At 35.8% G+C, this 72,089-nt stretch overlaps 1 pseudogene; it reads left to right on the forward strand.

Moving 5' to 3' along the window:
* Positions 1-24,484: 24,484 nt before the first annotated feature.
* LOC114037787 lies at positions 24,485-25,227 on the forward strand (annotated as a pseudogene).
* The last annotated feature ends 46,862 nt before the right edge of the window (positions 25,228-72,089 follow it).

Genomic DNA, 72,089 nt, shown 5'->3' on the forward strand with positions numbered 1-72,089 from the left:
TTTCTTCCTTGTATTATGATTTATAGATCATCGTATTCATTACATATACTCTGAACATTGCGGAGTCAAGACAATTTTTTCCCCTTAGTCCCTATTATTTTCTCTTGTGGTTTAATGAATGTCTTTATTGAATTTCTTTTTCCTCAGTCAAACCTACTACCCTCTGTTGTTTCTGACTTGGCCCTTTTCTCCTACTCTTTCCCTTATTAGTTTAAAATTTCTCTTAATTAGGTAGTAGGTCACCAAGAAAACACATTCTATGAACTGACCAAAATATTATTTGTCCAAATTCTCTGGAGGAACCATGTGTCCAGGGTACTTGGTGTTTATTTCATTTAAGAAATGTAATCAGTCCTTTCTCTAAAAGTCCTTGATTTGTTGAATGGAGAAAGCTAAGTGTCAACTTTCCCCCAGTGTTTCAAAGAATTTACATTTTATATGAAATGGAGTTTGATGTGGGAGAAATCATCAAGGCAATAGACCATAAATCTCCCTTCTGGCTTAATCCCATCCTTGAAAGTCCATTACTGAAATGATTAGCCTGCAACACTGACCTGCTTCTGAGGTTTGCATAGTTAACAGATTCCTGAAGCAAGTTATTTCATTTATGAGAAAGACAAAGCATTCAGCCCATCTTTGGCAAGTTAATTGAAATGGACTTATGCTACCTGTTCTCATTAATGTTTATCAGTGGAACTGTGAATTCAGCATTTCTGTTGGAGCAAAAAATATGATGTGATGATATCTATATCTATATACACACATTTATATAAATGTATATATATATGCATACATACATGAATACACTCATAGACATATGCATATAGATATATCCTCAATTTCTCCTGCATCTGACCCTTTCATGCTGTTATCATCATAATCACCTAGTGTATACCCTCATCATCTCCCATTTGCATTATTGCAATAGTCTTACACAGGCCATGTGTTGCCCATGAATATGTCAATGTCCAAATGAGTAATCTAAATGTTTCTTGTCTTGAGTCATTGATAGATATTATTTTTGAATCTTGACCACCCATTTCTATGGAGAAATTCCTGCCTGGGGGGAAGCAGGGAGGGTTGCCATGAGGCTGGCTACTTTGTTTTCCTCTGAGAGAAAGGGTACTGCACTCAAATGGTATCTGTCTACCCCTGTAAATATTCCTGGTCTAGGAACATAATTATTGGGCTCCAGAAATTCTCCAGTTTGCTATTTGTTAATTAGGAAAAGTATCCCATGCCTAAATATTTAGGTCTGACTACTTTCAACAAAATACTGATTACACAAAACACAATTATAAATAACAAATAGCAAATGCCATTTATCCAAGTAGATAACAAACAGAATTTCAAGAAGTTATACAGATTAGAATATACCAGAAAATACACAGAGTGCATGGACTCTCTAACTGGGAGGGAAATAGCTCAACCAAAACAGAGGCTCTGATCTCCTCTAAAGTCAATGTGGAGATAGACTAGAACTCAAGACCTTGTTGAGGAATTGACTTTCGACTACATCACTAACCTCTACAGATTCCTTCTTTACAATTCCCAAAGTATTTTCTCTCTCCTTGGTTATCTTACTGAAGACATTCTGTAACCATGCGTGTGTCTCTCAAAGAAGGAATAAAAAAAGTCTCTCCTCTCCAAAGCTCTCACACCAACTGTGACTCTTAGAAAGGCATTTTGTTAATAATAGTTAATAATTATTTCAACAACATAATAATCAATTCTCTCAATCTTAAATCACTTCTAAACAACAGCATGCAAAAATCCCCCTTTGAAACCCATGTTACACTCCTAATTGATGTCCCACTGTCCAGTCTCTCCTCTTTCTAAGTAATTTTTTTCACACAACTGCCAACTAATATTTCTTAAATGCTGGTTAGATCATGTCACTTCTTTGCTCCTGAAGCTTCATTGGCTCACCACTGCTTTTTGACTATATTTTGCATATAAATACCTTACAATTGGCTCCAGCCTACCTTTCCCAACTGGTTACATACTATTCCCTTTGCTTCTCTACATTCCTGCCTAAGTTGTCAAATTGTTCTTCCCACGCATATGGCATTATGTTTCTCATCTTCCTTTCACTGGCTGCTTCCCATGTCTACAATGATCTCTTCTCCTCACCACCATTTCTTAGAAGCCCTAGCTTTTTTCAGGACTCAGCTCTTCAGTTTAAGTATCATACCTTTCAAGAGACCTTTTCTGATCTCACTAGTTGTTAATGCTGCTCCAAACAGTGTGTATTTATTTTGCAAATATACTGTATTCACTTATCAGTGAACATGTTGTTTTCTACTAGAATATGGTAAGCTCCTTGAAAGAAACACTTGTCTCACTTTTGTACTTGTATCGCTAATACTTAGCTCAGTGACTGACATATAATAATGAGTGCTTAATAAATTAATGGATTGATATGTGCCTAGCACTGACCTAGGTATTCTGGGCAAAATGAAAGAAGTATGAAGAAGTTTCCTTTCCATCATAGACTTTAAAGTTTTATTTGGGAGACAATTCTATCATACATGAAACAAATAATATGACAATTGTTTTATTATATATCTTATTTGATCCATCATAAATCAATCTGTGATCTCATTAGTAAAAGCAAAAGATGAGTATAGATCATAACCGTTTTATTATTTTTAATTTCATGCAATTGCTATGCCTATCTTTCCATAAACCCTACACAGAGGATCTACCTGAAGTGATGACAGCCTACATCTGTAGAATATATGATACAGAAGATACATATTCACAGAAGTATATGTGTTTGTATTAATAAAGACCAAAATATAACATTGCTGACCATACTTTCTAAACTCCAAATTGAAATATAATGTAATGAATTTTTTTAGAGTTTTGTTTTTGTTGATATAGTTCACTTAGTTTATGAGGATAATAGGAAAAGAAAATATTCAAAACTAAGATTTTATGAAAAAAACCCTTTTTTTCTTAATTATAGTAAAATAAATCAGTGCTTAGATCTTGAAGGATGGGTCGGTACTGATTATAGGGGGGAACGAGAAAGAAAGATGTTCCAGACAAGTACAATTTGAATAGAGCAACAGGCAAAGAATGTACATGGCATGTTTCTAAAACAGTGAAGAGATTTAGTGGGCAAGCTGTAAGTTGGTATAGTAGGATTTTAAAAAATTCTAATAATAACTTTTGTTTTTTACAATGCCTTCATTTTCAATTTTATTCCCCCCTCTTTCTCAATGCAGAGAGCCATGCCTCACAATAAAAAAAAAAATTAAAAAGGAAAGAAAAGGAAAGATGTTCAGCAAAACTAACCAGTATATTGAATGGATCTGACATTCAAGACTCCAAAGGAAGAGTGATTTTTACCCAAAACTCGTAAAAGACAAGGAAAGTCACTTTGCCTGTGAGGCTCAATGTCCTCCTCTGTAAAATAAGGCAGTTGGTTAGATTATCTTGAAGGTCCCTTCTAGCACCAATGCTCTAAGGGTATATGGTTCTAAATAAGCTTTCACATGTGTTGCTAGTTTTCTTCCTCCTGGACATAAATTCAATGCAATCAGAATTCTTTCTTTCTTGCTTAATATACCCTGTTATTTGCCCAAGGAAAACGTGTATAGGAGACAACTATTGACACCTGATTTTGTAAAGATTGTATAAGGGAAAAGGAATCAAATTTGGCTGTTATGCACCTTGCCATACTGTAACTAGGAGTACATGCCTATTTACTGAGGAAAATGTAGTACTTCCTTGCCTAAGCCATCTCTAACAAAATCACAGAATTACAGAATCTTAGAGTTGACATAGGTACTTTAGAGGATCTCTAGATTTATGCCTGAGTAGTAATCCCTTTGATAATGTTCACCACTAACTTGTCATTCAGCAGCCTTGAGGATTGGGTTGATCGTGTTTGTGTAATGTTGTATCTCATGAGTCCCCACTGTGATTATCAATTGATATCAATTCATTGACAGGCTTAATTAGCTTTTAGAAATATGTATCACCTATAGTTAAGGACATGATTGGTAGAAAACATACCCCCAAACTGTATATTAATTTTTGTACATAATGAGGTTAAAAATGTTGGGTTCTTCTGATTGTCCTAGTGTTTCTTCATGCTTAGAGAGTTCAGGAAAAAAACAAGTACTAGCTAAGAGAACACATATGATCAAGGTATAAATCAACTTTCAGTTGCTGGAAATTCTTCTCCTTCCCTGCTCCCACTCCTCTTTGGGTTGCTTATGAAGTTCTACTTAGCATTATATAAGTTCTTTGATGAGACCTTTGCAGGGTCCTGGAAGATGCATTTGCTCAATGTATGTAATTTTGCTTCCGCTCCCAATTTAGACACTGAGTCAGTGGTTCCATGAATGAATCTAGGACTAGATTCATTCATTGTAAAGTCCAAAATCCTCTGGTCCTCCAAAGTTCACAAAGTTCTTCTCTAATCAAGAGAGAATAAACAAGGCCAATGTCTAGGATCTTCCTCTCCCTCCCCACATGATTCTCTCTCAAGGTTTTTACTGGAACAATTCTCCTTTATGCTGGCAGAAGCTTGAATTTCTGGGTTCTGGGTTTCATATCCATGCCTTGTTCACAGCTAGTTCCTATCTTTGATTGATTGTTTCAGTTGATAGGTTTTTCTTACCTGATAAACATATCCAGATATGGCATCTAGACTTGCCTGAAATGACTTAACAACAATCAAATTATTATCAGTTGGGTGGGGGTAATTCATTTGATTGGCTCCTTTCCATTCACCCTTGCTTCTATATCAAGCTGGAATCTGCTTCCCTGTAACATTTGCACCTTATTCTTCAGTGTCTACCTCTGGAACCAAGCAGAAGTCGTCTAACCCCTCCCATGTCTACATTTCTCTTTTTGTGATGCTTATATGACTGCTCTATTCTTTTCTTTTCTCTGAGTAACAGAGAACTGAAACCAGGTATGTTCAATTATAGGTAATAAGTATTTCTATAGTACATACTTTATATGATACAGGTCCTCAATACACAAAAATAGATGTGACATATACTTTATTCACAGGGAACCTATAATCTAATGAGGTTGGGAGAGATGGAGAGACATAAATACAAATGTCTATTACACAATGTGAGTTGTGGAAAGAGTAAAGAAGTGGTCCAGGTAAAGTGCTATATGAATTTTGAAAAAGTAAAGATCATCCCCATTTTATTTAATGACAGGAACATTCATTGGGTGAAGACTACTGTGTTAGGTGGTAAGGTAGAGCTTAGGTACTACAGGAGAGATCTGAGGTTCAGTTCCTGTCCACAAAGAATTTACTATTGGTAAAGCCACTATTTATATTTGTTGATCCTCTTTTGATCCTATCTTTTATTGAAGGTCCTTGGATGTTGGGTTGTGGAAGGTAGCCTGGGGCAGGGGCTTGACTGAAGGGCCCTGGCCAGTGCTAGTCCATTGTCAACCAGTGCTAATATGAATGGGGATAAACAAATGGCTTGGCCCTCAACTGAGTGGAAGGAAACAAGAAACCTTGTTGGTGCACTAAGACAAACGTCTAGTGTCTAAATGCTAGTTTCAAAAATGATTGTGGGAAATATTCTTAAAGTGCATATAAATGTAAATTGTTTCCTGTATTCTGACACAATGTTCTTCCCAGGAAGCCCCTGTGACTTCCTCAGTTCTCTCAAACCCTAAAACTTAACTTCAGAAACTGCGGTAGGTTTCTCTGTCTCAGAGGTTTATAGAAAGAAGGGCTATGGGAGGCCTTCAGCTCCTGTCTGTTCCTGCTACTACTGTCTATTTCTATAGTTTTGTTTCTTACTCTATGGCACAAGGCATTATAGATATCTACGTTGCAGATTGGGTAAAAGTTCTTGACTTGAGGTCAGAAAGATCAGGTTCAAATCTTACATCAGATACATACTAGCTATGCCATCCTGGCCAAATCAATTTCCCTCTGAGTTACCTCAGGTCTAAAATAGAGGGTGTGTGTGGGAATCAACCCCCTTAGAAAGGTTTAGAGATCCTGGGTTTGAAATCTGAAGAACTTATGTCAACTAGGTCAGATATGTCAAACTCTCTTCTCTGCAAAAACCTCATGAGTGGAGCCAGGACCAGATAAAAATCTAACTGGGAAATATTTAACAAAATAAATGTAATAAAACACAGTTAATGTTAATTCATGGTTTTCTAAGTTGTTATAGGTGAGCTTAAACAAGTTACCTCAAAGGACTTATGGTGAAAAGTGTTATATACCCCAGAGTAAAAACTGGTGGAGTCTGAATTCAAATTGAAATATACTTTTTAAAAACCTTATTATTATTATTATTATCTCTTTTTCTCTGTGTTTTCTTCAACATGGCTAATTTGGGAATGTTTTGCATGACTATACATGTATAATCTATATACAATTGCTTACCATCACAAATCCAGGGAGAAAATTTGTAACTCAAAATTTTAAAACTTGAATGTTATTTTTTTTACATGCAATTGGGAAAAAATAAAATAAAAATTAAGTGTTAAAAAATCTCCCTCCTCTGGGACTCAATTTCCTTCTCTATATATAAAGGAGTTTTACTAAAGGATCTCTAAAGTCCCATTCAACAATAAATACTATCAACCTCAAAAAAGGAAAATGAAGTTTTTGTGCTGTGTTGCTTCAAAAATTAAAGCAAAATAAAAGATGGAGAAACATCAAGGAGACTTATTTTTATAGAATCTTAGTCCATTAGAGATGGAATGGACTTAAGAGATCATTTGAGCTAATCTGCACATTGTACAAATGTCCAGAAACTAAAGAAGTGTCAGAGGATGTGATTTGCTGAAGGCTTTTGGTTTAATAAAGAAAAAGATTGTCTCATGATGAGAACTATAGGAAATGAACCTGATGATTTCAGAAAAGTAAACTCCCTCTCAACACTAAAAATATTCAAGCAGAAATTAGATAATCATTTGCTAAGGGAACCATACACAGAATTGCTGCATGGCATAGGAGTTTGACCTTTTTATTGTTGCTGTTCAGTGGTGTCAGTCATGTCTGACTCTTCATGACCTTATCTGGGGTTTTCTTGGCAAAGATAATGGTTTGGCATTTCAGTCTCCAGCTCATTTCACAGATGAGGAAACTGAGGCAAACACAGTTAAGTGATTCACTCTGGGTCACACAGCTAATAAAGGAATGAAGCTGGTTATGAACTCAGGTCTTCCTGACTCCAGACCCAGCACTCTATCCACTGTACCACTTGGCTACCCAACTAGATGATCCCAAAAGTCAATTCCTACCCTAAGTTTCCAGACTTTCTAAGAGTTTATTTGTTCTTTACTTAATTTCTTCTTATCTTACTGTTTATTATGGTATAGTTTCTTCTTATCTCATCATTTCTCATAACCTAGTTTCTGTATCACAGGAATATTTTATAAGGGTACAAAAGTTTGATTCTAAGGTCCAACCTAAGGACAAAAAAAATCAAAATCAATAAGCTACTTACTAGAATATTAATTCTAATCTTCCTCTCATATGCATACTTTGTATATACATATGTGCATCTATGTATGATTAAATATGTGATTAATTAATTCACATTAATGTATAAACCAGACCACATGTCCCATAATGTTTTTCCTTCTTCTATCTCAAAATCACCCATCCTTTCTCTCTTTTTTTTCCATAGAATTTCGTATACTTCATTTGGTCCTTATCAATTATATCTTGTGTTGCACACACACACATACACACACACACACACATACACACATATACACACCCTCATTGGCTAGATAATAAACTGATTAAAGCAGTAACTTTTTAAAAAATTTATCAGTGTGACCCCTTGTAGCACAGTGCCTTTCACATACTAGCTACTCAATAAGCATTTTGAATTAAATAATAACATATGTATATAACAGATATGCACATATATTGCATGTGAATATATACGTATACGTATAGAGATAGAGAGATATTTCCTGCTGTGTTGCTTCAAAAACTAATACAAAATAAAAGGTGGAGAAACTACAAGGAGACTTATTTTTATAGAATCTTAGTCCATTAGAGATGGAATGGACTTAAGAGATCATTTGAGCTAATCTGCACATTGTACAAATGTCCAGAAACTAATATGTTATTTTGCTTATTTTAGTCTATGTGTCATAAGTCAACCAATGGAATTATTCTGTATTTGATATGGCCATTCTTGAATGTCTAGATATGGGGCCTATAAAAATAAGGGCCCTTGAAGAAGAGGACACCTCAGATTATAAAGAAGGTCTGGGGTCCACTTCATTGGCGGGGGGCAGATGCCTATAATAAAGTGTTTTGGCTCAGAGCTCTGCCTCAGTTTCTCTTTGGTCGTCCAGGGTGATTTTTTTCACCGCACTGCACAATAAGTTCTTTAAGGGATCCTCGATATTTTTCAAGGTTCTATAACTTGGGAAAACTTCTTATTGCAAAATGAAGTGAGCAGGGCCAAGAAAACACTTTATACAATAAAAAAAATTATTTTAATCATAAGCTACTTTGAAAGACTTAAGAACTTAACATAATGACCAAACAGTTCCAAAGGACTCATGATGAAACATGCTATCCACCTCCAGATAAGAAAGCTAATGGAATCATAGTGCAAAATGCAGAAACATAGTTCCTTCCTTCTTTCCTTCCTTCCTTTCTTCTTTCCTTCCTTCCTTCCTTCCTTCCTTCTTGGCATGGGTAATGTGGGAATTTACTTCGATTATATATCTGTAATAGGTTTTGGTTCTTTTTGCCTTCTCAATGAGTAAGGGATGGGAAATAGAATGGAGAAAATTTAGAACTAAATATAAAATAAAATTGATTTTAAGAAGATCATAAAGAGGTTGTGAGGCTAAAAGTTCAAGAATTGCTGCATGTAAAGGATAGAAAATGGGAAAATGTGAGCCTATTTCATTTCATAACTATAAAATGTCAATAATTAATCATTTTAAATAGGTGAGGGCTTCCCTTACCTATTATCATTAAGTCACATAAAAGCATGACATTGGGTGAAATGACATTACAGTAAGTATTAATTTCTATATTATAATGATATTAAGGGGCAACTAGGTGGCACAGTGGATAGAGCACCAGCCCCGAAGTCAGGAGGAACTGAGTTCAAATACGGCCTCAGACCAAATACTTGACATGTACTAGCTGTGTGACCCTGGGCAAGTCACTTAAAAATATAATAATGATATTAAAATAGTACAAATAGGTAATGTTTAGATAATTTTGCAGAAAAGTTTTGCAATTTTTTCCAGGGTTCTATTAGTCATGTTGTCAACTGATGTTTGTTGGGGGGAGGGGAAGAAGAAAAAGAGGTTCCTATTAATACAGGAATGGCTGGATAGATTGTAGTATGGAAACGTAATGAAATATTGTGTAGTCACATGAAACAATGAAAATGGGGACCTCAGAGAAACAGAGGAAGACTTTTTATACAAAGTGATGCAGAGTGTAGAAAGCAGAATATACAATATACAAAATAACTCACATAGTTAAAATGAAAGCATCACTAAAATTCAGAATAATTGCAACGAATTATCATAATTCCAGAGAGCAAAAGAAGAAGTATAAATATTCCTCATCTTAATAATGAGATGGGCTACTATAGGTATGAAATGGTGACATCTATGATGTCAGATGTAGTTCTTTTGTGGATCAGTTGTGCTTAGAGGATTTTCTTTGTTACTTAGTTTCAGTGGTAGGAGGAAGTACAAAGAATACTGGGAAGTGATTATGATGTAAATAGATAGTCAAAAAAAAGAATGTATGTGTTATGTATTATAGATATACACATCTAGGCTAGAGTAACCATATTCAGGGTGTGTACACATTTGTGGGGGAGGGAGTTGTGCATTTGTGTTTATATATCTATATCTATCTATCCTCAAGCATATGTATGAGTGTATGTGTATATGTATATTATATATACATACATATAGTGTATATACATATACACATACATAACACAGCCCACATAAAGAGAACATATATGTGCATATGTATAAATATATACAGATATACATATATTCCTTGTTATTGATAACCTTTCTATATCAAATAATTTCCCACCATTCTTATATGTTCTTGTATTTTCTTTATATTTGCATTTTCTAAATAGATTGTATTTTCTAGATGTATTTCTGTAGATATGTTCTACATCTATGTATATATACACAAACACTCATGTATATATATGGATATATATACACATATAAAATATGTATATATTGTTTTATATAAGTACAGTCAACAAATATAAGATCATATTCAGCTCTTTGCATGCAAAGATGAGAATATTAACCCACTCTTCTTAAGAAATATACTCTGAGTAATTTCTCCAACAATGGAGATTGATTTGCACTGATTCATCTACACTCTTATTGTTCATGGTACTGTTTTTGACAACTGTTCTACCTGTGTTAGCTGACTGTTCCTAAGCCAATCTGAGACTACAGAGAGAGCAAAGTTAACTAGACCACATAAGCATTGAACCCTTCAACTCCTGGTTTTGTTATCCTTATAGTCCATCATATATCTTGGTAATGATGTTATCATAACCTGAGCAAAATTGAATTTGAGATAACTCAGTCATTTTGTGTAAAATACGTGAATACATTTTTCAGTGTAGTGATCAGTATGTTGAATGATCACTTAAAGCTTTATTTTTTTTTGAAGTATGTTTTGAATCACAACCAAAATGTTTCCACCTTCCTGTGTGGTTGAATTTTTATAAAGCAGTTTTTTTTTTCAGAAATTGGGTATTATAAGAGAATTTCAAATGAACATTTCTTTCTCTGTTAAGTTGCTTTTAGTACCTTTATATGGATTACAGGCTCCACAAATCAGAAGGAGGAGATCTATAGTTTGTAGTGCTTACTTCTTTTCATTTGAAAATTGTGTTTCTAATTGTTAAAATTCTCCAGGAGCCAATAAGATCTTAAGAAATACTGTAATTTTGGTATGGTGCAATAATTTCACCATGCAGAAAAAGTGTTTAATGAAGCTATCACTTTAACCATAACAACTTTATTAACTCCAAGCTTAAACGACTCTAGAAGATGAGCCCCCAACCCATAAAATGAAAACATGACATAATGAATGTTTTGTCATTTTCTTCTAATCAGTATGCAGTAAAAAGAGAGTCTTTCTAATCATTATCATCCTGAGATCTTTCTTTTTCTGTCTCTTTTGATATATTACTATGGCCTTTTCATTTTTACACCTCAAATCCCTTCATCATTTCTATCACTGCCCCTGCCTTCACAACCGTCAACACTGTGTTCCTTTTTACTGCTTTTTATTCTCAACTTCCTTTAACTCAAAGAAATTGTCAGTTCTATCCATGCAATTTGAAATACAGGAAGTCTTCAAACTTGGAGCAGTTTACTTTCTTGAGAAAATTCACTATAAGTTGAAATAATGTAAGATTTTCACAGAGGTAATAAGGGCCCATTCAAGACCAATGACTGTATGCTCTAGATTTCATAGAAATGAATTATATAGCTATGCAAAGGGCATTCTCAATTGTATACAAATCAATTAAGAAGAACAGTTACTATTTACACATATTTAATTTCATTTTATTGAATAGAGCCCTATGAAAAAGGGCTATGCAAGATAGGTGGCAGCCTCTTGAGATACAAATAGGAATAGCGTCTTATGTATAAGAACACATATTTCTGTGCTCACCACTTTGAATGTAATAGTTATGACAGGCACGTAATGGGAAGAGTATTATGAATATGAACTGCTGTAAGTCAAATCACTATAAACCAAAGTTTACGTAGAATATTTATTAAACATTATTGCTATACATTTTGCACCTATCAAAGAAAGGTTGGGTTTATTTCATGTTAGCATCATGTAAGGACATATTCATGTTCTACTAGACTTACTTGTTTTGCTTATGGTGTTTGAGGCATTATCCCTAGGATTTAGTATCACCATGAGTTTAAAACGTCCTTTATAATGTCTCTTTAGACTTTTTGCATGTTCTTTTTTTGGGGGGGGGAACACATCCCTCTAACTTCATCTTCATCGGTCATTTCATAAATCATTCATAAGATTTGGGAACACATAAAATTAAAATGGATTATGTTGGATACCAAGTTTAAAGTGTTGAGATCATTTTTTGGGAAGGGGGAGCCAAGACAGCAGAGTGAAAGCAGGGACTTGCCTGAGCTCTCCCCCAAATCTCTTCAAATACCTCTAAAAAGTGACTGAACAAATTCTAGAGTGGCAGAACCTACAAAGAGACAGAGTGAGACAGATTTCCAGCCCAACACAACCTGAAAGGTCCACAGGACAGGTCTGTTGCAGTGGCCTGAGGGAGGAGCATCCAGCCTGCAAGACACAGCAGCAGACCTGGCCTAAGTAAAGCCACTCCAGGGGACTGAATCACTAGCAGCAATGGCAAGTTCCAGTCTTCTCAGCCCATAGAAACCAGATACAACTTAGAAGGTCACCAAGAGGTGTCTGTCAGAACTGGGTGAGAGAGCACAGCCCAGCTCAGGGCTACAGGGCTGCACGGCTGTAGAGCTGCAGAGTATGCCAACACAGCCCTGGCACCAGCCAACCAGGAAGAGGACTTGAGAGTGACTGAATCAGCAGCCGTAGCAGCAATGGCAGCTGTAGCAGCTGCAGCACTGCTCCTGGAGCTATTAGCCCACAGACTGACGTTTGCAAGTCACCTATTTCAACTTCCAGGAGCCAAGATGGGGGAGTAAGCAGTAAGTGACTCTCACCCTCCCTTATTGACCTCAAAAAACTCAGAAAATATTGCCTCAGGAAAAATCCTAAAATAGGAAAGTCAACAGAAAGACTAGGTACAGCAGTCTTTTAGCTCATGAGGCTAGGGAGATTAACAGGAAAGATCCCTCTTGCTGTGACTGAAGGGGACCAGTACAGGAAGGGGGGTGTCCCAGCAAGCCCCACCTTAGCAAACCAGTAACCAGACCTCTAACCCCCAGCACAAGAAGCCTGGGACAGTGCCCCCTGTGCCCCAGAAGGAGAGATCAACTTTAAAAGCCAGAAAAAAAGGCAAACTGCATGAGCAAAAAGCAACATAGAAAAACAATGACCATAGAAAGTATTTTGATGACAGGGAAGATCAAAACACCAATTCAAGGGAGGATAATATCGTCAATATACCCACATCTGAAACTCAGAGGGGAATATGAACTGGTCTCAAGCCCAAAAAGCCTTCTTGGAAGAGCTCAAGAAGGATTTTGAAAGTCAAATAAGGGAGGTAGAAGAAAAATTGAACAATTCATTTAAAAAAATGAAAAAAAAGGTACACTGGAGATCACTGTTTGGGATTTTAATTGTATTTCCACATGGAAGGTGTAGACATATGTATAAGTACCATGTTGAAAATGCTGAGGACTTGTACCATAAAACCATCCTTGAGAATGAGGGATTGTCTATTTTCCATGATGATTTTGTTGTTTCACTCTTTCATATCAGAGTCATCCTTTTGTATTTCTCCTTTAAAAAGAGTTGAAAGTCTTCACAAAAAAGTCTTATCACTGGAGAGAACCTCAAGAGAGCTAAAAGCAGCTTTGGGTTATGGGGGTGGGGAGTGGGGAAGAGGGAATATCTTGGAACCCACAAAGCCTCCCCAGTGGAACCCAATAATACAGGAAAAAATGGAATGTGTGGCCCAGAGATAAGAGTATCAAGAGAATTATCCATAATACTGTAGAGAAAATATCTGCTCTTTAACGTTATAGGTTATTAAAAAAAAATGTAGGTCTAATGGGAAGAGGTTTTCCTCTCTAGAAGCCAGTAATTTTTTTTTCTTCTAGGAGAAATTCACAGGCCTAGTTCACTACTATAAGGCTGAAAACCTCTATAGGTCCCTGGGATGCAGGTCTGATTTACTGGAATTTTAAGGAATATCTTTCTAGTAATGTTAATGTCATTTCCCTTTTTGAAGGAGTCCAAATCTTTGGGTGGGTATTATTATACTGGAGGCTTATTGGTCCCTAATCTGAAAGGTGGGATACAGTACAACAGAGAAGATCTTATCAATAATTAATGGACTATTATAAGTTCTTTCTGAGGCTTTATATTTTAAATGGGGTAAAATTAAGGTTATTCTATATTCAATATCTATTTTTACTTTGAAAACTTCCTTTGGGAGTAAAATGTCTTTTATTGACATTTATGGAGACCTAGAATATAAGCTTTGTTTTCAGGTTCCCAAAGACAATCCTGGGTTGGGGCAAAAGGAAAAGAATCCAAGATTATATGTGTTCTTCCACTGATTGTTAAACTTTCAGTGTGAGCATTCATACTTTGAAAATGGGCAAACACTCCAAATCAGGGGGTTTTCTTGGTTGTCTAGACTTAGAATAAACTTACAAGTTCATGGTGGGAATTGTTCATTTTAGGGGCAGGAAGGATGGTAGTTAAACATTTACAAGCATATCCCGGACAAAATATCATGAATGTTTTCTTTTGTAAGAGAGTAAAGAGATGCCAGACACAATGAGGACCAAATAAAATTACAAAAGGGGAAAATAATTATATTTTAACAGATAAGAAAGGAGTGGTAATTAATATGGGAGCTGTTCACGAATCATCTGTCTGTATAAAGTCAGGCCATTGACTTCTTAGAGTAAAGATAAAAATTGGGCTCAAATTAGAAGAAAGAAATAAAAAAAAAAGAGAGCGTGTGAAATTGAGAAAACTCCAGGATAATGTATTTTAACAAACTACTGGGACTAACTAATGGAAAAGAGATAAAAGAATTGAAATTGACCTAAAGTTTCCCCATTTTTAAGGAAGTTTAACCTAAATTTTTTTTTAATAAAAATGAAACCAATAACCAAGATATTGCCTCAATAAGTAGCCCATGGCAATACTAGTTTAGAATAGAAAGTCACTTATAAAATCTTAACTTAGAATAATCATGAAAGATTTTAAGTAATATTGACATTTAAAAATGAGGAAATATTGACATTTTTAAATGAGAGAAAAATAAGTTTGTAGAAAATTAGGAAAATGACTGAAGAATAAGTGGGAAAAGGAAAGGGAAAGAAAAAGGGAATAAACATTTATATATTGCCTCCTAGGTGCCAGGCACAGTGCTAAGTACCTTACACATATCTTGTCATTTGATCCTTATAACAGCTCTGGGAGGTAGATGTTGTTATTATGCCCATTTTATAGTTGAGGAATCTAAGAGAAACAGAAGTCAAGTGACTTACTTAGAGTCACACAGCCAGGAAATACCTGAGGTGAGAGTTGAATTCATGTCTTCTTGACTCCAGACCTTGCACTCTGTCCGCTGCAATACCTAGCTGCCTTAATAAAATTAAGTAAAGCCATCCTAAGGACATATGTCCACAACAACACACTCTTTATTAAATTAATGACAATGATGCCAACAATTTTTGGAATATAACATCACAGTCTTCAATGTACTACATACAGTATGTGTTCTTTACAATCTTTTTGACCGAGTACTATGAAGAATAAAAGCTTGCAATAGGGGCAGAGCCAAGATAGCAGAGTAAAAGCAGTGACTTGCTTGAGCTCTCCCCCAAACTCTTCCAAATGCCTATAAAAATGACTCTAAACAAGTTCTAAAGCAACAGAACCCACAAAAAGTCAAAGTGAAACACATTTCCAGCCCAAGACAACCTGGATGGTTGATCAGAAAGTTATATCAAGCTGGGCTGGGAGAGGAACACAGTTCAGCTTGGGCACGCAGGCTGCAGTGATCCTGGAGCAAGCCTCAAAGGCCTGAATCAAGGGCTGCTGTGGTGGTTTCCAGCTTCTCAACCCACGAACGCCAAAGACAACTTAGAAGGTCAGTAGGAAAAGTCTGTGTCTGCAGTGAGAGAGAGAAGCATGGTAGTCTCAGCTCCAGTCCAGGGGCTTGGCCCTGGGGTGGCAGCTGCCTCTGGAGCTTCTGGCCCATAGAATGAGGGGGAATTGAGTGGCTGATCAGAGGGTGATTGCAGGGATCTCTTTGATGGTGCAGGATTCTCTTGCTTTGGCCCTGCTTGGATCTGAGTCACAGTTTTGGGTGGCGGTCCTGGGCTGAGGAAGAGTACTGGCGTGGTGGAGCTTGTAGTGGCTGTGGAGAGGAAATCCTCCTCACAGTTCCAAGACAGAAAAGAGTGCTTGTGGTCACTCATAGACCAGAGCACAGACCAGGAAAGGAGTAAACACCTCACCCTTAATCATAGTACCTTGAAAGAACTGAAAATTTACAGCTCCCTAGAAGTATCTCTGAAAACAGGTTCACAAAACCCCTGAAGCTTGGAACAATACATTCTCCACACTGGAAACAGACCCCTACCTTAACAAAGAGTTTATAACTCAAGTAATTGGCTAGGATCATGAGCAAGCAGTGCAAAAAGAGTTAGACTGTATTATCTTACTCTGGTGACAAAGAAGATCAAAACACCCAACCAGAAGAAGACAATGAAGCCAAAGTTCCTATATCCAAAGCCTCTAAGAAAAATATGAATTGGTCCCAGGCCATGGAAGAGCTTAAAAAGGATTTTGAGAACAAGTAAGAGAAGGAGAGGAAAAACTGAGAGTGATCCAAGAAAATCATGAAAAACAAGTCAACAACTTGCTAAAGGAGACCAAAAAAAAAATATTGAAGAAAATAACAACTTAAAAAATAGCCTAATCCAAATGGCAAAAGAGGTCTAAAAAGCCAATGAGGAGAAGAATGCCCTAAAAGGCAAAATTGGCCAAATGGAAAAGGAAGTCCAAAAGCTTACTGATGAAAATACTTAAAAATTAAAATGGAGCAATTAGAAGTGAGTGACTTTATGAGAAATCAAGGCATTGTAAAACTAATCCAAAAGAATGAAAAAATAGAAAAGAATGTGAAATATCTCACTGAAAAACAACTGACATGGAAAATAGATCCAGGAGAGAGAATTTAAAAATTATTGGACTATCTGAAAGCCATGATCAAAAAAAGAGCCTAGACATCATCTTTCAAGGAATTATCAAGGAAAATTTCCCTGATATTTTAGAACCAGAGAGCAAAATAGAAATTGAAAGAATCCGCTGATCACCTCCTGAAAGGGATCCCCAAAGGAAAACTCCTAGGAATATAGTAGCCAAATTCCAGAGCTCCCAGGTCAAAGAGAAAATATTGCAAGCAGCCAAAAAGAAACAACTCAAGTATTGTGGAAACACAATCAGGATAAGACAAGATTTAGTAGCTTCTACACTAAGGGACCGCAGGGCATGGAATATAATATTGCAGAGGGCAAAGGAGATAGGATTACAACCAAGAATCACCTACCCAGCAAAACTGAGTATAATCTTTCAGGGTAAAAAATGGTCATTCAGTGAAATAGAGGACTTTCAAGCATTCTTGATGAAAAGACCAGAGCTTAATAGAAAATTTGACTTTCCAATACAAGACTCAAGTGGAACATGAAGAGGTAAACAGGAAAGAGAAATCATAAGAGACTTATTAAAGTTGAACTGTTTACATTCCTGCATGGAAAGATATTTGTAACTCATGAGACCTTTGTCAGTATTAGGGTAGTTGGAGGAGAAAAAATTATATGTATGTATATATTGATATAGATAGATAGAGAGCACAGGGTGAGTTGAAAATGAAGGGGTCATATCTGGAGAATAAAATTAAGGGATGAGAGAAGATTATACTGGGAGAGGGAGAAAAGGAGAACTAGAATGGGGTAAATTATTTCACATGAAACAGACAAGAAAAGGCCTTTACAGTGGAGGGGAAATGGGGGAAGGTGCGAGGGAATGAGTGAAACTTATTCTCATAGGATTTGGCTTAAGGAGGGAATAACATACAAAATTGGATATGGAAATCTATCTTACCCTATAGGAAAATAAGGGGGGAAGGGGACAAGAGATGATAGAGGGGAAGGCAGATTGGGGGAGGGGATAATCAGAAGCAAACACTTCTGAGGAGGAATAGGGTGGAAAGAGAGAAAATAATAAATGGAGAGTAGGATAGGAGGAAGGGAAAAATACTTAGTTTTTCATAACATGACTACTATGTAAGTGTTTTGCATGACTACACATCTATAACCTGCATCGAGTTGCTTGCCTTTTCAACAAGGGTGGGTGGGGAGGGTGGAAGGGAGAAAATTTGTAACCCAGAGTTTTAAAAACACATGTTAAAAAAATTGTTTATAAAATAAAACTCAAAAACTAATAAAAAAAGAATAAAAGCTTGCACTATAATTCTTTTTGATCAATAATAAAAAATAATTGATTTATTAGGGCAAAAAATGGACTTAAAAGCTCCCTTCCAAGAGACTTTCTTTTTTTTAACATATATAAAAATCATAAAATAACATAAATATGAAAGGTACAATAACAGATGATACTTTGATGATATTTTAAAGTTAATATTAAGCAAAGTCTAAAACAGAGAGATGTATGCTTACTAATAGTGTTTACCTCAGTCCTACAGCATATCGAGTGAGGAATCCAAATGGGAGAAAATTTATAATTGGTGAGGTCTTCCACATGTCACATGTCCCTGTTTGCAGATAACCTTGTGCTGATTGCATCAAGTCACAGACCATTGCAAAGCTTCCTAAATGAAATGAATAATCTACTCAAAGTTTCAGTTTAATGATTTCCATAGGAAATGCCATGACAATAAAGAATGCTTATTATTTTCAGCTTATGATACCTCATTATATATTGCATCATAGTTTTTTTTTTTTTTAATGGTCACCCATAGTGTCCCTATCATATGTAGTTTAACCTATTTCACAAATGCTGGATGCTTTAATATGACAAATATATATTTGTCAGTACTGGACAAGATCTATTCCTATATGCCTCAAAGTTCACAAATTGGCTTAGCAGAGCTTTGGGCTAAAGGCAAAAACACTGATCACTAAAATGATCAATTGGCCTTTATAGATTAATAGTCTGTTTCATTTCCAGGCTCATTCTAACAGCTTGTTCCTGTTTTCCATATAAGAACATATTGTAGACTCCACTCTCCCCATTAAGTAATTCAAAAATAAACCTCATTCCATGTGTGGAGAACCCCCTTTTCAGCTATTCAATATAGGAAATAATTATATATTAACAAATAATTCAAATTCTATTGCTTGCTGAATTTTCCATACTATGCTCCTACTTTGCAGAAGTCTTTGTTTCTGCAGTTGTAACCTTGCAGAGATTGAAGAGGAAAAAAGTTCTTTCTTCCAAACAAAAATTACTTCTATTAGTTAATACAAAAAAACAGAAATATGAGACATCATTGTCAGTTAATATGTAGCTACTTTTTCTGCTTTCCAAAATGAACTTCCTTATTATAAGCATAGATTTATTAGTGAGGAAATTAATATTTCAAAACACTCTTTGTTAAAGTACTTATCTTTCACCACTTTTCTCCTCAGTTCTGAGAAACTTTTTTTGCTTGATTACACCAAGCTAGCAGAAAGAATTATGAAGAGTTTAATTAACAATCAAGTTTTCTGAACTTAATTTTTGAAAGTGTTAATGACATTCTAATACAGATGTCATAAAATATATATCTCTGTATGAACATGTTCATAGTTATACCTACCTACCTAAATCCATATATGTGTGTATACACACACACACAGACATACATATATATGCGTGTGTGTGTGTGTGAATGCTGTAACAACTTTCTGTAAAAGTTAATATCTTTATTCATTGCTGCTGAAATATTCAATGCTTGAGTTGGATTTTTTTTCTTTTTTTTCTCCATTTTGCATGAAAATAGCTTTGTTGTTGATTTTTTTTGGGGGGGGAATAGAGACTGAACTAGCAAGAGTGTTTTTACAATTGAATTTTGTTCTACTTAGATACTTCTCAATATCAAGGAACAAGTGATACAGCAAGACTTGGGTTGTCTATATCTCTTCCTCATAGTTATGCATCATGCATTGCTATTAACCCTTCTCATTGCCTGATGTGAAGGGGAGCATTAACTGTACTCTTTAGGGTAAGGACCATTGGGAATGTTCATTCAACATATGCTGGCATACACATCCCATAATCTATTCATTGTTTATGGTCTTAGTCATTTGTGTGGCTTTGGAATAAGTAGTCTAATGTAGACTTGTCTATTAAAACCAGACTATGTAAGCTCATGTTTCATCAAGAGTACCATCAATGGGGCAGCTAGGTGGTGCAGTGGATAGAGCACCAGCCCTATAGTCAGAAGAACCTGAGCTCAAATCCAGCCTCAGACCAAACACTTGAAACTTATGAGCTGTGGGACTCTGGGCAAGTCACTTAACCCCAATTGCCTCTAAAAAAAAAAAGAATACTGTCAATGTATGTTTATACAAACCTATATAAACATAAAATTTTCATTAAGAAATTATGAAAATGAGAAACTACACATATGGTTCAATAGTCATTTCTCTCTTCCCATTTCTTGCTTTGCTTTGTGAATTCACCATGTAAAATATTCCCCATTCTTTTTGGAATCTTCCCTTACTTGATATATATTGAAAATTAAGTGCCTCTAAAATTGCATGTCCAGTTGGATTTTTTTCTGTTTGTTCAGTTTTAGGCACTCTTCTTGAGGTCGTCTTTTATATTCCAATGCTGCTTCACATAGTACAACAGGTATTCACACAGTAGTATATATCATTATTAAGGAATGTAGATAAATATAGAAAGGACAGCAAATCTTTTCCATTTCATATTTATGCATTGGTCTTCTTTGCATTTTATCTATAAACACTGTTAATATATAAAGTCAAGATATTTATAATATTATTTTCTTCTAAACTATTTTTTTTTACTCTTTTATGAAGTCATGGTTTTCTTTCTTTCTTCTCTGTCACATTTTATAAATGAACTTATATACTAAATTGGATCTGTCCTTGTCTTGCATGACTGCTTGATAAAGAGATCAATCATTTGGTATTTGAGTAGGGTTGTGGATTGTTTAAGCCACCCTGTGGTGATAAGAATTCTGTGTATTTTAAGGCTTTTTTATGAAGTTATGATAGGGTAAATATACTTACTTTTGTCCTCTTTTAATTTTCTACAATCAATATATTATAACTAATTTAACCAAGATTGTAGAGTAACAGAAAAAAAGTGTAGCTCAGCTCCTTCAACACATGATTTACACAAAAATCTAGAAAATTTGCTATTTTTCCCCAATCACACCAAGCCTTCAACAGGATTTTTTTTTTTCTAAATCATAATGAGTCATTTTTCCTGTCCAGGTTGCCTTAGAAAGAAATACAGAAAGGTATATGGACATTGATGATTAAGTCTGGCCAGTAGAGGGCTAAAAAGAGAAGAAAATTCCAGGGCCCTTGGACTGAAAGAGTATGAGACTATGTACCAGGGCAAGATAAACTCCCAGACACATAAAGTGTCACTGAACTCTCATGCCAACTTTTAGCTTTGTTGCTCACTATGCTATTCCAAGAAACACATTCAGGGCTGACTGAGGAGGAGACATGTCATGGACTGTTGTTTTAGAACAAGGACTGCTCACAGGCCCTAAATTTTATGTTGATATAGAAACAAGTTCAGAAGCAAGTATCAGATGTGGGGCTCTGACATTAGGAGTGGAAAAATACTTCTGTTTCAGCCTAGAGCCCACTCTGAAGCCTTCAGCAGAGTAACCAGGGATGGAATCCCAGACCAAATAGCAGTCTGCCTCTCTGAATCTGCAGAGCTACCAAGCTGATAATGGCTGGTTCCAGTAGCAGTTGATTAGAACTTCCTACCATGGAGAGGCCCATAGTTGTATTTGTTTAGAACCAAACCCAAATCAGGAACTTGCTTAGCTCAGATCAGCAGGGTAATGATCAAATTTTGAATCAGATCACAATAATTTTGGAGAATTGAGTCTTTGTAGGACCCAGTTTGAGCTATCCCTAAGATCCTGAAATTACACAAAAACCAGTGATTAAAGAAAGCAACAAAAGAGCTCAAAGCCAACCAGTAATGTGGGAGAATGAGCAAACAAAAATTTATTCCAGTGTAAAGAGTTTTTATGGTGACAGAGAAACCAAAGTCATAAAACCAAAAGAGAATGACTCTAAAATTCTACAAGCAAAGGGTCAATGAAAAACACAGATAGGGCACAAGTACAACCAGAATATCTTAAAGAAATTAAGCAAGAGTTAAAAAAAATAATTATTTTAAAAATCAAATGAGAGGGAAAATTGGGAAAAGAAATTAGAACTGTGGGAAAAAAAAGCTTTGGAAGAAGAATTAACAATAGTAAGAAGTATAAAATCTTCCTCGAGGGGGGGGGAACTCACTGAAAATTAGAATGGTAAATTCAATCAACATTTTTAGTACAGTTAGAAAATTCCTATCAAAATCCTACTAATTTCTCACTTTAATTACAAGGGTCCATTTATTTCTTCTCTCCTTAAAAATGTGGAATACACATATACATATATGCCACATAGACATATGTAAAACATGTATACACACAAAATCTGTGTATATAATTATATAATATATAATGAGCACCATATTTAATGAATACCAGAGAATATGCATATAATATATAATATATTTGTTGTTCAGTCATGTTAGTTGTGTCCTATTCTGTGAACTCATTTGTGGTTTTCTTGGTAAAGATAATGGAGTGGTGTGCCATTTTCTTTTCCAGATTATTTGACAGATGAGGAAATTGAGGCAAACAGGTTGAGTGATTTGCCTAGGGTCATATAGCTAGTGTCTGAGGCTAGATTTGAACTCAGGTCTTCCTAACTTCAGGCCTGTCACTTCATCCACACATCCACTTCATCCTAGATGTCCTTATAATATACATACTAATATATATTATATAATATATAATAATATATATTATATAATATATATAATATTTAAATATATAATATACATAATACTAAAAATAATATGTATAACACACTACAATATAACATAAAATTTAAAATATAACACATTGCATATATAAGTATCTATGCATGTCATATTTTAAGGTAAGAAAAATAAACAGATGCTGGTTTTAAAATTGGAAATTAGTAGATGGATTTTGGTGTGAATTATCAAAGTGGGCTAAATATGTTGATTAGATTGGCAAAAAATTGTTCATGTAAAATATGCATATATGTGTGTCTGCCACAAAGTTAGGCAAGACCAAGATTCACACACTCAAACACACACATAGAGTAATATTTACATAGTGCCTATTATATGCTAGACACTGCCAAGTGCTTTACAATTATTATTTCATTTCATCCTCACAACAACCCTAGAAGGTAAGATGCTATTTTTTCCCCATTTTATAGATGAGGAAACCGAGGCAAACTGAGGTTAAGTGACTTGGCCAGAGTCACACAGCTATTAAATGTCTAAGGCCAGATGTGAACTCAGGTCTTCTTGACCTCAGGCCTGGTTCTGTATTCATTGGACCACTAAAGTGCCTCTAACACTTCATGCATTTGTATGTGTATGTATGTAAATGTATACATATTTGTATATTTGTGCATACTTATGTATGGTTGTGTGGTTTCCTCTCTATATACATAGTTATATGTATATATTAGATTTAGAATTATCACATTTAAGCTTTAAGGAAACTTATAATTCTGACCCAACTATCTTAAGGTATTATAGTCATAATTAACCCTAAAAATTAAAAAGGAAGGGGGAAAACAGAGTCAAAATGGCAAAGAGAAGGCATGAAATTGCCTGAGCTCTCCCTAGTTTCCCTCAGAAACAACATTAAATCAAGCCTCTAAACAAATTCTGGAGTAACAGAACCCACAAAAAGGAGTGAAACAATTTTCCAGCTTAAGATAGCTTAAGACTTGTGGAAAGGTCTCTCCCACTTTGGTAAAAGGGGAGAGCAGACCAGTGCAGATGGTGTCTGGGCAAACCAGCAGAGGCCCTTAGCCATAGCACAGATCAGCAACCAAAGCCCTTCAGTGTTGGCTCAGCACACTAGTTTCACAGAAGGCCAGACACAAGGCCTTCAGATATAGTGTAGAAGGCAAACTACCAGGTCCAGAACCCAGAAAACATTAGGCACAACTAGTTCAGGACACCCCCCACCCCATACAGTGGGCAAGTTGCCAGCACCTCAGGACCCTGTGTGGAAAGCCAATGACCATACCCCTGGCCTCCAGCAAAAGAAGCTTGGAAAAGTGCCCCAGGAACAGAGCTCAACTTTAAAAAATGAGGAAAAATCCAGAAAGATCCCTGGTCATAGAAAGCTACTATGATGACAGGGAAGATCAAAATACAAACTCAGAAGAAGACAATAATGTCAAGATATCTACATATGAAGCTTCAAATGGAAATATTAAATGGTCTTAAGCCCAAAAAGTCCTCTTGGAAGAGCTCAAAAGGGATTTTAAAATTGAAGTAAGAGCTTCTACTTCTATTGAACACCAAACAGCAGACAATGCCGATGCTGCACAGGAGGAGTGGGAAACCCCGGGGGCTCCGGAGTTGGAGGCCAAGGTTGCTTCCAGGGTGGTTTTGGCAGTGGGGGCCGAGGTCAAGGTCAGGGCTGTGGTCGAGGCCATGGCCATGGCTGCAGGGCCAGGGAGGAAAGCCAAAGACAAGGAGTGGTAACACTGTCACTGAGCTGGGCCGGCTAGTCAAGGACATGAAGATCAAGTCTTTGGAAGAGAGTTATCTTTTCTCCCTTCCTGTCAAGGACTCTGAGATCATAGATTTTTTCCTGGGATCTTCATTGAAAGATGAAGTTCTGAAGATCATGCCTGTTCAGAAACAAACTAGAGCTGGACAACGTACCAGGTTCAAAGCTTTTGTGGCCATCAGTGACTACAATGGCCATGTTGGCCTTGGTGTCAAGTGCTCCAAGGAAGTGGCCACAGCTATTTGTGGTGCTATCATTCTGGTCAAGCTGTCCAAGGTTCCTGTAAGACGTGGCTACATAGGGAACAAGATTGGCAAGCCTCACACAGTACCCTGCAAGGTCACTGGGCGACGTGGATTGATTTTGGTGCACCTGACCCCCGCCCCTAGAGGTACTGGCATCATCTCAGCTCCTGTGACTAAGAAGCTCCTAATGATGACTGGAATTGATGACTGCTCCACATCTGCAAAGGGTTATGCTTGCACTTTGGGCAATAGCTACCTTTGATACCATCTCCAAAACATACAGCTATCTAACCCCAGACCTGTAGAAGAAGACTGTGTTCATTAAGTCTCCCTATCAGGAATTCACCCACCATCTTGTGAAGACTCACACTTGTGTGCCTGTCCAGAGAACCCAGGCAGTTGCTGTGGCAACCACATAAATTTTTTTTTATAAACAAGTAAATTGAACTAAGCCTACTTAAAAAAAATGAAGAGAGGTAGAAGAAAAATAGGGAAAAGTAATGAGAGTTATGCAGGAGAATTATGAAAAAAGAGCCAACAGCTTGGAAAAGGAAAGCACAAAAATTGACTGAAGAAAACAACTCCTTAAAAATAGAATTGGCCAAATGGAAAAAAAAAAAGTCACCGAAGAAAATGACTCCTTTAAAAGTGGAAATGGAAAAGGAGGTACAAAAGCTAACTGAAAAAAATAATTACTTAAAAATTAGAATTGGGCAAGTGGAAGCTCATGACTCCATGAGACATCAAGAATCAGTCAAACAAAATGAAAAGAATTTAAAAAAATAGAAGAAAATGTAAATTACATCATTGGAAAAAATGGCTTGGAAAATAAACCCAAGAGAGATAATTTAACAGTTATTGGACTGAGAACCATGATAAAAAAAGAAGAAGAAGAAGAAGAAGAAGAAGAGCCTGGCAGAATCTTTGAGGAAATCATCAAGGAAAACTGCCCTGATATCCTGGAACCAGAGAATAAAATTATCATTGAAAGAATCCATCGCTCATCTTCTAAAAGCCCAAAATGAATACTCCAAGGAATATTATAGCCATATTCCAGAATCATCAGGTCAAGGAGAAATACTGCAAGCAGATAGAAAGAAATAATTCAGATATCAAGGAGCCAGAGTTAGGAGTACACAGGACTTAGCTTTTACATTAAAGGTTTGGAGGACTTGAAACATGATATTCTGGAACACAAACGAGCTTGGATTCTAACTAATGATCAACTACCTGGCAAAATTAAGCATATTCATTCAGGGGAAAAAAGATGGACATTCAGTGAAATAGAGAACTTTCAAACTCTCCTGATGAAAAGACCAGAGATGAACAGAAAATTAAATCTTCAAATGCAAGATTCAAGAGAAGCATAAAAAGGTAAACAGGAAAGAGAAAAAAAAATGTTATGCAATAAGATCAAATTGTTTACATCCCTACATGGGAAGATGGTACTTATAACTCTTGAGAACTCTACCTCTATTAGGTCAGTTAAAAGAAGTATACACACATAGAGGGCGTGGATATAATTTGATTTTGTTGCGATGATATTAAAAAATTAAGGGGTGAAAAAAAGGATAGTAGTAGGAGAAGAGGAAAGGGGAAAACAAAATAGGGTAAAATACATCACATGAAGAGGCACAAAAGATCTATTACAATAGAGGGAAAGAAGCAAGGGGGTAAGCATTGTTTGAAACTTATTCTCATTGGATTTGGGTCAAAGAGGGATAACATACACATTTTAGGATTATCACTTTCAGAATTTTAAGGAAACTTACAATTCTGACACAACTCCCTTAAGGTACTATAGTCATATTTGGATATATAAATTTATCTTATACTATAGATAAGTAGGAGGAGAAAGGTGAAAGAAAAGGGAAGGAGGGGAGTTTAAAGAAGGGAGGGCAGAAGGGAGGTAAGAAGTAGGAGGGAAAAGGGAAAGAGAATCGCAGAGGGACTGGTAGAAGGGAGGGTAGATTGAGAGAGGTGGTGGTCAAAAGCAAAACAGTAGTGAGGAGGAACAGGGTGAAAGGAGAGAGAAAAGTATAAACAGGGGGAAAACTAGGATAGAGGGAAATACAAAGATAGTAATCATAACTATGAATGTGAATGAGGTGAACTCTCCCACAAAATGAAAGTGAATAACAGAGTGGATTAAAAAAAAAGAATCCTACAATATGTTGTTTATAAGAAACACATTTGAAGCAAAGAAACACACACAGAGCAAAAGTAAAAAGGATGGAGCAGAATATATTATGCTTCAGCTGAAGTAGAAAAAGCAGGGATAGCAATACTCATCTCAGAAAAAACAAAAGCAAAAATAGATCTAATTAAAAAATATAAAGGAAACTACACCTTGCAAAAAGGTACCATAGACAATGAAGTAATATCATTACTAAACATATATGCACCAAGTAATATAGCACCCAAATTCTTAGAGGAGAATTTAAGGCAGTTATAGGAAGAAATAAACAGTAAAACTATACTAGTGGGGGACCTCAACTTCCTTCTCTCAGAACTAGATAAATCTAACCACAAAATAATCAACAAAGAAGTTAAGGAGGTTAAAAGGATTTTAGAAAAGTTAGATCTGCTAGACCTCCGGAGAAAATTGAATTGGGATAGAAAGGAATATACCTTTTTCTCAATAGTACATGGCACCTACACAAAAATTGACCATTTATTTTGGCACAAAAACTTCACAATTACATGTAAAAAAAAAAGCAGAAAATAAAGTGCATCCTTTTCAGATCATGATGCAATAAAAATTATGTATAATAAAGGTCCATGGAAAAATAGACTAAAATTAATTGGAAAGTAAATAATCTAATCAGAAAGAATGAGTGGGTCAAACAAAAAAAATCATAGAAACAATCAATAATTTCATCAAAGAGAGCAACAATAATAATGAGGCAGCATACCAAAATTAATGGGATGAAGACAAAGAAGTTCTTAGAGAATATATTATATCTCTAAATGATTACATGAATAAAAGAGGAGATGAATGAATTGGGCATGCAACTAAAAAAAAACTAGAAAAGAACAAATTAAAAATCCCCAATAAAATATGAAATCAAAAATTCTGAAAATCAAAGGAGAAATTAATAAAATTGAAAGTAAGAAAACTATTGAACTAAGAAGTAAAAATAAGAGTGTGTTTTATTTAAAAAAACTAATAAAAAGGTAACGCTTTCATTAATTTGATAAAAAAAAGAAAGGAAAATGAAATTACCAGTCTTAAAAGTGAAAAAGGTGAATTTACTACCAATGAAGAAGATATTACAGCAATAATCAGGAGCCCAACAATATGCCAATAAATCTGACAATCTAAGTGAAATAAATGAATATTAACAAAAATGTTAATTCCCCAGATTAGCAAAAGAGATAAAATACTTAATAACCTTTTTTAGAAAAAGCAATAAAACAAGCTATCAATGAACTCCCTAAGAAAATATCTCCAGAGTCAGATGGATTTACAAGTGAATTCTACCAAATAATTAAAAACAATTAATTCCAATACAATATAAACTGTTTGGAAAAAAAAATAAGAAGTCCTACCCAATTCCTTTTATGACACAAATATGGTGCTGATATCTTAACCAGAAGAGCCAAAACAGAGAAAGAAAATTATAGACCAATTTCCCTAATAAATACAGATGCAAAATTTTTAAATAAAATATTAGCAAAGAGATTACATCAATTTATCACTAGGATAATACACTATATTCAGGTGGGATTTATAACCAGAATTGAATGCTAGTTCAATATTAAGAAAACTATCAGCATAGTTGACCACATCAATAACAAAACTATCAGAAGTCATATAGTTATCCGAATAGATGCAGAAAAAAGCTTTCAACAAAATACAGCACCCGTTCATATTAAAAACATTAGAGATGAAAGGAATAAATGGAGTTTTCCTTAAAACTAATAAGGAGTATCTATCTAAAACCATCAACAAGCATCATCTATAATGGGGATAAGCTACAAGCTTTCCCAATAAGATCGGGGTGAAATAAAGATACCCACAATCATCACTATCATTCAATATTGTACTAGAACTGTTAGCTTTAGCATTAAGAGAAGAAAAATAAATTGAAAATATTAGAATAGGCAATGGGGAAACTAAAACTATCACTCTTTGCAGATGATATGATGGTATACTTAAAGAATCCTAGAGAATAAAGTAAAAAACTACTTGAAATAATAAACAACTTTAGCAAAGTTGCAGAATATTAAATAAATCCACATAAATCATCAGCATTTCTATATGTTACCAACAAAGTCCAGCAGAAAGAGATGAAAAGAGAAATTCCATAGAGAAGTAGGGCCAAGATGGCAGAAAGTAGGGACACCCCTGAGCTCTCCCCCAAATTTCTTCAAATACCTCTAAAAAGTAATTCTGAACAAATTCTAGAGTGTCAGAACCCACAAAGTGACAGAGTGAGACAGATGTCCAGCCTAAGACAATTTGTAAAGTTGACAGGAAAGGTCAGTTCAACTGTCCTGAGAGAGGAGCACCCAGCACATAGGTCATAGTGGCAGACCAGGCCTAAGTAAAACCTGAGAAGGCTTCAGGGCCTCAATCACCAGCAAGAGTGGTGGATTCCAGTTTTCTCAGCCCATAGATGCCAGATACAACTTAGAAGGAAAGCAATTGAAGTCTGTGGGAACTGGGTAAAAGAGAAGCATGGTCCAGTGCAGGTCCAATACAGCCCCTGCAGCAGCAGACCAGAAACAGGCTTTGGAAGTGACTGAATCAGCAGCAGTTGGGGCAGCAGTGGTGGCAGCAGCTACAGCACTGCTCCTGGAGCTATTAGCCCACAGACGGATTGTTTGTTTCTATTGTTCTATTTCAACATCCCAGAGCCAAGATGGCAGAGTAGGCAGTAAATTGCTCTGACCCTCCCTTATTGACCTGGAAAAACCCAGACAATATTGCCCCAGGAAAAATCCTTAAATAGTAGAGTCAGCAGAAAGACTAAATACAACAGTCTCTTTAGCTCTTGAGGCTAGGGAGATTAACAGAAAAGATCCATCTTGCTGTGACTGAAGGGGACCAGTACAGGAAGGGCTTGGTGTCCCAACAAGCCAGTGGCAAGCCCCACTTCAGCAAACCAGTAACTAGGCCCTAGTACCCAGCACAAGAAGCCTGGGACAGTCCCCCCTGTATCCCAGAAGCAGAGATCAACTATAAAAGTCAGAAAAAAAGGCAAACAACATGAGCAAGAAGCAACATAGAAAAACAACAACCATAGAAAAATACCTTGGTGACAGGGAATATAAAAACACAAATTCAGGGCAGGATAATATTGTCAGTATACCCACATCTGAAACCTCATTGAGGAATATGAACTGGTCTCAAGCCCAAAAAGCCTTCTTGGAAGAGCTGAAGAAGAATTTTGAAAGTCAAATAAGGGCGGTAGAAGAAAAATTGAACAATTCATTTTTTTAAAAATGGGAAAAAAAAGTGCACTGAAGAAAAAAAAAAACTACCTAAAAAGTACAATGGGCCAAATAAAAAAGGAGGTACAAAAGCTAACAAAAAAAAACAATTCATTAAAAATTAGAACTGGGCAATAGGAAGCTAATGACTCTATGAGACATCAAAAATCAAACAAAATCATAAGAATGAAAAAATAGAAGAAAATATAAAATCCTCATTGGAAAAACAACTGACCTGGAAAGTAAATCCAGGAGAAATTGTATAAGAATTGTTGGTCTACCTGAAAGCCATAACGAAAAAAAAAAAAGAACTTAGCATCTTTCAGGAGACCATCAAGGAAAACTACCCTGAGGCCCTAGAACCAGAGAGTAAAATCATCATCAAAAGAATCACCTCCTGAAAGAGATCCCAAATTGAAAATGTCAAGGAATATTGTAGCCAAATTCCAGAATTATCGGATCAAAGAGAAAATCCAGCAAGCAGCCAAAAAGAAACAATTCAAATATCATGGAACCATAGTCAAGATTATGCAGAAGCTTGCAGCTTCTGCATTAAAAGATTAGGGGGCTTAGAATATAATAGTATGTAAGGCAAAAGAGCTTGTATTACAACCAAGGATCAACTACTCAGCAAAACTGAGCATAATCTTTCAGGAGAGGAGATAGACATTGAGTTAAATAAGGGAATTTCAAATTTTCCCAATGAAAAGACCAGAGCTCAATGGAAAATTTGATCTTCAAATACAAGACTCAAGAGAGGCACAAAAAGGTAAACAAAAAAGGGAAAAAACATGTTATTCAATAAGGATAAACTGTTTACATACCTGCATGGAAAATGATACTTATAACTCTTGAAAACTGTATCTTTATTATGACATTTAGAAGAGATATACATAAACAGAAGGGGTGGGTTTAAGTTGACTTTGATGTGATGAGAAAAAACCTAATGAAATGGTGAAAAGGAATTGTAATGGGAGAAGAGGAAAGGAGGAAGCAGAAAAGGATAAATTACATCACATGAAGAGGCACAAAGATATACTACAGTAGAAGGAAAGAAGGGGGGGGAGACGAGCATTGTTTGAACTTTACTCTCACCTGATTTGGCTCAAGGAGTGAATAACATACTCAGTTAGCTATAAAAATTTAACTTGCCATATAGGCAGTATGAGGTGAAAGGGGAAAGAAAAGGGAAGAGGGGATAGAAAGGAAGGAAGAAGTGGTAAGGGAAAAGGGAAAGAAAAGGGAAGGGGCTGATATAATGAAGTAATATCATTACTAAAGATGTATACACCAAGTGGTATGGCATCTAAATTCTTAGATAAGAAGTTCAGAGAGTTACAGAAAGAAATAGACAACAAAACTATACTAGTGGGAGACTTCAACCTCCCCTTCTCTGAACTATATAAATCTAACCACAAAAAGAACAAGAAAAAAGTTAAAGAGCTGAATAAAATTTTAGAAAACTTAGATATGGTAGACCTCTGGAGAAAACTGAATGGGGATAGAAAGGAATATACCTTTTTATCAGCTGTACATGGCACAAAAACAAAAATTGACCATGTAAAAGGGCATAGAAATATCACAATCCAATGCAGAAAGGCAGAAACATTAAATGCATCTTTTTCATATCATGATGCAATAAAAATTATATGTAATAAAGGGTCATGGAAAGATAGACTAAAAAATAATTGGAAACTAAATAATCCTAAAAAATGAATGGGTCATACAAATCATAGAAACAATCAATAACTTCATCCAAAAGAATGACAATAATGAGACAGCATACCAAAACTTATGGGATGTAGCAAAAGCAGTTCTTAGGGGAAGTTTTATATTTCTAAATGCTTACATGAATAAAATAGAGAAAGAGGAGATCAGTGAATTGGGTATGCAACTAAAAAAACTAGAAAAAGAACAAATTAAAATTACCCAATTAAATACCAAATTAGAAATACTGAAAACCAATCTTATTAATAATAAGAAGAAGAAGATTGAAATTAAGAAAACTATTGAACTAATAAATAAAACTAAGAGCAGGTTTTATGAAAAAAAAAAGAATAAAATAGTCAAAACTTTGATCAATTTAATTTTAAAAAGAAAGAAAAAAACCACTGTATGCCAATAAATTTGACAATCTTAGCGAAATGGATGAATATTTACAAAAATATAAATTGCCCAGATCAACAGAAGAAGTAAAATACTTAAATAGCCCCATTTCAGAAAAAGAAATTGAACAAGCCATCAATGAACTCCCTAGGAAAATATCTTCAGGGCCAGATGGTTTTACAACTGAATTATATTAAACATATTAACAGCTAATTCCAATACTATATAGACTATATGGGAAAATAGGTGAAGAAGAAGTCTTACCAAATTCTTTTTTTGATACAAATATGGTGTTGATACCTAAGCTGGGAAGAGTCAAAACAGAGAAAGAAAATTATAGATCAATTTCCCTAATGAACATAGATGCAAAAATTTAAATAAAATATTAGCAAAAAGATTACAGAAACTTATCATGAGAATAATAAACTATGACCAAGTAAGATTTATACCAGGAATGCAGGGCTGGTTCAGTTTTAGGAAAACTATCAGCATAATTGATCATATCAACACCAAAACTAACAGAAACCACATGATCATCTCCATAGGTGCAGAAAAAGCTTTTGACAAAATACAACACCCATTCCTATTAAAAACACTAGAGAACATAGGAATAAATGGAGTCTTCCTCAAAATGATAAGTAGCATCTACATAAAATATTCAGTAAGCATTATATGTAATGAATATAAGCTAGAAGCATTTCCAATAAGATCAGGGTTGACCAAGGATATCCATTATCAACACTGTTGTTCAATATGGTACTAGAAATGTTAGCTTTAGTAATAAGAGAAGAAAAAGAAATTGAAGGTATTAGAATAGGCAAAGAAGAAACAAAACTATCACTCTTTGCAGATGAGATGATGACATACTTAGAGAATCCTAGAGAATCAAGTAAAAAACTACTTGAAATAATAAACAACTTTAGCAAAGTTGCAGAATATTAAATAAATCCACATAAATCATCAGCATTTCTATATATTACCAACAAAGACCAGCAAAAAGAGATAGAAAGAAAAATTCCATTTAAACTTACTGTAGACATTATAAAATATTTAGCAGTCTACTTGCCAAAACAAGCCCAGGATCTATATGAACACAATTACAAAACACTTTTTACACAAATAAAGTCAGATGTAAATAATTGGAAAAGAAAAAAACATCAGTTGCTCATGGGTATGCTGAGCTAATACAATAAAAATGACAATTCTGCCTAAGCTAATTTACTTATTCAGTGTCATACCAATTAAACTATCAAAAATTATTTTATAGAGTTAGAAAAAATAATAACAAGATTCATTTGGAAGAACAAAAGATCCAGAATATCAAGGGAACTAATGAAAAGAAATGCAGGGGAAGGGGGCCTAGCCATTCCAGATCTTAAATTGTATTATAAAGCAGCAATCATCAAAACTGCTTGGTATTGGCTAAGAAATAGAGTGGTGGATCAGTGGAATAGGTTAAGAATGCAAGACACAGTAGTCAATGACTACAGTAATCTATAATTTGATAAACTCAAAGAGCCCAGCTTCTGGGATAAGAACTCACTCTTTGACAAAAAACTACTGGGAAAACTGGAAAAGAGGATGGCAGAAACTAGGCATAGATCAAAATCTCACCCCCTATACCAAAATAAAGTCAAAATGGGTTCATGATTTACATATAAAGGCTGATACTATAAGCAAACTGGGAGAGCAAGGAATAGTTTACCTGTCAGATTTATGGAGAACAGAAGAATTCATGACTAAACAGGAGATAGAGAACATTACGAAAAGCAAAATGAATAACTTTGATTGAAATTGAAAATTAAATTGAAAAGTTTTTGCACAAGCAAAACCAATGCAACCAAGATTAGAAGGAAAGCAAAAAACTGGGAAAGAATTTTTATAACCACTGTCTCTGATAAGGGCCTCGTTTCTAAAATATAGAAAGAATAAAGTCAAATTTATAAGAATACAAGTCATTCCCCAATTGATAAATGGTCGAAGCATATGAACAGGCAGTTCTCAGATGAAGAAATTAAAGTCATCTATAGTCATATGAAAAAAATGCTCTAAATCACTATTGATTAGAGAAATGCAAATCAGAACAACTCTGAGGTACCACATCACACCTAACATGACAAAACAGGAAAATGGTAAATGTTGGAGAAGATGTGGGAAAATTGGAACACTAATGCATTGTAGGTGGAGTTGTGAAATGATCCAACCATTTTGGAGAGCAATTTGGAACTATGCCCAAAGAGCTATAAAAATGTGCATACCATTGGACCCAGCAATAGCATTTCTAGGACTGTATCTCAGAGATCATACAAATGGGAAAAGGACCCACATGTTCAAAAATATGTATAGCAGCTCTTTTTGTGGTGGCAAAGAATTGGAAATCGAGGGTATGCACATCAATTGGGAAATGGCTGAACAAGTTGTGGTATATGAATGTAATGAAATTCTGTTGTGTTATAAGAAATAATGAACAGGCTGACTTCAGAAAAATCTGGAAAGACTTGTATGGTCTGATGCTGAGTGAAGTGAGCAGAACCATGAGAATGTTGTACACAATAACAGTCATGTTGTGCAATGACTAATATTGATAGACTTAACCCTTCTCAGCAATACAAGGATCTAAGACATCTACAAAGGCCTCATGATGGAAAATGCTATCCACAAAGAAAAAAGAACTATGGGGTTTGAATGCAGATAGAAGCATACTATTCATTATTTTTTTTTTCTTCTGTTGTGTTTTGTTTCCTCTCTCTGGTGGTTCCTCTTATTGGCTCTAATTCTTACTTACAACACCACTAATGTGAAAATATGTTTAATAGGAATGTATATGCATAGCTTATATCAGATTGTGTGCTACCTTGAGTAGGGAGGGAGGAAAGGAGGGGGAGAAAAATTTGAAACTTAAAAGCTTATGGAATTGTGAAGTGATCCAACCATTCTGGAAACAATTTGGAAATACGTCCAAAGGGCTATAAAACCCTGCATACTCTTTTATCCAGCAATACCACTACTAGGCTTACATCCCAAAGAGATCATAAAAAAGGGGAAGGGACCCACACATACGAAAATATTCGTAGCAGCTTTTCTGTGGTGGAAAAAAAATGGAAATTGAGGGGATGCCTATAAATTGAGAAATGGTTTAACAAGTTGTGATATATGAATGTAATGGAATACTATTGTGTTATAAGAAACAATGAGCAGGCATATTTCAGAAGGAAAAAAATGTGGAAATACTTGTTACAACTGATCCTGAGTGAAGTGAGCAGAACCAGGAGAACATTGTACATAGTAACAGCAATATTGTCCAATGATCTAGTATACTAGACTTAGCTCTTCTCAGCAATACAATAATCCAAGACAGTTCTAGAAGATTCATGATGGAAAATGCTTACCACATCCAGAGAAAGATCCATGGCATCTAAATGAAGATTGAAACATACTATTTTCACTTCTTTTTTGTTTTTTTTCTCATGGTTTTTCCCTTTTGTTCTGGTTCTTCTTTCACATCATGACTAATGCAGAAATATGATTAACATGATTGTACATGTATAGCCTATATCACATTACTTGCTTTCTTGGGAAGGAGGAAGGGAAGGGAGACAGGGAGAAAAACTTATAACTCAAAATCTTACAAAAATGAATGTTTAAAACTATCTTTGCATGTAAGCAGTATAAAGTAAAATACTATTAAGTAAAAAAGGAGAAGGGAATCTGTGGACAGAAACAAGAACGACTAGAATATCCATAAGTATTAGATTTAAACAACATAGCACAATGAACATACATGTAGAGCTAGAAGAACTCTCAGAAATCATTTAAAGCATCCGTCTGATTGTACAAATGTGGAAACAAGGCCTAGAGATCTTAAATGAGTTACTAAAAGTCTCCCAAGATCAAAGAACCCGAATTCACTTGCCTCTACCTTTATCTAGCTTCCTTATGTTTTAGTATATTAGGTGTGGGGGATTTTCTTGCAATAGACTGATATATTTGTAAATGGTGTTGGTTCTCTTTGTTTTCTCCTTAATAGAAAAATAGAAGCCAGTGTAAATTCTAATTTTTAGGAACACTTCATAGTCAGCCTACAATTCTGAGGGACTAGTTCCTCCTGCTTAAACCTTATATATGTTTTTGCACGTTCTGCAATCAGAAACAAAGGGATAATGATCAATGTGTATTCTTTGTTTTGATATTATTAAATTATAATTAAGTTTCCTGTGACATGTCTCCTCACTGACTGCAGGATACTCTTGGTTATACCCGCTAAGTTTATAGATGAGGACATAGAAACTCAGGGAATTGCAGTGATTTGCCTAAGGTTACTCAACTGGTAAGAAACAGTAATTCCGGATTATCTGATTCCAAATTCAGGGCTTTCTCAGCTAGGTCATGGTGTTTCTCAACTTCCAAATACAAAAGCAAATAGTGCTTCAGTGCTGAGCCTTTTTAGTTAAATGAGCAAACTTATATCACAGAGTATTTACTGAATCCAATCAATAAATATCAAGTAAATCTCAGTCAATATATATCAAGTCAAGCTTGCACTACCCCTTGGAGGCTGATATTTTTTACCAAACATACAGATGATTTACACTGAAGCAGGCCAGAGCTATGCCTTGGCAAGTTTATTGAGTATAATATATAGCGATGATAGCAAAATTACCAGGCTTCTAACTATGTCATGCTGCGTGGAATTAGATTTATCCAGGTTTTAATAATCTAATACTTTCCCTCATAGCACTCCTAGCAACTTTTCTTGGTTTTAGCAGATTCATTTACATAATTTTAGCATATACCTTTTCCTCCCCCATAGAAGTCTACACCATGGGGAGTCAGGGAGTCAATAAGACTTGTTTTCTTGTTTTATTTTTTTTCTTTTTTAACAGTAAGGCACAAGGGAAGAGAGACTGTGCAACCAGGGTGTGATAAGAGCAGTGTTTTCCTGATGAACCTTATTTCTTCCAACCCACAGCACAGGGGGATTTTACCTATAAGAAGACAAGGCTGCCCTGCAACTTAATTAACCTAGGCTTTTCAGCCTCTGCTTACTAGTCACCTAAGAACATTAAACTCCCCCCACAAGAAATTAAGGCCTCAGTATCACTCAAGTTTCCATATATTCCAATATACTACCCTGATTACCAAATAAGTTTTTATATATGAAGGGGACCAAGTCCAGAGAACCTACATGACATGGTGTCCTTGGTGCATATCTTTATTGAGTCATAGAAAAGTAAATCTCCTTTTGTTAACCATCCAATGACTATCACATCTCTGTTTTTCCCTATGTTGAAATAAGAGGGTACCTCTGATACAGGTGTTCAGACACCAGGCAATTTGGGACCAAGATTTTATCCAGGAGCAAGATCTTAGACAGTGTGCTTGATCAGAGCTCAAGTACATATTCCAGTGTGTAGAGATGGATATGAAAAGAAGTTAGGAAATAATTACTATATGCCAAACACTAGGCTAATATCATTTAATCACCACAATAATCCTGGGAAGTGTTGTTCAGTTACATCCAACTCTTTGCAACCCTGTGTACCATAGCATACCAACACTGTCTGTTGGGTTTTCTTGGCAAAGATACTGGAGTGGTTTTCCATTTCCTTCTCTAGTAGATTAAGGCAAGCAAAAGTTAAGTAATTTGCCCAGGATCACACAGGTAGTAAGTGTTTGAAGCCACATTTGAACTCAGGTCTTCCTGACTTCAGGCCTAGCACTCTATACACTGAGCCACCTATCTGCCTCTACCCTAGGAGATAGAGTCTATTATTTTCCTAATTTTATAATTGAGGAAACTGATGCAGAAAGTGGTTAAGTGACTTGCTTCGAGTAACACAACTAGAAAGTTATGGAAGTTTATTTCAAACTCAGGTCTTCCTGACTCCAGGCTTACCACCCATGGCTCCACCTAGCTGCTTCTAAGGAGCATGTCTGACCCTTATTAGCTGGGTGACCCTAGAGAAGTCATTTAACTTCTCCAAACCTTAGTTTTCTTATCCATAAAATGAGAGAATTAGATTAGTTGGCCTATTAAAGTCCTTGTAGCTTTAAATCTATGATCTTAAGATCCTTATGAGGACAGAAGTTGACACAAGTAAGCAGGAAAGTATTGAAACCACCATATTTTAGGAAGTCTTGCTTTTATGATCTTTGTAGAAGGAAAGTACATATCTGTTTCTGTTTGGAAAGGTCATAATAAGAAGGATTCTTTTACATAAAAATACCAATTGTCATTTAAAAACATATCCCTGATTATGAAGGCTCAGGAACTGTGCTACCCTGACTTTGGGGAACATTCTGGCTAGGCATCATCTCCTGCTATTTTGGCATAAGGTAAAGGATCTGGTATTCAAAGGGAGTTAATCTGAACTTTTGGAGACCTAATCAACAGGTAAATCTTATTTCCCATCTTCCATGTGTTTAAGAGGGAACAAATTGATGCCTTCTCCCATCCTCACAGAAGTACAAATCAAATGGTACATATGAATAATTTGCAATCTAGGGGTGGCAAATTTGCATTATTTCCCCTTAAAATTCCTGTGACTCATGGTAGTGGATAAAAACTTAATTGTGTAGATGAAAATTTCCTTACTTTGTTTCTGCTCTCTACTTCCTCATCTCCCCCTACCTGAACCCCATCTCTCCTGAATTTCTCCCCTTAAACTCCCTGTAACACTTCACCTCCTATTTTACTGAGAAAACTGAAGTCACCTATTGTTAGCACTCTCTTCCTCTCTCTGACACACCTCAAAGCCCTTCTACATTAAGCCTCATTCTCTTCTTTATTATCAGAAGCAACAGCAGAACTTCTCTTTGCAAAATAGTAACCTAGTCTGCCCTACTCTTCCATTGTGCCTTTGGAAACAAATCTCTTTCCAATACATTTCCCTTCCCTTAAGGTTTTTTGTTTCACATTAATGCCATCTTCTTACACTGGAACCTGACTTCCCTAGAAGACACTGGATCACTGAGCTCTCTTTATCACTGAGTAGCAGAGCCTTCTATCATGCCCCAACACAGAAATTGTCATAATAGTTATCTTACTAATGATAAGATAATCATCTCTATAATTGAGAATTATGAAATTCCTTTCTATCATAATCTTCCATTCTTCCATCCTTCTTGTGCCTCACTTCTGCTAAATGAATTCTTTATCTTCACTGTGGTTCCTAGTAATGCCATCCCTCCTTGATCTCTAAGTCCTTATACTTCTTGTACTCTCAAGTTCCTCCTACCAGTCTTGACCCTATAGCTAATCTGTTCAACTATACTCCACTTTCTAACTTTATTTTTTGTTCTCTTCTTCTACCACTCGCCCCCACCATTCTTTTCTACTCCTCTCTAACTCACTCACTTAATCAATCAATCAACATGCAATTATTAAGCACTTATTATATGCCAGGCTTTGTGCTATATTGGTGCTATGGTGAAAAGTATGAAACTGACAATCTCCAACCTCAGAGGGCTTATATTCTTTTCAAAGGATATTTGTTCACAGATAAATAATTAAATGATGTATTCAGACTATTTTGTCTCACTCTCATCCAACCCCTCCTTACCCAATTTGGGGTTTTCTTGGATTCAGTATCTCTTATATGCAGATACTGAAGTGATTTGCTATTTGCTTCTCCAGCTCATTTTATAGAAGAGGCAACTGAGGCGATTAGTGTTAAATGATTTGCACAAATAATAAATATCAGAGGCCAGATTTGAAGTCAGGTCTCCTGACTCCAGGCCCAGACTTTTATACACTGTGCCACTTATACACTAGTAAATGGAGTAAGTAAAAGGATTAACAAATGTATATGTAGGGGTGGGGGAATCAGGAAAGACATCTTATAAAAAGTAGAATTTGATCTAAGCCATGAAGACAACTAAGAGTTCCAAAAGTCAAAATTGATGAAAAAGAGCATTCCAGATATAGAAATGGGTTTTAATTTAGAATCAATGAAGATCTAAAGAAATCTCTTAGGCCAAGTGCTCAATTATGGTAAAAGCAGAACATGGTAAAAAGTTGCACTTTAAAGATAATTATTTGACAGCTGTATGAAGAATAGATTGGAGAATAAAATGACTAGTCACATGGGAACCAATTAGTAGGATGTTACAATAGTTTGGGTGAGAGGAATGAGGTCTCAGCGATTAGGTGCTAGGTGACTAGGTGATTGTGCTGTGAGTAGAGAGAGTGTTGCAAGAGTCATTGAGGCACTAAAATGATGAGATTTTGCAACTGATCATATACATATGAAGGGTGATGGTGATTGAGAGTAAAGAGTCAAGCATCACCCCTAGGGTTTGGGCCAGGGTGTCGGGAAGTGACTTCTTACTTTCCCGTAATAGAAATAGTAATTTTGAGAGATTGGTTAGGTTTAGATGTATTTTTTTCTCTTGGTTTTTAATTCCTAAGGGTAAGTGGGCATCAAGGAGGCTTGTGGAGATAACAGGACTAATTCTAGAAAAGAAATTAGAGTTGAATATAAGAGTTTAGGAGCAGTCATCAGAGAGGATCTAGTCTCATATATGGGTGTTAATTGAAGTCACTATTAAAATTAGAATAGAGAGAAAGAAAAGAATAGAGCCAAGGATAAGATCTGAGGGGACACTCATTAACAGCAAGGAGGATATTAATGATGAGTCCACAAATGAAACAAAGAAATATTGCTCTAAGGGGCAGCTAGGTGGCACAGTGGATAGAGCACTGGCCTTGGAGTCAGGAGGACCTGAATTCAAATCCAGCCTCAGACATGTGACACTTACTACTGACCTTGGGCAAGTCACTTAACCCCATTGCCTAGTCAAAAAAAAATTATAATAGTTAAATAAATAAAAATAAAAAGTAAATATTGCTCTAACAAGTTGTCAAAGAACTACAGAATTATGTCACAAAAATATCAGAGAGGAGAGAATATGTAGAAGGAGGGAGCTGGTCAATAGTGTTAAGTGGTACAGAGAGACTGAGAAAAAGAACTCAGAAAAGGTCACTGGAGAAAATTCTGTTGAGTGGTGTAGATGGAAGCAAGATTGCAAGGGGTTAAAATGTTGGCAGAGGATAAGAAAATAGGGGAAATGAAAGAAGAAAGCTTTCCCTAATATTTTGGTTTTGAAAAGAAGTGATAGAAGATGATAACTTAAGGAGAGGGGAGGGTAAATTAAATATTTCTTTAAGAATTGAAAAATCTGAATGTGTTTGAAAGCAGCAGATACAAAAGTTGAAAGAAGGAGTGGGAAATAAGAGGTGAGAAGGCCTCAAAAGAGTAAATAACACAGAGTTCTCGATATTGGCAAAGGGAATAGTTGGCTCTTCTCATAAGACTGAAACAAAGGCATGGGGCATTGTTTATTTCTACAGAAGTCATATCATCTTGTTGACTGAGTTTGCCACAAAATCACATTATTTGAACTTACCTGAGCCCTCACTGCTTTGCAAAAATCCTTTTCTTTTCTCAGCAGCCATTATCTTAAATCATCTCTTTGCTAAATCTTTGTACAATACACTCACTTCTCTTAGCTGAAGACCTCACTTCTTACTTTAGTAAGAAAATTGAAGCTATCCCTCATCCCTATTTCACACCTTACAATCCCTCTCTATTATCTCCCATTCTCTCCTTTTCTCTGACCTTTAGAAGGCAGATGCACTTCCTAAAAAGACAAATACCACTTCCTTTGAATTCAATCCTATCCATTCCCTTTTCATCTACTCCCCTTTTACTTGCCTCTCTTTACTATCCCCTCTTCCTCTCACAGTCATATTCATTTTATCTACTGGGTTTGCTCCTGCTACCTTCAAATATATCCAGGAATTCCTAATCCTTAAAAAAATCTTATTTTGACCCTGTTTAAACTTTCCCTGAAGCTATAATTTCAGAGCCCACTTCTGTTTCACAGAAAAATTCCTTGGAAAAGCTACCTGCATTTATTGCCTTCATTTTTTGATGTACATATCCACTGTTCAATCCTTTGCAATCTGGCTTTTTTCTATCCTCACTTCTTTTTTTTTAACTTCTTATTAATTTATTTTGATTTATCAATAATAATTTCCATATGCTTTTGAGTTTAAAATTTTTCTCCCTCTTCCTCCCCACCACCCTCCCCAAGATGGCACACAATCTGATATAGGCTATACATTTACATTCCTATTAAACATATTTTCACATTAGTGATGTAGTAAGTAAAAATTAAAACCAATAGAAGGAACCATCAGAAAGAGGAAACAAAACTCAACATAAGAGAAAAAAAAATAGCAATTCAACTTCCATAGTTCTTTCTTTGGATGTGGATGGCATTTTCCATCATGAGGCCTCTGGAGATGTCTTAGATCCTTGTATTGCTGGGAAGGGTCAAGTTTATCAATATTAGTCATCACACAATGTGGCTGTTATTGTCTACAGCATTCTCTTGGTTCTGCTCACTTCACTCAGCCTCAGACTATACAAGTATTTCCAGGTTTTTGTGAAATCAACCTGTTCATCATTTCTTATAGCACAATAGTATTTCATTACATTCATATACCACAACTTGTTCAGCCATTCCCCAATTGATGGGCATCCCCTCAATTTCCAATTCTTTGCCACCACAAAAAGAGCTGCTATAAATATTTTTGTCCATTGTGTCCTTTTCCCATTTGTATGATCTCTTTGGGATATAGTCCTAGAAGTGCTTTTGCTGGGTCAAATGGTATGCACATTTTTATAGCTCTTTGGGCATAGTTCCAAATTACTCTCCAAAATGGTTGGATCATTTCATAATATCCCCACTCCTTCTGAAACTACTCTTATGCCCTGGGTCCCTGGACTCTGGCAGACCATCAGTCATTCAGTAGGTCAACAAATATATTAAGTGCTAGCTCTATGCTAAGTGCTAGGGAAACAAAGAACGATAAAAACATATATCTTGCTCTCTAGGAATTCAAATTCTTATAGGTTAGGTTTAGCTTATCTGTCCTGGAATGAGGCTACCATAGCACTTCCTCCACCAATACCACCACCACCCCCATCTCCAAATCATGTTGCATCGTATCCTTTCATTGACGGCAGGGATTATCTTGCTTGTTTGTATTTGTGTACAACAAATTTAATACAGTATCTGAAAAATAATAAAAGCTTAACAATTTTTATTCATTTATTTATTCAAATTCAGTGGCCTTCTCTTGATGCACATCCTTCTTGAATACTCTGTAGTTTTGACAATGTTTATCATCTCCTCCTGTAGATTATATCCTTCTGCCCTTCTAATTACTCTTCAGTCTCCTTTATTGGATCAGGATCCTGGTCCCACTTTCTAAATATGAATAGCTTCCAAAGCTCTGTGATGGGTCTTTTGTTCTCTTGCTATATTCTTGATCTTCTTCACTCTTCTCCATAGCCTCACCAGATGCATTCCTGTCATGAGAAAAATAAACAATAAAATAAAGAAAGAAACAAAGAAACCCCTTTCTTCCTCATGCTAATTTTTGATGATTATTCAGAAAAAACCCAGAAAAGCTTCTCTCTCTTAACTCTCCAGCCATCTCTTTCATACCCTTGGCAGACAATTTGTCCCCATGGCATACACTTTCTTTCTTCCCCAGACTTCCATTTCTGGACTAGGTACCTTGACCAAATCAATTCTGGCATTAGTCTACCCTGTAACTCTCTGAACCAAGGTGCAACTCCCTACCCACAACTCCCTTCTGTGTATAGCCTCTCCTTTAGAAAGATAGCTCTTCAGAACAGAAACTATCTTGTTTTTGTGTTTGCATCCCTAACACTTAGAATGTCATTTGGCACATAGTAAATGTTTAATAAATGATTTTTCATTCATTCATTCATTCATCCATTCATTTATGAATGATTTCATGATCTCCCATAGTGCCAAGTTCTAGATCCCAAACTTATATATTCAATGTAATTTATCTCCTAAGTTGGAATTCATTTTCAACCTGTTAGTTGATGCCCCCATCTATGTGTCCCAAAGATATCTTAAAGTCAGTATGTTTAAAATAGAATTCATATCTTCTCCCTTTAAATCTTGCCCCCCTCTCAAACCCCTAATTTCTGATGAAGGAGCTGCCATCGTTCCATGTTCACTACCTCAGAGCAATCTTTTACTCTTACCTCCTCCTTCCCCTCCCCCTCATCCAATCAATATCCAAGTATTCTCAATTCAACCTCCACAATATTTCTGATACTGTTTTTATTTCACTTACATAGCCAATACCTTAGTTCAGAGCCTTGTTACATTTTCTCTGAAGTATGATAGCAGCCTCCTAATTTGCCGTCTTGCATTCAGGAAGATACAGATTCAAATTCTGCCTCAGATACTTACTAGCTTTGTGACTCTGAACAAATCATGTAACTTCACTCAGCCTCAGTTTTTTTTTTATCTGTAAAATGAGGCAGTTGGACCCAATAGTCTCTAAGATCCTTTTATGTAACGCTAACCTCTCTCCTAACTTCCAGACTCTTATCTCCAGTTGACTACTGAACATGTCTAAAACTTAACTCATTATCTTTCTCTCCAATCCTTCCATTCTATATAATTTCCTTGTTACTAAGGAGGGCACCATCATCTTCTTTACCACCAAGTTTCAAAATTAGGTGTTATCTTTTATAATCTCTTATGTGCACTCTCTTTTCTCCTTTGGCAATGCCACCACCCTGGTGAAAGCCTTTATTATCTTTAACCTGGACTACTGTGATAGTCTTTTAGTTGGTTTTCCTGCCTCAAATTTCTACCCATTACAATCCATTCTCCACTCAGCTGTCAAATCGATCTTCTTACAGCACAGGTGTATCCATGTCAACTCTACCCCTCCTTTCAATAAAGTCCAATGGCTCCTTATCATTTCCAGTATCAAATGTAAAATTTTCTGATTTTGTTTTGTTTGGTTTTAACATTAAAAAAAAAATCCTTCATAACCTAGCCCCTTCCTGTCTTTTATAGTCTTCTCACACCTTACCCCACTTCCCACATACTCTGTAATCCAGTAACACTGGTGTCTTTGTTTTTCCTTGCCAGTTAAGATGCATGGAGGCAAGAGATTTTCACTGACTGTCCTTCATATGTGGAATTTTCTCCCTCCTCATCTCTACCTTCCAACTTTCTTGGTTTCCTTCTATAAAAAGCTTTTTTTGGTCCTCCTTACTGCTAATAATACCTTCCCTGCATTATCTTCAACTAACCTTGTTTATAACTTGTTTTTGTTGTTGTTGTTGTTTAGTCATTTTAGTCATGTCCAACTTTCTGTGACCTCATCTGGGAGTTTTCTTGGCAAAGATATTGCAGTGATTTGCCATTTCCTTCTCTAGATCATTTTACAAATTAGAAAACATAGGCAAACAGGGTTAAAAGTTATTTGCCCAGGGTCAAAAAACTGAGTGTCTGAGACCAGATTTGAACTCATGAAGATTATTTCTCCTGACTCCAGGCCAGATACTCTATCCACTGTGCAACCCAGCTACCCTTTTTATGCCGTTTATATCTTGTAATTGTTTACATGTTGTCTCCCCCATTTCACTGAGTTCTTTGAAAGCATGGACTATTTTTTTCCTCATTCTTTATTTCCTAGAAACTTAGCATTGTGCCTGGCACATAGCATTTGATATATGTTTATTAGCAGACTGACTGCCTGATTCAAACTCCAATAAAACCCCAGGCTCAGCATTGCACACTTACCCATTAGAAAAATGAGGAAACAGGAGAGGAAAAATGATAATCAATGACCTCAAAGTCTCTAGCCGGAATGGACTTTTTCATTGCAGGATCTCACCCCAGAAATGGGTCTCATCACATATGATCTGTTGACATCAGGAACCACCCTCACTGAACCTTTTTATATGCTTTTCATGGCAGCAAGCACTCCTTGGCTTCTATTTTCCCTGGTTCCTCCTAGCTTTTCCAGCTTCCAAGGTCCAAAAGTAGAAGGGCTCAGCTTATGAGTAAAGATTCCCCCTCCCCCTCATCTCACCAGCTCCAGTGTTATGGCAAAACACTTCATGAGTGTTGAAGAAGACTGCATAATTTCTGTGAGAATCCATCTCTAGCTTCCCAATCTATTTGGCAATGCCAGTAAAAGGCATGTCAAGACAGTGCTGTACTTAACTTCTCTTGGCTTAATTTCTTCATCTGCAAAGTTAGAGGGCTGGCCTAAATGACTGAGAAATTTCTTTTTATATCTAAATTTATGATTGTATAAAAGTTTTTTCTGTTTCTAGATTCCTAATGCCTAGCAGAGTGACTTCTACTCTACATACAATGGTACTCTCAAGGTTTGTATTTTTGTTGTTGTCATTGTTGTTGTGTTCTTTTTTGTTTGTTTGTTTTGCTTTGTTTTTAATTGAATTCAATGGAATGGAATGAGTAGCACCTTATAAGGAAGAAAACAATATATACATGTGATATTTTAAATGCCTCACTTGGTTTGAGCATTCAAATTATAGGGAGCCTTTGAAGGATTTATAGTAAAGGGAGGACAACATAAAAGGAGTGGTGTAGGAAGACCAATCTAGCAGCAATTGGCCATGTAGAATAATTTATTAGAATTACAAAATGGTCTTCTGATTTGAATACAGTCTTAATTGCCTTAAGAAATTTGATTGTCATTTCTGGTATCTTATTTTCATTCGTACTTATTCAAACTATATTTTATATGTTCTCCATGGTGATTAATAAGCAACATTATAATATATCTGGTAAAATCTAAAAATCTTTCATAGAGTTTTCTCTCATGGAGGCTTTATTTTTTTTGGGAAGTTAACTTTAATGCCTCATTTATATATGTAGCTTTGTTCTAAACATGAATTCTGGAAGAATCAGAATTGCTATTTCCTTTTTTTTCCTTTTCACTTTAAATGTTTCTCATATTGTTTTGCTATTTTAACTCCATGATTTTCTTGCCACTTCTTTCCCTATTTCTCCCCCTACCTTACCCTTCAGCCACCCAAAGAATTGTAAGTAGTTTTCAGATCTGATAACGTAGTAAATTAATGCTGTAAATATACCACCAGGTATTGTGAATAAGTACAGAACCTGCACACCCAGTCTTTATTTTCTGACCTTGAAACCAAAAAGCTGTAATTTGAAGATTTATTTTTATCTGAGGAACTGTATTTGAACAAGTCCTCTTTCATATGTCTCATGATGTAGTTCATGATTATTGTAATCTAAAAATCACATCAGGTCACTTTAGCTGAGTATAGTACTTTTGCCAAAGCACCACAACCACCTCTGGCCTCACTCACACTTCTGCTCTATCAAAGTACAGCAGAAGCGTATACAATTATCTGGATAAATTTGGTCCCCAAATTACATGATAACCTCCATAATTGAAACTGAAATTGATTAGGGAAGGTGGGGGTGAACTATCTACATGATGTCATGTGACCTCTTGCTTTGCTTTGATGATAGAATATGATTGAGGTTGACACAGTAATATCTTATTTATCCACCACTACTCTCAATGAGAAAGTCAACTTGGGAATGTACTGAATAAGAGCACACTTGTTCAAATTATGTCTTCAATAAGTGTTAGCTATGTGACTAGAGGTAAATCTCTGAACTTCTCAGTATCCCCAGGGAATAGTCAAAAATTATAAACTGCAAAGGACTTACCAATATGGAGTGCTGGAAGAAGTTTCCATACCAGAAGTTCTGAAGTCTCTACACAAATGAAATCACAGGTTCAGAGCCACTGCTCTTCCCATTGCCTCTCTCCACTGACAAAAGATGAAAAAAAAAAACTGCATGAAGGATGAGGAACAAGTGTTAGAACATTTGGGTATTGGTATTTCTGATTACTTTTTCTTATCTATCCTTGACTTCTTGTGGAACCAGAACAAGAGGGAAAGCCCTCATTCTGCTGTCCTCCATGTCAAGTTGAGCAACACCATGACTTCAAGGGAGACCTGTTGGCAAACATTAGAACATGTCCTAAGCAACACATTTTCATTTCATTTTAATAGATTTTAGTGGAAAATTTTCTAAATTGTATTATGCACGTCTAAAATAGAGAATATTAAACACAGTTCAATCTTTTCTTAAATGAGAAGGGTCATTATGGATATCAGTTATTGTTCAGTTCATCATATATTTATGTTTTCAGGAGTCACTTATATACCTAAGGCATTTTGCCCCTAGACCAAATATCTTATGCCCCACCTACCATACTTTTTTTAAAATTTTAAAATTTTGTTTTATTTTGTTGTAATGTTTTCAATGATCACTTTTTGTTTCCATCAGCCTAGGTTGATTGCTAATTCCTCTCTGTCTTGCTGCTTCTAATATGTTGTAAGCTGGAAAAATATATAACAACAATAGTAATAATAGTAATAACCCCCGCAATACCTAATCTGTCATCAATTTGATCAAGGCAGGAGCAAACAGTGACAAAGTAAGGTAAAGACAGTCACTGTGACTGGCTAGTATATATGTTTATTTATATAAACATGCATATATAGTGCATATACAGATATACAAACATATATGCATACATATACTGTGTATACACACAGACACATATATGTATCACATACATATATACATACACATATAGTAAATTCTATTTATCTATTAGGGACTCTATGGGCTCTGAGACTGCTATTATAATTATGAAGGCCAGGCAAGACTTTAGACATCCTGGTTTTGTTTTGTTGTTGTTGTTGTTGTTGTTTTGGGGGTTTTTGTTTGTTTTGTTTTGGAGGCAATTGGGGTTAAGTGACTTGTCTGGGGTCACATAGCTAGTAAGTGTCCGAGAAAAGATTTGAACTCAGGTCCTCTTGACTCCAGGGCTGGTGCTCTATCCATTGTCCCACATAGCTGCCCCAGCAATGTGGATTTTTAATGATACCACTGTGGGGTTTGTGCTTTGACCAGTGTTATATAACTGACACTATGAAACGAGGAAATAGATGGGGCAACATATGGTTGCCAACAGGACTCCCTTGAAGTCATGGTGTTGCTCAACTTGACATGGAGGACAACAGAAGGAGGATATTCCCTCTTGTTCTGGTACCACAAGAAGTCAAGGATAGATAAGAAAAAATAATCAGAAATACCAATACCCAATCTGTTGGAAATGTTTTGATGTGTGTGAGGTTGACCATCAAACTAGGTAAACTCTACACACACATACATATACATATACATATATATACATACATGTATATATATGTATATGTGTACATGTTTATATATACATATACATATATATGTATATATATATATATGTATTTGAACTGAAGACGTAAATTATTGTATTATATGCCACTACTGTACCATAACAAAACTGGAGGCAGGTCTTTCCATTTACACAAAGGGAATTCATATTACTTATCCATGATGTCTTCAGTTCCAAATTATACCACAAAATATCGCAGATGAATGCAGGGCCATAATAAGAAAAAAATCTCATTCTAACCCCTAGATTAGATAAAATAAGAATGGAAATTTAGGAGTAACTGAAATCTCTGAAGTGAGAAAATTTGAAGAATCTGAAGTCTTTGGAAATATACACTTAGTACAAATTCTATAAGTGCTATCTTATAAGGAAATGGATGGAGATCAAGCCAGGGCAACAAGCATTCATTAAACATTTACTGTGTGCAAGGCATTATAGAAAAAAATAATTCTAATATCTTGATTGATTTTGAATAGAATAAGAACATCCTGAGAATGGAATTTCAAAAAGCTCTTTTTAAAATTATTGTTGTGATTCCAACTAATAGGCCAGCTATACAAAAAGAGAATAATTCAAAAAAGGTGGCATCTGCTTTGACCATCATAAGCAAATTGAAAAGAACAACAACAAAAACATTATTCCACAAGATTTGAGAGTATAAAAACATTTCGAGCTTCACATAAAATAGTATAAACTATGGCCATTGCCATATTAAGGACCATGGAGTAGAAGATAGGACTATCAAGAAAGCTGCACATGTACAGGAATCAAATATCACCTTTGCAGAACTGGCTGGAGAAAACTAATGAAGATCTTTGGAAAGGCAATGGACAATGATCTCACTATCTAGACAGTACTCAGTGTAAGAAACTACATCACTATACCATCCATTAAAAGCATTGCAAAGGAAACATGCCGAATGGAATACAAAAAAGAAATCAGAAATTATTTACACCCATGAAACAACTATTGATAGCCTCAATAAAAATAGAAAAGAAAACCCAAAAAGTTAAGGAGACACAAGGAGTCAAAGTAGCACATACATATTCATGCACATGCACACACACATGCACACACACACACACACAAATTAATAAAGAATCAGCATTAATCAAAGATGTTACTATTGTTGTTAAGTCATTTTGCAGTCATATCTACCTTTCCATGTCACCATTTGGGGTTTTCTTGGTGGAGATATCAAATTGGTTTAACATTCCCTTCTCTGGTTCATTTTACAAATAAGGAACTGATGGAAACAGGATTAAGTAATTTGCCAAGGTCACACAGCTAATAAGTGCTTGAGGCCAGATTTGAACTCACAAAGATGGATCTTCCTAACTCCTGACCCAAAACTCATTTCACTGTGCTTCCTAGTTGCTCATAATTCTACAGAGGCCCGAGAAGCAAAGAAATTAGAGCAGAGAGAGAACCATTAAAGAAGGAAGATATGGAAAATATCTCATCTTATGCTGAAAGAAGTCTAACAAAATAAAAGCATAATTAAATTAAACAGGAAGTAGAAGGTTTGTGTGCTGTTAATAAACTGAATGACAGCATGGTTGGATCAAAAAAGGTGACTAAAACTCAAGCTAGTGTAAAAAACTGGGAATGATAAGGATTAATAAGATGAATAAATATTGGCTCAAATAATTTACATTGGTGTATGAATTACTAGCAAAACACTTTACCATCTCTCTCATGCAAATCTGATTCTAGATTTCTTAACAGAATTCATGACATTTATTATGAAATAATGAGAATACCAATAACCCCTCAATTATAGGTATATTATGTGTTTTAGGTAGTTTATAAAAAGAATTCATAATTTGTATCACTTTACAATAAATATTTATTTTTAACATTTGTTTTTGTATTTTGAGCTCCAACTTTTTCAAATTGAGTTCCAAGTTATAAAATTCCTTTATTTTTATCCCCTATCCCACCCATTGAGAAGACAATATGATACCCATTTTACATGTGAAGTCATTCACAACATATTTCCATATTAGCCAACCTTTTATCACTTTTTAAAAAAAATCTATAAATACTTGCAAGGAAGTAATAGATAGACTGATTAAGTTGAGATCAACCATGCTTTTTTTTCTTGCTATTTTGGTCATTATTGCTAATAAAGGCTATAACAAACGTCAGTTTTTGTGAATTACTCTGTTTTGGTATAGTTTGTCTATTAGTTGGATTCACACCAACAATTTCAAAAAAGGCTTTTTTGAAATTCCATTTTAAGTTGCACAAAAGGAGTGAACCAAAAAGTTCCAGAGATATAAACAGCAAATTATTATCAATTTGGTGACTAATTAACAAGATTTTTCCCAAAAGTGCTATATCATTTTATTGCCTTTATTGCTCATCACAATGCCTTTGACTTAGTTCCACACTCATAGCTTAGTCACATATTGCAAATATATAAAATAGATTGAAATGTAGTGAGAACATGAATATTTGCTATTCACATCGAAAATTGAGCTTTATTTAAAGCATGCCACCCACACAATAACATCAAGCGCAAATTATATAAAATGTAAAATCTTTAAGTGAGACAGTTGAAGCTTTCTGTCATTTTACTTAGGCAGCAATCCACTATAGTAACTCTAGAATAGATTTTTAAGTCAAAGAGGGAATTATAATAAATTATGGTATTAATCACTTGATATACAGGGGTTATGTGAAATTACTGTATAAAACTCTACTCCAAGACACATAAACTAGTGATTCAAAAACACATTAAATAGTGACTACATCTCACATAAGCCTTTTTTAATGATAAAATTGGAATTTAATTATTGTGATAATTGTAAAATTCTTAATATGATCCAAGAAAAAAAAGACTCTGCACTTGAATTTGGGAATCAAATTGAACCAATAATGTAATTCTTAAAATTGCTTTGAATTTCTCTAGGCAAAACATTGATCATAAATCTATCAAGGAGAAAACTGAAACTGTTCATGTTAAAAGATTGATTGGAAGAAAGTCAAATGTTTATGAGAAGAATATACTTAAGATAATCAACATTTATGCAATACTAATCTTAAAATATACTTTAAGTATGGTAAAATTAGAAGAACATGGATCTCTTAGGGATCCAAACAAAAACCCAACCTTAACAAAACACAGAGATCATCAATCCAAGACAACTAAAAGAAAATTAACAAATTCTCATAAAAGAGATGGAACACAAATGATAGATGTTCTCAATATACTCTATAAGAAAAACAGGTTAAAAGTTTACAGAAATACCTTTGGAACAAATGTACCTTTAGGACATCATAGTAGAGGCTGATGACAAGTATGTGCCACTGGATTGTCAAACATAAGCAAAGATGGTTATTTTATGATAGAGCCTATTAAAAAGCTAAAATGCAACAGTGGAATCAAAAGATGCTCCATGAACAACATCCATTATAAAAATCAATTAATAATGTTAATGAAGATGCATTGAACAAATGATTGAGTTATGAGGATTATTTTTTATAATCAGAAAGCTTTGTGGTAGTAATTCAGGATCAGGTTATTGCCACTGGAAATTACCAACCCCCCCCAAAAAAATTCAAAGAGCAAAATATATTGATGAATTTAGATTATGCAATGAAGCAGTGAAAATTGCAAAATATCATTGCAGGTTGTAAAATTTTAGCATCTATCAGGTACTTAGAAAGATAGAATCAGATGACTAGAAATATAGAACAGAAACTTATTATCCTTTATAAACAGACAAAAAAACCCCATGTGTTCATGTGATTCACTTGTGTCCAACTCTTCATGATCCCATGGACCATACTATTCATGAAGTTTTCTTGGCAAAGACACTAGAGGGGTTTGCCATTTCCTTTTCCAGTGGATTAAGACAAACAGAGGTTAAGTGTCTTGCCCAGGGTCACATAGCTAGTAAATGTTTGAGTCTGGATTTAAACTCAGTTCTTCCTGACTCCAGGCCCAGCCCTCTATCTAACTGCCTTATTATTATTATTATCATTATTATCATTATCATTATTATTCCTACACTTGTTTTAATAAATGGGTACCTATGACATTATTATTTCTTTTGCATTATTGCTAAGAAAATACTTATGTTTAGATGTCCATCTCCTGGCTCCAGGTACTTTCACTGGCCTTTCTTCATGCTTGAGATTCTACTCCTCCTCATATCTATCTTCTTACTTCCCTGGCATCCTTCAAGTTATAACTAAAATCATGTTTTGTACAATAAACTTCCTGATCCACTTTAATGTTACTGTCTTCTCTCTGTTGATTACCTCTAATTTATCCTGTACATATCTTGCTTGTACTTAACTGTATGTTGCCTTCTCCAATAGATTGTGATAGAAACAAGAGTATTTTGCCTTCTTTTTTATCCCCAGTGCATAGAACATTCAAGGTCTTGTTGAAAGACTGATTAAAACTTCTGTTATTTTGAGTGGCTGGATTTTTAAACAGGAAGAAATTGGTATAGCTCAAGAGCTAGAATCATGAACTGGGGAAATGTATTTCACCCACACAGAGTAACCTCCAGGACCCTCAGAGAATTTGCATGTAGCTGTGAGTTAGTGGTCTTTCTCTAGGAACTTAGACCTGCCAGTGTGAGAGCAATTTGGAGAAATCTTGCGGGAGTAAATAGGTATTCTTTGGCCCACAAGAGCCCTGTGAGGTCCTGTCATAGTGCATATGATATGCCATCTCATCCCATGAAACGGCTACTGCCCCCATAGACTGTGGGTGTCCAACCCACGTATAACAACTATGTTATAGTTACAACCTGCTATACACGAGTCATCATTTTATTTCCAAGGATACAAATGTGTGTTAGACTCAGAACAATGAAGAGGCAAGGAAGTATTCCTTCTACCAAAACAAACCTAGACAAAAAAAACCTAGAATGAATAAAAGGCTAATCCTTGTAACTAATCAATTGCTGTAAGAATAGAATTGGCTAATGTTCCCAACATAATCATAAACAGTGTTATCTTACAAATACCTCTGGGCTGCTGTGATTGGACCCCAAGAGTAGACAAATTGTCATTGTGGGGTGGTCACCCGCAGAAAGCTTCAGGGATCTGTTCTCAGCTCTATGTTTCTTATCATTTTTATTAAGAACTTGGATAAAGTCATTAAAGGCATGCTTATCAACCTTACAAATGAAACAAAGCTCGAGTATTGATTGCAATAGTTTCCTAATTGCCCCTCCTGCTTCCATCTCTCCCCTTTCTAATCTATCACTTCATATAATCGCTAAACTAATCTTCCAGAAGCACAGATCTGAGCATGCCATTCCCTTGCTCAAGAAGCTTCAATGTCTCCCCATTACATGTAGGCTAAAATGAAAACTCCTTTATTTAGCATTTAAAACATTTAACAAACTGACTAAAGTCTACCTTTTCAGACTTATTTAACTTGAATTCTCAATAAGCCAGCCAAAATGGACACTTAAATTCTATAATTATGCTTTTTTCACAAGCTATCCTCTAAGGCTTTAATTTTACTTTTTCTTCTCCTTCTTCTTTTAGAAGCTCTACTTCAGCTCCTTTCAAAGCTCAGCTCAGCAACTGCTTCTTACACAAGACCTTTCCCATCCCTACAATTATTAGTTCTTGACTTCTTCCATCTAATGAATATATATATATATATATATGAATAAATAAATAACTTTGTATTTGCTTTGAGGAAATTTTGCATTTGCTTATTTGAGTACATGTTAAATTCTCCATAACCCCATAGAATTTAAGCTTCCGGAGGGCAGATACCATTTCATTTTTATATTGTAATAATAAAAATAATAATAATGTCTTTTATACAGCACCTGTCATGTGCAAGGCACTGTACTAAGGGCTTTACTTATATTATCTCATTTGATTATTACAACAGCACTGGGAGGTAGACACTATTATTTTCCACATTTTATGGATGGGAAATTGAGCTAAATAAAGGTTAAGTAACTCACCCAAGGTCACACAGGTAGCAAATATTTGAGGGTAAATTTGAACTCTAATAATTTGTTCTAAGTCCATTGTTCTATCCATTACACCATCTACCTGCCTCTATAACTCATGGTAACTCTCAGATTTACCATAGTGCCCCACTTTTAGTAGGTTCTCAATAAATGCATATAAGAAATAAATGCATATAAGACCTAACTGGATGTGTGGATCATGGCTTAAGAGACATGAATGATACACATTTCTTCTCTTGTACTCTACGTGGCATAGCATTTTGGGTATTGCTTATGTAGCACTTGGGTATTTATCAAGAATTACTGTGTACTATAGCTATTTGTGTTTACCTCATGTCCCAAAGCATGGATCTCTGTGATCTTTGGTGGAGATCGCTGCCTTACACCTGCATGACAGGTGGCATGAATTCAGTAAGATGGAGGGATGGAAGCTCAGTACCTTCAATTTCTTTACTCTCTTAGGTCTCTTCAGTGTTTTCAGGCTCTACCTGCAAGAGAGAAGATGGATGATGCCAATCCTATTTCAGGGTGCTGAAAGGAGTAAAGACTCCAAGAAGTTAACATGAGAGGAGCTGGCAACGTCCATTATGTTTCTGTGTCCAGCTTGGTACACTAGAGACTTCAGGGAATTCCCCCCTTGAGCAAGATCTAGGACTCTCTCTCTCTCTTAGTTGAGCTGAGTTATCTTGCTCCCAATGGGAGCATTGTTCCACTCTGTATTGTCTATTATATATTCTCTTCTGTATACTTTCTCAGACTTTTGTTTTGCTATTGACTTGCATACATTAGTTTCTTTGCTATTTGTTATATGCATGCTCATTTTGGAACAAGTATTTGGTGAGAAGGGAGTGAAGCCATGGCTATAAAGCTTGGTCCCCCCTTCCCAATTAGCAAATAGTGATCAAAAGTTTAGCTTAAACCTGAAAACTACATCCCCTAGACTAATAATATTCAAGGGAACGGTGAGATATAAATCTAGTCAAATAGTTCCTTTCCCTGAGGAGAGCAGAATGGTAAGCCTCTGTCCTCACTACCCTTCCTGACAGGAATTAAAGTCTCCCTTTGCGAAGGAAGGAGGGAGAAAAGGCTAAACATCTCTTATACTACCTGTGAGCCAAACAATGACATCCCCATATCTCCTTACAAGTGTATGTATCATAATTCAATTTAACAAATATTTATTAAGCACCAATAATGTCTCAGGCTCTAAGATTAAAAAGACAAAAAGCAAAATAGCCCGGTCTTAAAGGAGTTTGCATTCATATTTCCCCTACTGATTGTTAGCTTCCAAGGAACCAGGGCTTTGTTTTATCTAAACTTTGAATCTCTTCCACATCATAACATAGTGCTCTGCACATAATAGATACTTTATACACACTTAGTTTACTTTAGTTTTGTTACTAAGTCTCCCTATCTCATACAAGCTAGAAGTACTGATCTACAGAGAAACTCTGATCTAATTCCATTTTGACTTGGGCCAGTTTATCAGTTCATTGGCAGCCTGGTAACCAGGGCCCCTGCTTCTGGAGGTTCACTATATCAGTGCTACATTTAGTGCAGACACCTGATAGTAGCCCTAATGCAGTCAGAACTACTGAATGATGTGATCTAACAGCCTTAGTTCCCCTAGTAGCAGGGATTATAGACCTGTTCCACTGCAATCAGCTTAATACATATGTACTGAATTAATTATATCATATACTAATTTTAGCTGTCTATCAATAAAATAAAAACATTTATTGGAAAAAAATTAAAACACATTTTCCTATTGTGTTTTCATGGGGTGAGTGAAGGACACTTAATCTTGGTATACAAAGGCTGACATATCCATATAAATGTTGTATAGTGGAAAGCGACACAGACTAGCAATCATGAGACCTGGGATGAATTGTGGCTCTGCCACTAAGTAGCTCTATAACACTAAGCAAGCACTCTACCTTTCCACGACTCAGTTTGCTTATCTGTAGTATAGTTGACCTCCAAGACTGCTTTCTGAGCTTCAATTCTGTAAGGCTAAGACAAACTCTTCATAGCAAATGCTGTTTCAATTTTAAGTGCCATCACTCCTCTTGAATATATAGTACATGGAAGTTATTCACTCTCATGCTTATATTTTCCCATGACTGAAATGAATCTTATGTGTGTCATTGTTATCTTCTCCATTCAACTTAAAATAGCTGGATCTCTCAAATACATAAACTGAGCTGGCGTGGCAATATGAAGAAATATAAAGAGATTTTCACAATCTCAGAAATTCATATACTTAAATACTAAAAATGCCATGTACCATACCCTTTTCTGGAAACTCTTCCTAGGGACTAATTCTTAAGTTGCTGTTAGTTAATTAGTGAAAACTCTTATAAGTATGCAATAGAAACCACATGTTATCATTCATTTATAACATCTGATAGATTCCTCAGAAGTTTTAATTCATTCCTTCATTTTTATTCAAAGTAATGCTGGATTTCACAAGAGAGAATAGGAAACTGTACAGTCTTCCTTATGTTACTGTATATTAAAGATATCAATAACTACCCCAAGATACTCTATTAAAAATCTCTCTAAGCTCATTATGTATGATAATCATATATATGTATATATATATACACACACATATATATATATACATATATATATATATATATTACCTTACACTTGAAAGACCATTTTGTCAATGAGCAAACTTTTAAAAGTTTTCTCTGACAATACAATAGCATATCAGGAATAAAACTTGCCATTCACAAACATAGCTAATCCCCATGTAATGTCACTGAAAACCTGGTTGCCTGAAAGGACTCCAAAATCAAAGTATTAAGTTATAGCTAGATGTTCCTAGACCCATCATCTGATTATTTCTGGTGAGTGTTGGCCTGGTATTTCTAGACCCACTGTCTAATTGTTTTCAGTGAGTATCAGAGACTACTAGAAAGGACAATTTTTACATAACATATGCACTTTGATTAAATCTCTTTAATTTGCTTATACTACAGCATTTCCCAAAAGTCTGTACTGAGACTTTTGGGCAGGGATGTTCTAGTAATTCTTTAACAACTGGGTCATGGGGCGGGGGAGGGATGTACAAAGAACACATTTCTAAATTTAATCTGCATTATTAATGTTGTCTCCATTACTTTCTTAAATCTAGACAATCAATAAAACAATAAATCAAGCCCTGATTTGTAATTTTTGCCAGTTTATAGATATAAATGCCCACATGGACAATGTAATATTTGACCTGGTACCATCAGATCCCTGGGACACCCTGCATAGATTTATAGGGATTAGATTTTTCAAATAAAAAAAATTAATACATAGTCTAACAAAGTGGAGTATGATAGACTGAATTTTGGAACTAGTACAAAGGAGACCTGAGTCTGAATCCCTAGCTCCAACTTTGACTGTAACATCCTGCAAATATCACTTAACATCTCTGACCCATATTTTCCTCATCTATGGACTAGGAATAATAATAAAACCAATCTCACATAGTTATTGTGAGAATCAAATGATATTTTATAATTGTTATATGTAATGGTCTAATAATAATAATAGCTCTTTTAAAGGCAGTTGTCAAAAATATATTTTCTTTCTTTGATATTTGAATTTTCTTGGAAAGTCCGGAATATTTATTTTCTGTCTACTTGCTGTACATTAGTTACTGAGTTCACTTCAGGTCAATTCCTCATAGTATTCTAGTCTTCAGGGATAAAGGGAAAATGGTGACACAGAACTAGCAAGAGACAAAGGGTATTTCTCCTATCTGCTTAATTTTTTTATTATACTGGTGTAAATGCCAGCCAAATATCTCTTGTACTGTTGGGGGTGTGGAGAAGGAAATAGTGTGAAAGAAAGAGCTTCCCTCTCTACTACCATTGATCTGCTTATTCTGCTATTTAAAAAGGATAAAGAGGCACTTTTGGAAATCATTGCTTAGGGTCCTAAAATGTAAGCTGCTGCTACTGCCATCATGGCATCATTAAATGGTTGTGTTGAAAAGTACAGAAAATGCTGGTATTCCTTACAAACCTAGGAGGCTCCCTAGTGACAAACCAAAGAAAATCAATGTCCCAGGTTATCCATGCTTATTTTCAGTGCACAGGATATAAATATCCTGAGCCATCTGGGGCCCAGAACTCTTTTCATTTGGAAAACAAAGCAAAAAAAAAATAACAATTCATATTTCATCTTGGCTTTCAAGAACCACATCCTAGGGACTATGAATTTTAACAGGAACATAAGGATAAATCCAAGGGTCAGAGAAGATAGAAATGATTGCCTTCTACATCTTATACATCTGTTGCCAATAATATCACCAGCACTAGGTTATCTTATTCCTTTCCAGGCCAAAATCTAGATATTTTGCACGATACTCCAAAATGTCCTCATCCTGAAAGTTCACTCCATCCCTAGAATTTATATCTTGGAATGATTCTCAGTCCTTGTTATCTCTCCCTCTATACTGGATGGCTCCTCCCATAGTCTTTATTTAAGAAATGTGCTCTGGCCAGCCATGTCTCATTTCTCTACTGGTTGCACTCAGGACTTTCTCTAACATGACCTCTTCTAGGTCACTAGCTACCTTCATTCATTCCTCCTTTTACCTCCTTTTATGTATTTTCTTCCCCCATTAGAATATAAGTTACTTGGGGGCAGGCAATGTCTTAATTTCTGCTTATTTCTGTATTTTCAGGACTTCTGTTGAGTAAGGGTTTAATAAATGCTTATGTTGGACTATTTTCTATAGCTGAAAAAAAGAGATATTCTTTGCTTTGTACCTAAAAATTCAATAATTCAACAAGAAAATATTTAGTGAACATTTACTTAAGTGCCAAGCTTTGTGCTAAATACCATAAAGGTATACAAAAGAAGCAATGGATCTAGTCCCTGAGCTATAGGAGTTTGAGGTTCATCTCAAAATTAGCCTACTTAGAACAATGAGGGATCTGGAAAGTACTAAATTGCCTGGTGTCAAGTATAAGTACAAAAGTAATTATCAAGGGAAGAGATCAGTGTTGGTTTGAGAAGCTTCAGTTGGTTAATTTATTGTTCAGTTACTTCAGTCAAGTCCACTTTTTTGTGATCCCGCTTGGGGTTTTCCTTGCAAAGATATTGGAGTGGCTTGTCATTTCTGTCTCCACCTATTTTACAGATGAGAAAATTGAGGCAAGCAGGGTTAAGTGACTTGCTAGGAAATATCTGAGGTTGGATTTGAACTCAAGTCTTACTGGCTCAATGCTTGACACTCTATCCACTGTGTCACCTAGTTGCTCCTAGTTGGATAATTAGGGAAGTTGGAATCTGAACAGGGGCTTGGAGAAGCAGGATTTAGGGAGATAGAATAGAGAAGGGAGGAAATTCCAAGTGAGAGAAATATCAAATACGGTTGTGGAGGGAGGAATTAAGGTGATATGTGTTGGGAACAATTGAATTGTGTGAAATGTGAGTTAGGGAATGATGGGAGAAAAGATTGGATAAGGGAAAAGAGTCTTTAAGAAGGCCAAGAGAGTTTTTAATTGCCATGACAGATGACAAGCAGTCATTGCAGGTTCTTGAGCAGAGGAATGACAGCAGAAAAAAATGAAATTTTTGAAAGATTAATCTGACAGCCTTGTGCAAAATGATTTAGAAAAGATGGACTTAGAGGCAGGAAACCAAGTTAGAAGGCTATCACAGTAACAGAGGAATGAGGTGGTTTGAGCCTAAGTTATAATGAGAAAGTAGGAATGGAAAGAAATAATAGAATTTCAATTTCTAGAGAACTTTAAGATTTTATAAAGTGATAATCTTACAACTCTATAGGATAAGATAATCTTATTATTTAGTTTGAAAGAAGGAGATCATTGATAAGAAGGAAGATCTCATATATACCAAATTATTTATATCAGCATTTTTTGTAGCAGCATGACCTGGAACCAAAGTGATGCCAATTAATTGGGGGACGAAGAAATAAGTTATGGTATATGAACACAGTGGAATATTACTGTGCTCTAAGAAACCATGAGTATGATAGATACAGAGGACTGTGAACAAGCTTTATGAACTGATGCTAAAAAAAATAAGCAGAACCTAGAAATCTACACATGACTACAATGTCAATGGAAAGAACAACAAAATAAGGAAAACAATGAATGCTGTAGAATATTAACAAACAAGCTTAATCACCAAAATAAATATAAGAAGGGCTTACTCACACTATTTGAAGAGGTGTTGCTCTGTAAGTATGAAATACGTAAAAAATCAGATGATTTCTATGCCTTAGTTATTTGGGTGAATTATTTTCTTTTTCCCCCCCTTATTTAAGGTGTGGCTCTCTCAGAAAGAGAGGGGAAAGAGATTGATAGAGAAATACAGGTGAAGTAAAAACAAAAGATAATGGTAAAACATTTATCAAAGAAAGAAAGAAAATAGGAAAAGATCTTTATGAAAAGAAGTCATTCAATAAATGTTTCTTCATTAATTTCTTCTTTGTAAAATGAAGGCTTTATATTAGATAATTTCTAAGATTTCTTCCAAACTTTTCTAATAATATTTAGTCCAATTAAGTCAATTCAATTCAACATTTATCAAGCACCTAATTGTTCAAGAGGTATTGTAGAGCTGGGTTTACACACACACACACACACACACACACACACACACACACACACATTTATTGTTTGTTTGTTTTGGTTTATTTATTTATACTCTCTACACTCAAAGAACTAATTTTAGAGATGAGTAAATTGAGGCCAAGACTGGTAGCTGAATTGCCAAGTCACACAGCTAATAAGCATCAGAATCAGGATTTGAACCTTGCTTTTTTGTTTTTCTACTATACTGTGTTGTAGGGAAGTTGGACTAGGTGATCTCTGTGGTTTCTTCCATTGTTAGAGTTATGATTCTTAGAACACAAAATGATAGTTGGAAAAGAGTGACCTTGCAATCTAATTACCTCTTTTTACAAAAGAGAAAACCAAGGCCAGAGAGATGATGTGATTCACTTATAATAAGAGATGACTTGGGACTCAAACCCAAAGTCTTGGCTCTACATTCAATGCTTATTCATTTAAGCACTCAAATGACTTTTGTTGATAATAATGATGCTGGACAAAGGAAAACGGACCTTACCTCTTTATCCATGTAGTAATCCACATTATTCCCTATCATCTGATATCTTCTTTAACAAAATAACAACAGGTGCTATTTGTCCTGACACCAAACTTAACTTTCATCCAGGAGGATATCTGTTTTTACCTGGAGCCACACCAAATGAATTCAGAAATGCCTCTCTCATACTCCAGAGTGGAACCCATGAGATGGGAAAAGAGGAATAAGAAAAGGCAGTGAGCCATTTTCTCCAAAACCTGAAAAAGAAATTGCAGTCATATGAAATTTGGTTCCTCTCTAGGGAACAATTTTCTACTAGTTTCCTAGCAGAAACATGAGAGAAACATAACTGAGGCAGGCTACTCTGAATGGGGAACATACCCATGCATTTATATCACTTCTTTTGCTCACATTTTGATGGTGTGCTGGTGAATGATGGGTTTCTATTCCTTTCTAATTAGGGGGCAGAACAGATGGTGATGACTTAATTTAAAGTGGTATGCTGCCATAGTGAATGAATCTGTGGCAAGAAGATTCAGTACCCTTAAAGATGGTCCTCAGAAAAGGTTCAGACTTCGTTTAGGTTAAGCATCACAAAATGCTCATGTTTCTGTTCTGTTGGAGAGGGAGAGATGGAATTTCTTTTCATTTTACTTACACTTCCCCATTTTCAACAAACGTCTATAACTAAGATAAGTAAAGTTTAAACTTTGTGCTCTGTAGTATGGATACAGATGGAATGGGGCAGTTCTCAGAATCACACACATGCACACGTACACACACACACACACACACACAGCTTTTGCTAAAAGAACTTCATATAATAATTAAACCACCTAGTCAATTTTGAAAATTGCTTCCTTTCATCCTTATTAATTATTGTGTTTAAGGGAATGTCCAGTAAGGCTATTCTGCTTAACTGGAGATGGACAAGAAGGTGAGATGTAGAGCCAACAAAATGAGGTTATTAAGGCATAACACTGACCCCTTCTTCATAATAACGCTGACACTGCCCCCCTCACACGCACACACACATACACACACACAGAGGAATTGTGAGTAACTAACAGGATGTGGGAAAGAGATATAACTAGGGATGGCACTAGATAATTCCTAGCACAATGGTCTTCAGAAAATAAAAGGAAAGAATAGTCCATAAAGACCTAGGACTCCTGCAGCTTAGGTAAGTCTAGCATCCTAAAACTATGTGGAGAGGGATGTCATCTGCATCAGTGGTGCTCAGACATTTTCATAGGGAGAAAAGGACAATTAATCAGGTGTGTGTTCTTGGTTTCCCATTCAAGAAAATATAGATGGCACAGTGGATAGAGCACCGGCCCTGGAGTCAGGAGGACCTGAGTTCAAATCCAGCCTCAGACACATAACACTTACTAGCTGTGTGACCCTGGCCAAGTCACTTAATCCCACTGCCTAGCCAAAAAAAGAAAAAGAAGAAGATATAGGAAGAGAGATGTCAATTAACAAAAACAAACAAACAAAAAAACCTTGAAGCATTCTAAATAGAGAAATTTTGAGATATACAAGATAGGAGGAAGGGTTCCAGATAAGGGGCAAGGCAGAAGGGAGAGGGTTCAAGGCAGTTGGAGAACACATGGTTAAAATGTGAATTTAATGTTAAGAATTTTCCACAGAGTAGGAAAGAGGGAGAGCCAAAATGGCAGAGTGAAGGTAGGTACTCACCTGAGCTCTCCTACATTCCCCTTCAAACAATTTAAAATAATGCCTTAGAATGAATTCTGGAGCACAGAATCAAGAAAAGGTCAGGGTGAAACAATTTTCCAGCCCTAGACAAGTTAGGTTGAGAAGAAATGTCTATCTCACTGGGATGAGAGTGGAACACAATCTAGCACAGGTGGCATCCTGACAATCCAGCAACAGCTAGCATCCTGACAATCCAGAAACAGATCTTGGCAGTGACTGAATCAGCCACAGCAACTTCAGGAGCTCTCAGTCCACAGACATTAAGGAAGGCAGACAATTAGTCAGAAGGAGATTACAGGGGACAGTTTGCTGGCACTGGGTGCAGGACTCTGTTGCACTGCTCATAAAGGGATCTGGGTGGTAGGCCCTGGTCATAATGGATCCAGGACAAGGAGGAACACTAGCACACTAGAGCTCACAGCCACAGGAGAACATGGATCATGGTCACAATTTCAGGGCAGAAAAGAGTGCTTATGGTCACTCACAGATGAAAGTACAGATCAGGAGAGCAATGACCACATGTCTCCTTAGATCATATAACCTTGGAAGAACTAAAAACTTCCAAATCTCTAGACCTAGCTCTGAAATCAGCAGCATGAAAACCATTAAGCTTGGAACAGTACCTCCTCCATCCCAGGAGCAGAACCTATTTTAACATAAAGTTAAAAGTCAAGAAATAGGCTAGAAAAATGAGCTAACAACCACAACAAAAAGAACCTGACCATAGAATGTTACTATGGTGACAGAGAAGATCAAAACACAACATCAAATGAGGACAACAATGCCAAATATCTACATGCAAAGAAGAATGTGAATTGGTGTCAGACCCCAAAATACTTCCTTGGAAGACCTCAAACAGGATTTTAAAAATCAAATAAAAAGAGAAGTTGAGAAAAAATTGTGAAAAGAAATGAGTGATGCAAGAGAATAATGGAAAAAAAGAGTCAGTCAACAGTTTGGAAAGAAAGGATAAAAATGGAAAAAGATGAGCAAAAAAGTCACTGAAGAAAATAACTCATGAAAAAATAGAATTAGACAAATAGAAAAGGAGGTACAAAAGCTTTACTGAAGAAAATAATTCCTTAAAAATTAAAATTGGGGAAGCAGAAGCTAATGATTCCATGAGTCATTAGGACATAGTAAAACAAAATCAAAAGGAAGAAAAAAATAGAAAAAAAATGTGAAATATCTCATTGGAAAAGCAACTGCTCTGGAAAATAGATTGAAAAGAGATAATTTTTAAAAAATGATTGGACCACCTGAAAGCCATGATCCAACAAAAAAGAGCCTAGGCATGATATTAAAAAAAAAAAATTACAGAAAACTGTCCTGATATCCTAGAACTGGAGGATAAAATAGAAGTTGAAAGAATCCACCAAACACCTCCTGAAAGAGATCCCAAAATGAAAACTCCTAGGAATATTATAGCCAAACTCCAGAACTTTGTGTCAAAGAAAAAATACTTTAAGCATCCAGAAAGAAACAATTCAAATATCATGGAGCCACAGTTAAAGTAAGACAGCATTTGGCAGCTTCTACATTAAAGGTGTGGTAAGCTTGGAATATGGTATTCTGGAGGACAAAGGGGCTAGGATTACTACCAAGAATCACCTACCCAGCAAAACTGAGTATAATCCTTAAGAGGAGAATTTGGACCTTTAACAAAATAGAAGATTTCAAGATACCTCATGAAAAGACCAGATCTAAGTAGAAATTTTAATTTTCAAATACCAGACTTGAGAGAAGTATAACAAAGGTAGGCAGGAAAGAGAGATAATAAAGTAGTGAATAAGGTTAAACTGTTTACATTCCTACATGGGAAAATAATACTTGTAACTTCCAAGTAATCATAACTGTGAATGTGAATGGGATGAACTCACCCATAAAATGAAAGTGGATACCAAAGTGGATTAAAAAACATACTCCTACAATATGTTGTGTACATGAAATATACTTGAAGCAGAGAAATACACAGAAAGTAAAAATAATGGACTGACACAGAATCTATTATGCTTCAGCTAAGGTTAAAAAAATGAAAAAGAAGTAGCAATCATGATCTCAGGCAAAGCAAAAGGACAAATAGATTAGGATCTAATTAAAAGAAATAAGGAAGAAAACTACATCTTGCTAAAAGGTATCATAGACAATGAAGCAATATCAATATTAAACATATATGTAACAACTGGTATAGCATCCAAATTCTGAAAGAATAAATTAAATGAATTATAGAAGGAAATGGACAGTAAAACTATACTAATAGGGAACTTCAACTTTCCCCTCTCAGAATTAGATAAGACGATATCAAGAGAATCAATGAGAAAAAAAAAAGTGAAGCAAAATTGCCTAGCAGTTACAGACCTCAAATTATATTACAAAGCAGTAATCATTAAAACAATCTTATATAAAACTTTGTGTAACCTTTGACCCAGTGACACCACTAATAAGTCTGCATTCCAAAGAGATTTAAAAAAAAAAGGATCTATATGTAAATCAGCTCATTTTGTGGTGGGAAGGAACTCAAAATTAAAGGGATACTCATCAGTTGGGGAATGGCTGTGGTATAAGATTGTGATGGAATACTATTTTACTGTAAGAAACAAGAAGCAGGATGCTTTCAGGAAAAAAAAGAAACCTAGAAAGACTTACATGAACTGAGGCAAAGTAAAATAAACAGAACCAGGAGAACATTGTGCACAGTAACAGCAATACTGGACAATAATGAATTGTGAATGACTTAGCTGTTATCGGCAATACAATAATGAAAGACAATCTCAAAGTATTAATGATGAAACATTATCTGCCTCCAGAGAAAGAATTGATATTGTCTGAATATACACTGAAGCATTCTATTTTTTACTTTCCTTCCTTCCTTCCTCTCTTCCTTTCTCTCTCTCTCTCTCTTTCTGCTATTCAAGTCTTCTTGTACAAAATGACTAATATGGAAATGTTTACATGATTGCAAATGTACAACCTGCATCAGATTGCTTACCATCTCAGGGAGGGGAGAGTGAAGGGAAGGAGGGAGAATTAGAATTTGGAACTTAAAACTTTTTTTTAAAAAAGTGTTAAGAATTGTTTTAACATGTAATTGGGGAAAAATAAAAAAATTATTATAAAAATAATCCATATGATAAAACAAACAAATAAAAAATTTGAAGTGAATAACAAATACCTATTGCCCAGATTGTGACCTGTAGGTGGATTGGCAGCCCAATATTATTTTATACACACACACACACACACACACACACACACACACACATACACACCAAACACACACATGCTCACATCAGTGAGGACAGGTACTAGATATCAAAGTGGAACATATGTGTGTGTGAATATACATATACATATATACATATATCCACATATATGTAGGTATGTATGTATATATAAATGTGTATACCCAAAAATATATTTATTCACCACACATACTATATATATATATATATATATATATAACAGGTACAGAAGAATAATAGAATTGAATGAGAAGAAGAGAGTAAAATTGCTTGCAACTAGGAAAATAGGTAGTGCTTTCAAGATCCCAAGATTTTTCCCTTAAATAAAACCTCATTAAAATATTATTCTTACCATATTTTATGTAATATGGGTGAAAATCATAGTATATCACATTAAAAATCAGAATTTTAAGTAACCCAAATGGCAACAGAAAGCTAGGGAGTGAGGTGGCAATAGGCTGTTGCATTTTAACAGTGGTTAATGGTTTTCTAGAACTAACACAAAACATTTAACTCAGAAAAAAAAATGATCCAAAAGAGAGGTGAATTAAATAAAGAGTAAGAACAAAGAATAACTGATGAAAAGCCCAAGTGCTGCTGAAACACACAGAATTAAAAAAAAAAAAGACCTAAAGGAAGACCCTGTGTTGAGTATCTTCTATGAAGGATAAAAGGAGGAGAAAAACACTGCCCAGTTTAAGAGACTGGTTGTTGTCACCTGAACTTTTGTAATTTGTACCCATTTTGATATGTACATGGATCTGTTGAAATGTTTTCTAGATAAAGAAACTCAGATAGTAAATAGTAGAGCAGAACTGGGACCTAATCCTGGGTAGTATTGTCATAGAATTTAGTGTGGAAGGCATCTTAAGAATCTAGTTTGTAGAAGAACCAAGAGGAGTCCCATGTTCTTATGCTCTTCCAATTACAAAATTCTGAGTCTTCTGTATTCAAAAAAAGTACTTTGTCTATAATACTGTAGGCAAACAAAAATTACTTGCTGACAACTTTACTTCTCATAATCATAGAATCTTAGTGGCCTAAATCTGCAGGATAATTTTAATGGATTAATTTTGGGTCCCTTGACTACCAAGCCAGCTTTGACTTTCTCCAGCAATACTCTATTTCCTAAGAATCAATCCTGGACTGTGTTCTGAAGTCATAGAGGGAGGACAAAAGTCATTATTTATATAACCAAAGTAAGGTTGCTATTAAAAAAAAAAGTGAGGATAATGTCAGGCTTGGAGCAAGGTGTGACAGGAAGCTGATGTTCAAGATCATATGGGGTCAGGTAATTAATCAGGAATCAAGCAGGAGATGTACTGGATGTAAAATTGCATGAGTTCTCAGTAAACCTGGCAAGTAGATGGAGACATAGAACATTTGAACTGGAGTCATAAAATAGTCCAGCTCTTTCATTTTATAGAAGAAGAAACTGAGGCCCAGGTAGGTAAAATGACAGACCATACAGTACCGCTTAACAGATTAGGTTTCTTTAGGATTACAAGTATTTAGGAATTTGAGATGTATCATAACTCAGAATGATGAAAACTACTAAAAACCCTTGGGACAGCAAAAAGAACTAGATGCTCCCTGGGGGGTCTTCCTGGTTTAGCTGTATAATCCCATGACTATACCAAATCAGACAGCCAAAAGGAAGTACCAGCAACCATGAAACTTGGAACCTAGGTAACTGCTATCCCCGAACAAAATCTTTCTGTTTTTTCTTTTTTTGTTTTGTTTTGTTTTTGTTTGTTTGTTTTTAATGGTCTTTTAACTAGACTAGGAATCTCTTCTAATAAATGGTCAGCTTTGGAGATGTTGAGATTTAGGGATGCTGGGACCCTGAAATAATGACATGCAGGTCCTGCCCAAATGAATTCAAACCAAGTCTTCTTTCAGCCAAAGACAAGGTTTATTAAAACTCAGATAGAGGGTTGGTGTGATTGTAACAATCTGTCATATTGACCAGACTCTTAAGAAATCTAAGCATTGCCTAGACTCTTAATCAATCTGAGCCATTGACCATATTTTAAGATTCTGAGCCCCTTAATGGTGGCCAAGATGGATTTTATATATAGAAAATCTGTGGGAGGGATCTAGGAGTGGTCATGTAGTCTGAGGTGACTGGGAGAAGGGATTTAGGGAGGCTCTTGTTGGGAGTGAACAGTAGGCTCGGGTGCCTGGGAGATAGAATGGGGTCTAGATAGGATCAAGGGTGTGAAGTAGCCAGGGGTGATCAGGAAGTAACAGAGAATTGAAAGATTGAGCACAGGCCATGCTGAAAGGGCAATTGAGAGGATTATAGCCTCAAGCTAACATCAAAGACTTGACCATGTTGGAAAGTGCAATGCTTTTCCTTTTTGGGGTAGAGATCCCAAATACATGGTCTTTTCCTTTTAGGGATTTAGACCTCATCCCCATCATTCCCTCCTCAAACAAACAGAACCCAAATTATTTTGGGGTAAGGGGCAAAGGTCTCAGCTTCTGAAACTGCTTCCTGCTGGCAAGGGGCATAGAGCTGTCCCTGCCTCAAGGGGAGCCCAAAGAGGAGGCAATGTTGATTGGAATGGAGCACAGGCTGCATCCAGGGGATGCTACGTCCAGGGGACAATGGAGGGGGCAGGGCATTGGCTGGTACCCACTATTTGCTATCAACTCTAGCTGAATGGCCTGAAAGACACAAATCTGACTAGCCAGTCTACAGGGCCAAAGTATAGGGAGAGGTAAAAGTGCAAGAGCCCATTAAAGTCATTTACATTTGACCTGCAGGATTGTCTGATCCTGTCACTACCCCAAGCTTCCACTCTGATTCCAAATTTCTTTCTTCCCCAAAACAAACTGAAGTTGTTTCTGATTTAATTTCAGTAATTTGGGATATAGAATGACCACATATTCAGGTCAAAACAGCAAGATCTCATACACTTGCATTGTGCTTATATCTTTTCCTGTCTATCTGCTCTGACTATAGACATTTGCTATAAAAAGATAAAGCAGGGACAAGATTTAGGGCCCAAATATGACAGGATAAAACATCCTTAGCTCTGCTTGAATTCAGATAATTCAGTTTTCCAACCATGCAGTATCAATTCCACCTCATAGCCAGACTCAGGAATAGCCAAGTGGGTAACATTCCTTTTCAAAGGAACACAATGGAAAAACTGAGCCAGGAGGATCCCATTCTTAGACTGAGGCTGAAATTGTCCTCTCAGCTTTTCCCAGAGGCAGATCTCTCACCTGTATCACATTCTCTCTGAGTAGCTTGTGGCATTTCTCTCAGATGGTAGATTATTGATTATTAATGGATTATTATGATTCATCAGATAACTAAAAATAAAATTATTTAAGATCCCATGAGGTTTTACCTCACACAGCAAGTTTCACTTGGCACAGCTTAGGGAAAACTTTTCCAGGATTTACATCGCAAATTCATATTTGTCCTCACGTAAAAGCCAATTGTTAAGGGATCAATTTTATATGCTTGAAAATTCTCAGCAAGCCAAGTTCATAGTTTAGGAACTCCATAACCCAAACAAGCTTTCTGGCAAGTTTATACATTAAAACAATAACCAACAATATAGTTCAATTGTTTTAGCTGTAACCAAATTATGAAAAATTGCTTGACATAACTGATACAAAAGTTTACCAATTTGAAACTTAAAACAAACCCATTACCAATCAGGTGACTTCAATTTTGTTAAATGCATTTCCAAATTGCTTTACACAATCAGCATCTCATCATTAACATGTAAAAACTACAACTTTAAAAGAGCAAGCTTACCCAAGTTCTGGATGGCCACCTTCTTTACCTTGTCAAATCTCCATTCCCTCTGTCCCCAAGGCTGTGGGGTTGAGGTGGGGTGGTGAGCAGGATGCACCTAATCTGGATGTTACTTCCAGGCTTTCTGGGTTACTCCAGGGCCCAAGGCCATTGCCAGTGGGGCCAATGCTGTAGTTGCTGCCCCTTCCCCATCCTTCCTTTCGCCAAGTGGGGGAGGGTGCATTCAAAGGTGGAGGGGATGGGGAAGGGTGAAACTCTTCTAGTTTACTGCCTGTTGGACGACTTTTGAATAGAATGGCTGTAGCAACTGCTGCCTGGAGGCATGAAAGCCATGGGGGAAACAGAATCTAATTGTTTTGAGAAATAGGCAACCCGTTTGGGGTCAGGTCCTAAGCACTGGGTTAGGACTCCCAAAGCTTGTCCTCTCCTTTCATCTACACACATAGTGAAAGGTTTTTCTAGATTGGGTAGAGCTAATGCCCAGGGTGGTGGTCAATTTAGTTTTCAAAGTCTCAAAAGCTTTGGCCTGGTAGGGGGCCCCACTCTAGAGGGAGTGAGTCAGGGCCCTAAGTAGAGTTATAAAGGGGTTTAGCAATAAGACCAAAATTAGGGATCCAGAATCTACAAAATCTAGCCATGCCTAGAAGAGTTTGAAGTTGTTTCTTAGTGACTGGAACAGGGATAGACAGGATTGTCCTTTTCCTCTCTAAGGTTAAAGAGCAAGAGATAAGCATCAGTTGGTAGTCCACATACTTTTCAGACTGGCATGCTATCTGAACTTTGTTCA

This window comes from Vombatus ursinus, unplaced genomic scaffold (assembly GCF_900497805.2).
Source record: "Vombatus ursinus unplaced genomic scaffold, bare-nosed wombat genome assembly UNPS02010548.1, whole genome shotgun sequence".
Classification (NCBI taxonomy): domain Eukaryota; kingdom Metazoa; phylum Chordata; class Mammalia; order Diprotodontia; family Vombatidae; genus Vombatus; species Vombatus ursinus.